Source organism: Homarus americanus, unplaced genomic scaffold (genome assembly GCF_018991925.1).
Source record: "Homarus americanus isolate GMGI-L3 unplaced genomic scaffold, GMGI_Hamer_2.0 scaffold367, whole genome shotgun sequence".
NCBI lineage: Eukaryota > Metazoa > Arthropoda > Malacostraca > Decapoda > Nephropidae > Homarus > Homarus americanus.
Window position 1 is genome coordinate 4,338,566 of NW_024743709.1, and position 70,573 is coordinate 4,409,138.

A 70,573-nucleotide genomic window follows, 5' to 3' on the forward strand; every position below is an offset into this window, starting at 1 on the left:
TCAAAATTACCAATTACACTTTGTAAATTAGACGATCTCCCACCAATTACATTTCAGGACGCTATCATCCTGCCAAATTCTGAAATAAATATGTTAGGCCTCACCATTTCCTCCAATATGTCCTGGAAATCACACATCCTTAATATAGCTAAAGCTGCCTCCCGAAAGTTGGGAACACTGTACAGATGCCGTAGCTACTTCACTCCTGAGCAGTTGCTCCAAGTATATAAGGGGTTCATTCATCCTAACCTGGAGTACTGCTCTCATATCTGAGGTGGCTCTTCTGTCCAACTGTTAGATAGGGTAGAATCAAAGGCATTTCGTCTTAGTATCTCTTCTTCTTTGGTTGATAATCTCTCTTCCCTTTCTCTTCGCCACAATGTTGCTTCACTCTCTCTTTTACAGGTACTTTAACGGGCAATGTTCGGTGGATTTGGCATCCTGTGTACCGCCGGCAAGGCCGTGGGCTCGTAACACACGTCTTGCCTGCGGTGCCCACCATTTCTGTGTGGATGTCGGTCACACAAGAATAACTCATTATAGTACCTCCTTCTTTCCTCACACAGCCAAACTGTGGAATGCTCTGCCTTCTTCTGTGTTTCCATACTTATACAATCTGTCTCACTTTAAAAAGCTGGTTTTCTGGCATCTTCGTGGTGTAGATTAACACAGTATAACCTTTTTCTTCTCTATTTTCAATTTCTTTGTTCTTTTTTTTTCGCCTCCCAGGCCCCGTTGTGGGTCGTTTGACCTGTGCCCGGGTGGGTTAATTCCTATATAAAAAAAATAAATAAATAAAAAAAATAAAAAATACATATGTACAGGTAAACCTCAAGATACAATGGGGTTAGGCTGCTGAAAATCCAAAACTAGGTAAATTATTTTAGATAGGGAGCATTATAACATAGGGTTCAATGGGATACATTCCCAGCCAATCTGCAAATGCACTTATACCACCAACAAAAAAATTCCTACAATACTATCAGTACAAGGCAATTAACAACACTCACCCCATTGTGAAGAATAAGCCTGGTCATCATCACATGTCCACCTTTGAGGTAAGGGGACTCTTGTAGGTGGAATGGAGATGTCACTCTGACTCCCACACAGCCTTTGGGGAGTCGTATGCTGCTTAACATTGTCAAGCTTCACCTTAGAGATACGGAAACAGAGCAAAAGCACTTGTCACAAAAACAGCAAATGATAACATAAACAAGGATAGTGGCTGACAGCTCACATTTTCAAAACATTACAATCCCCAAAACACAGAAACTACTACCACTTCAGTCACCATAACACAGTTCAATCTAAATGTTAGTGCTGTCCTCTCACTATATAAGAAAAACAAAAACAAAACACTGATGATAAGTACAATGTATAATACTGCCCGATAATCGTGGAGCCATGCGATTGCTGGTTTACAATCGACAAAGAACCAAACAGGGCTGTAGCCCATGGGTTGACCATGTGGTGGCACGTGGGTAAGTTTACAAGTGAAGGTAGAAATTTGTGGTGCATATGGTTAAATACTGTTTCCTTATAAAATGTCACTGACTTGACATAGCAAAATATAATTTGCATTGCTGGAATCCTTGCAAGACAGCGATTAATTTGAGTAAATACAACCCATAGTTTGCACTAGAGATAAAAAAAATCCAACCAATGGATATCGTTAGTGTGTTTGTTGTTTTGATTGTGTATAGCGAGATGGTCTTAATTTATAACCATCGTTGAAGCGGAATATCATTTCTCGTTTCACTTATTTCATCTGCTACAATAAAGATAAGTGCAGTGTAGATGTATACTGTTAACCTTAATTTTGTTTTGGCAAGGGATTTTTCAGCAAAATGATGGTTGAAAGCACTCAGGGAAGGTTATGCAAAAGTCAGAATTCTAGATAAGTTGGACAGCCTTGAGCCCCACATACAGTAGTATATATACAGTCATCCCCCAATATTCAAAAGGGTTAGGTTCATAAAATCATGCTGTACAGTACAGAATATCAAAATTCCATACAGTGAACCCAATTTACCATATACTCCCATTATATAAGTGGACATAGGTTCCTACAAAGTAACAAACACATATTATAATACACCAACAAGCTTTATTAATATTATCCTGAACATAAACATAATAATGCAGCATTTTAACTTGTAAATGAGTAGCAATACTGTACAGTAATACTGTACTACAGTACAATAAAAATATACTATTAACACACATTGTCAGTCAGGTGTGAGATGACTACACATATTGTCACCGTTACATATAAGAAAGTATAAAATTTGTGGAAAAGCTTCAATATGTACTGTAATATGACTTAGAACTAAATATACAGTTATAAAATACGGTAAAATAAGAAAAATGAAGAGCATGAGTGTGGGAAATGAAGGTATGTATGACGGGAGTGGGCTGTAACTGTCACCAGCCCAGCTGCACTCCCTACCCAAGGCCTGATGTGATGTCAATGCATACACACAGCACAGTGTGGCAGCCACTCACATCTGAGACAGCTAGCTGGCTGAACTGTGTGGTTAATTCTTTGCATTGTAAAAAGTGTTATTTTTGTACACAAAACCTTTGCTATTGTATTTTATGATGTACTATGTATCATTTTTACTGTTTATTATACCAGTTTTTATTCACTTTTGGATGGAGGGAGGAGTAAAATTATAGCTACAGTATGTATATTTTTATTTCCATTTAAAACATAAATATTTTTTTATACCCAAATTTCCTTTATAGTTTGGTTTCCATTTATACAGTGCAGTAGTGAATTTCCATGAAGCAAATTTCTGACTATACAGAGTCGAGTCGCAATAATTCACGGGTTAGGTACCAGAAGACACCATAAATGATCAAATCACAAATATGTTTTAATTGATGTAAATTAAAATAATTAGTTACTGGTAGGTTCCAGAAATATGAAAAAAATATGAATAAACTATTACAAAAATGCTTTAATAAACACTAAATGTAGGACATTATACATTACATAAAAAATACAGTCGCAAAGCGAGTGTTTAAACAACATATTTTTTAGCATACAGTACAGTAGTTTAAAAAAAATAATAATTAAGGAATACAGCAATTATCTTAATACAGTACCTTAATTTTACCTGTATATAAATGAAGTGGCGATAAAGTTGTGGTCAACACTGTCCTCCTCCTAGTTCACCCCTTATGAGAACACATGCTAACTGTTAGTTTATTCAGGATTAATACCAAATAATTTTCATTCATTACCAAATTTATTATCATTACAAATTGCTGCCACAGGCAGCATCTCATCTGGAAGCATCTATGTCAAGACAACTGCACAACCACTAATTCCTACTTGAGTGAAATAGTTATATTTATTCAATTGCAGTATACCCAATCATATCCACATTTATAAAATGTGATCCATAATATATACAGTATGTTGCATTATAACTAATTCATGATATGAATATTGAGAACTTACTGGATAAGCAATGGTACCACACTCAACCCCAAATGAGGTACAGTATTGTGTGGTAGTCATTTTTCCTATAACATATGTTTTCATCACATTTTATAAATGTGGATGTGATTGGGTATACTGCAATTGAATAAATATAACTATTTCACTCAAGTAGGAATTAGTGGTTGTGCAGTTGTCTTGACATAGATGCTTCCAGATGAGATGCTGCCTGTGGCAGCAATTTGTTAATGATAAATAAATTTGGTAATGAATGAAAATTATTTGGTATTAATCCTGAATAAATTAACAGTTAACATGTGCACGCCTGCCACAAAAGTACACTTGGAGTGACTGCACGTGCAATCTCTCCAAGTGTACTGTTGTGGCAGGCGTGCATGTCCTCCCCTACATCCATGGCCACCATGACCTCGCTGAGGAGGTGGCTGGCAGGGTCTGTTTCTTCTCCATCACTGTCTTTGTCACCCAATGTCACTTAAATCTAGCAAATGTTGATGAATAGAACAACGGTCGAGGGTGGGGAGGAACGAGGCAGGTCATGAGACAATGAAGGACGTGCATCCATCATAAGAGCTGATGGGCAACTGGACCACCAGATTTTAGACAAAGATTACATGCTAGTTGAGTTACCAAGTAAATAAATATTCTATACAAAGTAATTTGTCTCGCCTGCATATTCAAACTATTCCGTGACATTAACGAGGTACAGCATCACCCGGGGTCGCTATGGTGGATGTAGAGGAACGTCACCCGGCATCGCTATGGTGGATGTAGACGAACGTCACACGACATTGCTATGGTAGATGTAGAGAAACGTCACCCGGCGTTATGGTGGACATAGGGGAATGTCACCCAGCGTCGCTATGGTGGACATAGGGGAATGTCACCCAGAGTCGCTATGGTGGACATAGGGGAATGTCACCCAGTGTCACTATGGTGGACATAGGGGAATGTCACCCAGTGTCACTATGGTGGACATAGGGGAATGTCACCCAGTGTCACTACGGTGGGTTTAGGGGAATGTCACCCATAGTCACTATGGTGGACGTAGAGGAATGTCACCCAGGGTTGTTATGGTGAACACAGGGGAACGTCCCCCGGGCCTTAAGGGTTAATTCCATTGTCTTCCTACACCTATTTACATCTCGATTCCAAAGCCTAGGGAGCATGAAGCAATAGTTTGTAGGGTCGAAAATCCCATTTCTGTAAAGGGACTGTACATTCTGTATGAAAGATTGTGTGCATAAAAAATGAAGCAAATTATGTAGGTCTATCCCACTCAATGATAAGTCCCATTGCATGGAACAAATGTTTATTACCTATATGTTTTTGACCTTACGATAATCATTATTGCTTCTTGCACATTTATGTAGGATTGTGTGCATGTAAGCATATGAAAAATAAAAATGAAGTTGTTTACATGCCCAAAATTATGAGTTAAAAATCATAATACAACTACTGCCTGTGCCTGGAACGGCGTGTTTCCAGGGGTATGCACACACAATTAATTATTAAGAGAAATATCAATAATATTAGGTTTTTTAACACTTATGTAAGTAGAAAAGATGACTGGGCACACAGGCATGGGAGGTTGGTTCCGAGGCAGAGGGCAGATTATTGGCTCTCACCTGTATCACTTATATCAATTGTATCACTATCCACCACAGAGGCTTGCAGGATCTCTTTGTCAAACCCCTCAAAGTCCATATCCTCACTATCACGGACTTGGGCCGGCTGTGGTGGGTGGCGGGTGAAGAACTCAGTAATGTTTTGATGACTGGGCGACCTTGTATGCACCCTGCCCGCGTAAATGACCAAATTTACCGAGTAATTAAAGCATTTCATTCTGACAAGGCACTGCGTATATGACCAAACATTTCCCCTAACCCCAGCCATTTCCTTTATTTCTTATAGGATAATTAAGATTTATTTACACGTTTTTTATTTACACTGCCATTCTCAAGAACGGAACTAGTGTAAATCGAGAGATGGCTGTACAATACTGTAATATGTTATACGTACGTAACCAGAGAATTTGTCTCATGAATAAAGAGTAAACTGTATACAGTACTGTACATTAAAGCTAAAAATTAGAAAAAAATAATTGTAGGGTGGTATATTGTATGTGGTAGATGAATGATGTGGAAGCAGCAGGGGGGTGGCAGCACAGGTGGGTGGCTCCCTCCCCCAACATCCTTTAACACGTCTTTATGCAATTTCACCATAATTCTCAATCATTAAGGTTTATTTGGTGCCAGGTTGATAAAATATTATCATAAGAGAATCAACTTTCTTGAAAAATGAATACCACACTCAACAACATGAGTTCTTTGTTTACAAAGGGCAAACAACTGATCGGCTTAGGTCCTTCACCACTCATGCTTACCACAAAGTCCATCTGCAGCACTTAATAAATTAGTACATGTCTGTAGTGTATTTATCATCACTTAATAATATTGTAGTGTACAGTATTATGCATCTGCATATACCCTGGGTTATTCATTAATCAGTTGTCTAGGTGAACAAGTAGCCAAATTGAGCCAATGTTTATCATTCAATGGAAATAAATAACACCGTTAGGAAGATATTTTCATATCATATACAGTACTGCACAATGTATTAGTGTTACCTTGTTGTATGCTGGTTTGCTGAAAGCTCTCACACAATTGCAACCTGAGTGTATTACCTTAAATACAGCTTAGTCTTTTATTTTTAAGTCAAATTGCAGCTTACATATTGTATTTTTCTCAATTACTTTAGATGTTATATCAATCATGATGATCCACACACCATAAGAGACTGATCATACGAAAATATAATACTGAATCAATACATAAACCTGATGAATGAGGCAACCCCCGACACGCCAAAACCCCTCCCCTGCAATCCCCAGCCTGTTTACAAACAGTGTCTTAGCCCTCATCAGACCAACAACAAATCTGATTAGACCACTGAACAGTATTCAGCGAGCAAGTGTTGTTCTTCTCATAAGATTTTTATTTTTACCCATTTCTTTAAATATGTACAGTACAGTACTTACATAATTTTAACTAAATTCTTAAAACCCTCTAATATCCCTGTTAAAGATACCACGTACTACACAAAAAAACATTCACGTAAATAAGTGTAGGTAGCGAGGTGCGGCACACTGATACTATATTTATAAAGGCAAGATTCTGAAAAAAGCAAATTCCGATACAGTAAAGTTCGATTTATCGAGGTTTTACTATAGTGTATACAAAAAAGTTGTGAAACGATAGCTACAAATTTTTCATAACAGTGGTTACTATGCAATTTGTTCATGTGCTTCGTTCAAATTGAACATTATTATTCATTTGGGCACATTTTGTTTTGCACCAGCTATTTTGACTGTATTGACATTTTTTTTTTTTTGTAAGGTACCGGTAGTTATCTGGAGATTTTGTCTTGTAATCGGAAATTCTCCACAGTAGTTTTCCTCTCTTCCCTGAGTCCTACCCTATTTTGAAAAGATCTACCAGTAGGACTCTGAATTTAAAGGCCAATGCCAGAAGCTAATTTACATACAGCTGTCTCCTTTTTTGCGTAGGCTGTGAAGGGATGTAGCCTGACAGCCTTACCATATGTTTGCTGGCAGAAAAATGCAGATGGTAATGGTGATGGCTCAGGATCATCCACATTAATAACAATGAAGGAACATGCTTTAGCTCTCTGAAGGATGTTCTACACATGCATTTGCACAAGCTTTCTCATCCATATGAACATAGTTTAAAAAAAAAAATTCTTGCCCTATATGCATGCATTTATTTAGATGGTGATTAGGTGACCTTTTGCTATGTTAACCATCTGTCAAACCTGAAACACAAACACAAAGTTAATTAGAACACACAACATGGAACCCTGAGGGGTTTAGGTAAGAGAAGATGAATAGACACAAAGACAGACAAATGCAAGACCCTACACTTTGAATACAACATTGAAACCTGGGACTGGCTTGCATGTAGATATGCATTTGTATGTGTGACAGAGGCTTTATTGGGGATGGTTGAACTGAAACTATTCTTTTTGTCATACATCTCTCTGTCGCATCATAGATATTAGATATTCAGTAATACCTGTATGAATCTTGGTGAATCTTGCTGCTAAAATTTAAAAAATCCTTCTTCAATAAGCCTGACACCATCTGCTATTTCTTTTGTAATGAATCCCATTGGTTCTGGAGTTTCAGCTTCCTCTACATCCTCTGACAAAATTTGCTTTCCAGTTTAATCAGATCCTCATTGCTCAATTCTTCAGCACGAGACTCAAGCAACTGTGTGACATCATCCTCATGAATATCAAGCTAGAGTTGGTTCTCAAGGTCTACTAATGCTGTGTGTCACTTCCCCAAAATCATTTTCAAAGCCCCTGAAATCATGGACAAACTGTGGGCAGTATTTTTTCCAAACACCATTTGCCCTTACAATGAACCAGTTAAACCAGCCCCTACTAGCAACAAAATATTTCCCATCACTTTCACCACCACATTTAGCCTTCAAGTCAGCACGCAAGCTTCTCGCTTTTTCCTGAATCAAGGCAAGACTTAGAGGCAGACACCGTTGATTTTAATCATCCACTCTCATCACTAACAATCCACTTTTGTTTTGTTATCACAGTTGAGTGCATTGGTGTAGATCCTTTTACATATTCAAGAATTTTCTTTGTCTTTCAAAATTGTTCGACCGTTGACCGACTAAAACCCAACGCTTTACCAATCACTGAGGGTGTTTTGCTTTTTCCAGAATGTTTAAATACATCAACTTCACTTCCATTGTAATTGTTTTCCTTTACTTGGATGCACTACTATCACTTGCATCAGGTTTGCTTTTGGGAGCCATGATGAGGGCCAAAAAAGAGTGCTACTAAGCAAAAAAAACAAGTTTGCATTTGATCACGCATGTTAAGGCGCTGAAGATAAAGCATACTAACGCTCCCTCAAGGCATGTGGCTGAGCGCAACTCATCACTCCCAATGCACTGTGCCTCCCCTCTATGCCACGCAAACTAGTTCTCGCACGTAGATACTATGAACCAGCTGTATTTGTAGGATTTTTTTAATTATTGGCTTATGGGACCTCGTTCGTAAGTCGGGGACCCCTGTACAGTGATCCCTTGGTTAACGAGCGCCTCGGTTAACGAGTTACCTTCCATAAGATTCTTAACTTCGGTTAACGAGCAATCCCTCGATTAACGAGTTTCTTACGAGCCGACCTGAAGATGTTTTCGCTTGCATTTGGCGGTCCACCAGCTGTAGTATTAGTCCGCCAATACAGTAATCGGTTTTAGGGCTTAAATTCCTTACCACTTTAGCAAATATCAAGAAGTTTATACTATTCAACAATTTTAAAAGTTTAATATTAATTTTTTTAGTCATTTTAACAATTATTGAACATAATTTAAGGTAATGAAACTACTGTAGTTTTATGCGTGCCATCCAGCCTCTCAACACACCATACAGGCATCGGTCTTTGTGTCTTTTCAGTGGAGGTAACATCTTGCTTGAGACTCTCTTGAACTAAAATCTTTTTTCTGTGTTTGCAAGCAAATTATTGGTCGTTTTGAAATTTATTTTACATTTTGACAATATATAATGCAGTGCAGTGTTGATTTAAAGAAAATAATCTTGAATTACACCAAGAGAACTAAAATTTTATGGGTGAAATGGCGCCATGGGGTGACTTCTCTTCCACCCTAATGCCTTCTCTGTTCCCTTCTCCTCCACCCCCATTCTAATTCCCATCATCATCATCATCATCGTCCAGGAGCATTCTACATACACACCTCAAAGTAAGTGTACTTTTCTACATTTTTTGTTGAATTTAGGCAATTTTCGGTGAGCTGGAACCAATTACCCAAAAACCCATTGAAACAATGGTTTCGGTTAACGAGCAACCTTCTAGAACGGATTGTGCTCGTTAACCAAGGGACCACTGTATTGTGTTATTAGCACTTTCCTGGATGCTGTTGATAAGGAAAAAGATCTGGGCGTTGTGATAGATCATTCAATAGAGGTGGCACAAGTGAGAGAAAAATAATCACCTTACATTTTTGTGTTATTTTAGTAGATAAAAACCTCTGAGGTTGTTTCGCGAATAGTCAAATTCACATGTTGCACTCGCATATATTGAGGTACTGGCACGCACGCACACGCACAAACAAACGCACACAAAAGGTGGAATGAACAAAATCGTATAGTACCTGGTGTCCATGGTCAAACAAAAATCCTTTTTTCTTTACAGCCATAACAGACTAGAGCAGGTTGGTTACCTTATCACATTAAAACCAGTAATGGTATTAAACCATTCAAAGCGACAACTAAAACATATACAGTATAACAAATAAAGTTACAGCAAGAAAAAAGAGTGAGTTTCTATACTATTAACCACAGAATGATGTATGGTTGAAGGGAACTACCAGACAGTCGAATTGCAATGTAATGCTTGATGAATTTATAAAAAAAATTCACTATTACTCCTGTAGATATGCTATTACTGAATAGGAAAACAAAGAGAAAGAATACAAGAAAAAACATACAACTGCTGTAGTATATTGGGCCCTTTTCAATTTTTCTCCAAGGTTACAGTGAATTTGACTGATGCTTCGGGGCTTTGCTCGTCAATACCCTTGGCCCACATATTACAATCAATTTCAACTGTGGTGTTAACTGTAAAGAAAAAGTACAGTATTAATGTTTGCAGGATAAATAAAGTAAAATGCTAATGAATACAAACAAATTATTTTTAAATATTCAGCTGTGCCAAAATTTTGTCAAATTACATATTTTCGAGTCCCAACGTCAGTACACAGACAAAATTTTCGTTTGTAATTCCCTTTAAAATAGCTGACAAGCTTAAAAGTGAGAGTTTTGTGGTGCTGAGAAGAAAAAGAGACACCCATTTTAGATAATATATGTATTATTTAAGCATTTTCGACTTACGACCTGGATTTGGGTCTCTAACCCCGTCGTAAGTGTTATAATAATAATGACATGGTTCCCTAGACTAATGCATGGTTTAGAATATATCCAGAACAAGATATTCTAGAGATAAAGACATTGAATATGAAATTATTAAACTATGTACACCAGAAAAGATCAATATAAAAGATAGAATATAAAAAATATAAATATATTGAAGAATAAAAAGAACAAGTATATGAAATAGTATGAGGTAAGGAAAAAGTCCGCCCCTTACAGTACTGTATCTGGTATTTTGAACCCCTTTAATTGGTACAAATGAGGTTCTACTGTGGATTGGTAGGTGAAGGTGATGTTTACAGCTCGAGCAACACATTCTAACTCGAAGCCGGTGAGGCCTCTCCCTCTGGTTAATGGATTGTTTACATCTCAATGAGGAATAATCCGACATTCAGTTTTAATGGATTTTCGGCTATGACATACATGGTTTAACTCCCAATTAGTCCATCATCCTGAGGGATTACTGTATAAGAATGCATGGAAATGTGCAAGTTGCCAATGGACATCCTGATGCCTCGATCAGCAGGATGGGTCAAAAGAGAATTTTTAACACAACTTGGCAATACAATAAACTCCCCAAAGGAGAACATGTGCCCAAAACTGAAATAGCAACACTGAAATTAAATTTTATAATTTTCAGATACTGACATTCAACCATGTCAAATATCAAGCCAATCCAATACTGTATACATATCTTTTTTAATTAGTTGCAGATATTTAAGTGATAAATATTCCTAAAGGCCCTACTTTATAATGAATTCAATATAAAAAAAAAAATACTCACCAAGATCTTTAAGCACCAGCTGGAATGCGACTATAGGTTTCCGATAGCCTGGTAGGTTTGTGTTGGAGAAGAAGGAACTGGGGAAACCAGGGCCGTAGTAAGAGTGAATGCCAAAGTGTGTGCAAGACACCCATATAACCTAGAATACAAGAAGCATATACAATAGTACTTGTACTTTAAAATGTGCTCAAAACTGCAACATACTGTACAACTAAATCTCCAATAGATTCACTGTCCTTGGTTGTATGAATCTTTTTCTATGTTACAAGTCATAAATACTGTAATTTATTTATCTTAAATTCAAAGAATTCCAGTGTTATTTTATTCCATAACTGACTTGTCCTTTCTTTCATAATTCAATTCACAATCCTATTTACAGCAATTCTTCATTTAAAAAAGTGTTCAGTTGCAGTACAGTAGTTGGTTCATCTTATAACATTTCTAAATTGAAGAACACCTTCATATAAAGGAGGATTTTTTTTGTCACCACACAGTCAGCAGAACAGGCCCACCCCCAACTCTCCTCTGGTGAGGTGACATAGTACATGTCCCTTCTTGCCATCATCACCAACCTACCTCTTTCATGACACCGCCATTTTCGTAAGTGATGCTTCTAATGAGGTCTCGAAGTGTATTGGGCATCTGGCTGGGTAGTTTCTCAATGTCATCATAAGGATCAAATTTAGTTTTCTGAAAAATATTTACAACTATCTAGAAAGTCATAATATAAAATGAAAACTAATGTCCTGAGACATATCCTCTCATCACCACCACCATTTTACACATTTACTTGGGTTATACATAATCACCTGATGGCATGGTGTCCTGATTGCTATCAGGGAGGCGATTTTTTATAAAGAAACATTTTTTTTCTTCAGAAAATGGTCATTGTATGTATGAACAAGAGACAAAGAAAACAACAAGCTGTCCTTCTGATTGTTGAGGCAGACAATAAATACAAGGGAAGAAATGTTGTTGAAGGAATAAGACAGTAATTCGAATTAGAAGACTTCATTTATTAAAGGAGACTTTTCCATAAGGAAAATACTTATAATTTATGTACCTGTTATCATGAAACTTGGGCAAACATGTTCTATTAATAACATTCATTCATCCTACAACTTATCATTACACATATCTCAAGACCACAGCCATCCACCAATAACCATAGCTCCTACCACTGAGGCCCGTATTCAACATGGATGTAGTGTAGATAATACTGTAGTGGATATTGTGTAAATGGTAATAATACTGTATTACTTTAAGTTATGAGCTGCCCTCAAAAATGGGCAACATTTGGTGCACTAGCTAGTGGACCACATAAAAGAAAGAATGCATACAAATAATTAAACAACAATCTATATCTGGCTTTAAAACAGATCATCAATCGAGTCTATTAAACAACTGTCCATTACATACATGAAGTTTGTCACCAAAGAATTTTCAAGAGCCAATAAAAGTATTTTTTTTACTCACCAACAGTCCCACTTATTCTCACTTCTAATGCAAATATGTTAAGAAAGTACCAAAACCTTAGGCCAAAGTATCCCTATACAGTGGGGTATGCTATAACGAATCTAATTGGTTCTAGAACCTTGTTCGTTATAGCATTCATTCGTTATAGGATTAATTCGTTCCAGGCCCCCAGATACAACCACTTAACACTGAAAAATATAATATAAAATTGTAAAAATTGTAAAAAAGTGCATAAATAAGCATCTAAACCCCTGAAATAAAGAACATCATTAATACTTGTAATAAAAAAACAATAAATTAGTAAAAAAAAAAGAAAAAAAAAGAATTTTAGTTTCTAAATAATGTTCGTTGTAGGAGTTTCGTTCGTTATAGCAATCTCAATTTTATAGGTAAAACCGTTCGTTATAGGAATATTCGTAGTAGGATCCGTTCGTTATAGCATACCCCACTGTACACAGGCATGCACAATTATTATGCACTAACCAACTCAACCATTAATTACAAATAATGTACTGTACTGGAAAATATTGTACTGACCCCATTATAAGACAATATAATGCAAGGAGATGTTGTGTTGTAGTTCCAAACCATTTCTGGTATACATTCATGTCCCAGTATAACTTTTTGCAAGATGCAGACTTGTGTAGCATTTGGTTCAACTCCTGGAGGACATGCAATCACCTGTGTATCAGCTTTGGTAGCATTATAGTCTGTCAAAGGAATAAAACAAAAACCGAATTATGATAAATTGTGTATACTTCTCTCAATGATCTCATCACATCATTTACTGTACAGTAGTTGTATTATTATCAACTGCTATTTGTATACAGTATTAGTTTAACAATAATGTAGTTCAGCCAATGGAGTACGATACTACAGATTATGTGAAGTAAAAATTTTAAATACCGGTATGCTTAGTCACTTAATGTTGCTTTTTGCACAACCTTAAGTGTCAACCACCATTGTTGCTAGTTTTTAGACTAAATTACATTAATCAACAGTAAGGGTAAATACATATATGGTAAGTCCTCGTACAACGTCGACCCGCTTAACGTTGTTTTGATACTACGTCACTAACCTTTAGACAGCGAAAATTCGCTTAACGTCCCGATGACTCAGTACAATGTCGTTTTGCACCGTCACAGACTACTTTTACGGCGGATCACCCTCTCTCGGCATGCTACCTCTCACTCGCGGAACGTCACAGCAACGCCAGGCCAGTCTTTGTTAGGCTTCCACAGCGTTCATGCGTGTTTAAGTGTTTTTGATCTTAATACTGTACTCTAACAATTTGAAATGGCTTCCAAGCACCCATCAAGTGCTAGTGTTGTGAAGAAGCAATGCAAGACCATTAGCCTTGCTACAAAATTGGAGGTTTTAAACAGGGAGGAGCCACTCGCCACCCTCCTCCTCCTCCGCTCCACTACCCTCCACCACCTCCATCCATCAGTGAGTACAATACAAGATTATAGTTTATTTATATATACAGCATATGTACAGTAACTCAAAATATAACAATCATGGCAGCCAGCAGTGGCCTATGAGAGATGGTAATGCATGTTGCTGTAATGATTGTTTATCAGACCATAGCTTACAGCCCAGAGAAGAACAACACATATAACACTAAGTAGGTGCTGACGTGCCCCATAGGAGGCGGGTAAGGGGGGAGGGAAGGGGACAGGAGGAGGGGACAGGAGAGGGGAGGATAGGGAGGAGGGGGAGGGGGATAGGAGGAGAAGGGGAGGAGGGGGGTGGGAGGGAGGGGGGGTGAGGAGGGGAGGAGGGGAGAGGAGGAGAGGAGGGGAGGGAGGGAGGGGAGAGAGGAGGGGAGAGGAGGGAGGGGAGAGGAGGGGGAGAGGAGGAGGGGGGGAGAGAGGAGGAGGAGGGGGGGAGAGAGGAGGGGGGGAGAGGAGGGGGGAGAGGAGGGGAGGGGGAGGAGGGGGAGGGGAGGGAGAGGGGAGGGGGAGAGGAGGAGGGGAGAGGAGGAGGAGGGGGAGGAGGAGGAGGGGGAGGGGGAGGGAGGAGGGGAGAGGAGGAGGGGGAGGGGAGAGGAGGAGAGGTAGAGGAGAGGAGGAGGAGAGGAGGAGGAGGGAGGGGGAGAGAGAGGGAGGGGAGAGGGGGAGGGGGGGAGAGGGGAGGGGGGAGAGGGGAGGGGGAGAGGAGAGGGAGAGAGGGGGGGAGAGGGAGAGGGGGAGAGGGGGGAGAGGGAGGGGGAGAGGGAGGGGGGGAGGGAGGAGGAGGGGGGAGGGGAGGAGGGGGAGGGGAGAGGGAGGGAGAGGGGAGGAGGGGAGAGGGGGAGAGGGGAGAGGGAGGAGGGGGAGGGAGGGGAGGGGGAGAGGGGGGAGGGAGGGAGGGGGGGAGGGGGAGGGAGGGGAGAGGGGAGGGGAGGAGGGAGGGGAGAGGGGGGAGGGAGGAGGGGGAGAGAGGAGGGAGAGGAGGAGGGGGGAGAGGGAGGGGAGAGAGGAGGGGGAGGGGAGGGAGGGGAGGGGGAGGGGAGGAGGGGGAGGGGAGGAGGGGAGAGGGGGGAGGAGGGAGAGGGGAGGAGGGGAGAGGGGAGGAGGGGAGAGGGGAGGAGGAGAGGGGAGGAGGGAGGGGAGGGGAGGAGGGAGAGGGGGAGGGGAGGAGGAGAGGGGGAGGAGGAGGGGGAGAGAGAAGAGGAGGGGAGGGGAGGGAGGAAGAGGAGGGGAGAGGAGGAAGAGGAGGAAGAGGAGGAGAGGAGGGGAGGGGGGAGGAGGAGGAGGAGGAGGAGGGGGAGAGGGAGGAGGAGGAGGAGGGGTGAGGAGGGGAGGGGAGGGAGAGGGAGGGGAGGGGGAGAGGAGGAGGGGAGGGGGAGAGGGAAGAGGAGGAGGAAGAGGAGGGGAGAGAAGGGAGAGGAGAAGGAAGAGGAGCAGGGGAGGGGAGAGGGAGGAGGGGAGAAGGAGGAGGGAGGGAAGAGGGGGAGGGGAGAGAGGAGGGAGGAGGAAGAGGGGGGAGGAGGGGGGGGAGGGGAGGGGAGGAGGGGAGGAGGGAGGGGGAGAGGAGGGAGGAGGGGGGGAGTAGGGAGGAGGAGGGGAGGAGGGAGAGGGGGGGAGAGAGGGGAGGAGGGAGGAGGAGGAGGAGGGAGGAGGAGGAGGAGGGAGGGGAGAGGGAGAGGGAGGGGGGGAGGGAGGGAGGGGTGAGGGAGGGAGAGGGGGAAGAGGGGGAGGAGGGGAGAGGGAGGAGGGGGGGAGGAGAGGAGGGAGGAGGGGGGAAGAGGAGGAGGAGGAGGAGGAGGAGGGAGGAGGGGGTGGAGGAGGAGGAGGAGGGGGAGAGGAGGAGGAGGGGAGAGGAGGGGGAGGGGAGGAGGAGGAGGGAGGGGAGAGGGAGGAGGGAGGAGGAGGGGGAGAGGAGGAGGGGGAGGAGAGGAGGGGGAGAGGAGGAGGGGGGGAGAGGAAGAGGGGAGGAGGAAGAGGGAGGGGAGGAGGGGGAGGAGGAGAGGGGGAGGAGGAGGGGAGCCGGGGGAGAGGGGAGGGGAGGGGGGAGGGGGAGAGAGGGGAGGGGGGAGGGGGAGAGGAGGAGGGGAGAGGAGGAGGAGGAGGGAGGGGAGGGAGGAGGAGGGAGGGGGAGAGAGGGGGGAGAGGGAGGGGAGAGGGGGAGAGGAGGAGGAGGGGGGGAGAGGAGGAGGTGAGAGGAGGGAGGAGAAGGAGGGGAGAGGAGGAGGGGAGAGGAGGGGAGAGGGGAGGGGAGAGGGAGAGGGGGAGAGGGAGGAGAGGGGGAGAGAGGGGAGGGAGAGAGGGGGGAGAGGGAGGGAGGAGGGAGGGGGAGGAGGGGGGAGGAGGGGGGGAGAGGAGAGAGGGGAGAGGAGGGGAGGAGGAGGGGGAGAGAGGAGAGGGAGGGAGAGGAGAGGGAGGAGGGGGGGAGAGGGGAGGGAGGAGGAGGGGAGAGGAGAGGAGGGGAAGAGGGGAGGAGGAGGGGGGGGAGAGGAGGAGGAGGAGGGGAGAGGAGGAGGAGGAGGGGGAGAGAGGAGGAGGAGAGGAGGAGGAGGAGGAGGAGGAGGGGAGAGGGAGGAGGGGAGGAGGAGAGGGGAGGAGGAGGAGGGGAGAGGAGGAGGAGCGTGGGGAGGGAGGGGAGGAGAGGGGAGAGAGGAGAGGGGGGAGAGGGGAGAAGAGGGGGGGAGAGAGGAGGAGGGGGGGGAAGAGGAGGAGGAGGGGGAGAGGGAGGAGGAGGGGGGAGAGAGGAGGAGGGGGGAGAGGAGAGAGGGGGAGAGGAGAGGAGGGGAGAGGGGAGGAGGGGAGAGGGAGGAAGGGGAGAGGGGAGGAGGGGGAGAGGGAGGAGGGAGAGAGGGGAGGAAGGGGAGAGGGGAAGGGGGGGAAGAGGGGAGAGGGGGAGAGGGGAGGAGGGGGGAGAGGAGGAGGGAGGGGGAGGGAGGAGGGGGAGAGGAGGAGGGAGGAGGAGGGGGGGAGAGGAGGAGGAGGAGGAGGGGGAGGAGGGAGGAGGAGGAGGGGGGAGGGGAGGAGAGGAGGAGGGGAGAGGGGAGGAGGGAGGAGGAGGAGGAGGGGGGAGAGGAGGAGGGAGGGAGGGGGGAGAGGAGGAGGAGGAGGGGGGGAGAGGAGGAGCAAGGGGGTATTTTCAGAAGGGTAAGTATTATGAGGTGTTGAGTAATGCAAGGACGAACTCGCCAACCAAGCGAAAATGTGATTTGTTTTTGTTACCATTCATTTCATAAAGTTTCATTCTACTACAACTTAAGATGATATGGCGAGTTCACCTTTGGTTTACTGGCAAGATCCCATTGAATCATATGGTGTAAAACTCCTGGTTTCTCTGTGCTGCCTCTGGTAATTTCAGCGTTTGGCGAGAGCAAAGCAAAGTCGGTTGTTAACCAAAAATTTCGTTAACTGAATTTATTATTTTAATGGGATATTGGGTAATTGGTTCCAACTCACAGAAAAAGTATACATATAAAGTACTGTACACAGTAATAGAATTAACAAAACAATAAATACAAACAAAATACAGTACTGTACTATACAGTATACCTGTACAATAATAAATAAAAACATAGAATACTGTATTTTAACTTACTTTGAGGTGTGTATGTCATATTCTCGGCAGCTTTGTTTACCTATCAAACAGCTGATTGTAGAGGCAGTCGATGATGACATGCCATATTCTTTACAGAATGCATTGGTTCTAATGCCTTCTTCATGTTTCATAATAATTTCTGCACTGTATATTATCAATATGTTAACTAAATTTCAGAATGACCAATAATTTTAATGTAAAAATGCAAAAATATTCAAGAGACCAACAAACTCGATGTTCACTCCGCTGTAAACAAAGTTAAACTGAGAAAGCGTGGGCGATTCGATCAGCTGAAGGGCACACAAAAACTGTTCCCTGTACTGTATATACAATACATACAGTATGTTAGCTAAATTTCAGAATGACCAATAATTTTAATATAAAAAATGCAAAATTATTCAAGAGCACAACTGTCTTGATATTTATTCCACTGGAAACGAATGTAAACATAGAACCAATTATTGTATTGGCGGACTAGCCGGTCAGCTGATGCGCACAACAAAGCGTGTTTCGTAAGGCTGACGTTAATCGAAGTTTTGTTCGTTAATGGAACTGATTATCCTTATGGGAGCTAATTCATTAACCGAAATTTCACTAATTGAACTGTTTGTTAATCGAGGGACCACTGTACAATGTTTATGATTAATAGCATATTAAAAAGTTATAAAAAGGGTTAAAAATACTCGACTTATTTAAAACCAACATAATAACATTATTACAAAAAATAAAATAACAAATCAACCAATGGTTTTTAGTTCATACTGCTTTATCACATCTAATTTTTTTCAAGTAACAGCTTTTCTTCGCTTTACTTCACTTTTAATACCAGAATGTATCACACCTTTGCCATTCATTGTAATTAAAAACACTAAAACTGATACAGTACAGTACTTGCACTATGATAAAGCATAGTCTGCAATAACACATCTGATATATATGGAAGATAAACAAAGAATGCGGGGTAGGCGCATCTCACCTTTGATGATGCTGCGAGACTGCATAACCGCTTAATCCTACTTGAGTGACAAATCTGTTTATTCATTCACGCCGAGAGAGCACACGTTATAGGAGGACTGACTACTATAAGAGATGAGCAGTTTGATCAGCACAAAACAATGAACAATGCTACACTGAGTGTGGGAGCACAAGGCCTCATCAATGGTACAGTGCACCCACTACAAGCTAATGCTTTCTTGCAACATGCAATGACATGATTAATTAACCATGTCCTTATTATCTATTATTATACACTAGTTTGATAATTTTATTATCTCCATGTTGCAAACATGTGGACTATCTCTGCAGCCACAATCTGATGTGTTATACCTGTCATAAAAACTTTAAATGGCAACTGTAGTTGGGTCAAACTTTCTGTACACCAATTTTATTCATGTCACATTTGATATTGAAAGGAATGAATTTCATTCTCTTTTTTCAGTTTAATACAGGATTGTTAAGTGTGATTAATATTTATCAAAGCAAACTCAATGTGAATTACAAAAAGAGCAGCAACTTACCTTTTATGAACTGATTGAGAGAAGATATTTCCTCTTCATACGTGCTCTTCTGACCAGGATTAAACTTTATATTTCCTGAAGGTATGACAAACAAACCTGTAAAAACCCAATAAAAAGCTCATTTGCTTTAAACTCTGTCCAGTCGTAAAGGGAAATTTATATACAATACTAACTCCTACTGATTCCTAAACCAATAAGGGAAAAAAATAGGTAATTAGGTCACCCACTTCTTCCACTTACATCACAAAAAGGGGATTTCATAAATTAACCTTTCATTTATAAACTACAGGTCATCAGTGAGCAACATGCGAGATTCTAAACCCAGCTATGAACTTGGTGTAAGTTTTATGTCAACAGTATTGCTTCATGCACCCAAACAGAAACTATCACTCCTACATCACAAGAAATTATTTATCCTATAATGCAAGCATACAAGTATTTAAGTATAATACTTCCTCCTCCAAAGGACAGACATTCTTCTGAAAAAGAGACCATTATTGTGCTTTATTTGTGGAGCACTGCAGATAGATTTATGCTGGCACTGAGTAACAGACTATATTTTCTTCTGGGCTAAATAATAAATATAAAGAGATCTCTTTCAAGGTATCCAGTAATACTGCATATAATTTACTCTAAAACAAGACAAGAGGTAATGGAAATTATAATTTTGTCTTGTCAAGTTAAAAAAAAAAAAAAAAAAAAACACTAAATTTGGTTGTTCATTTTTTGGAAAAAAGCACATGGGATTAACTTAATGTCATCATCAACGCCTGGGATTACCTTGATGTCATTAGGAGCACCTGGAATTAACTTGGTCATTATGAGCACCTGGGATTACCTTGATGTCAGTCATTCGCATTTTTTAAACATTCGGGTTACTTATTAGTAACCCAAAAGCGCCCTCCGAGCCATAATCCTTTTTTTAAACCAAATTTTGTCGGGTTACCATTTGGTAGTCCAGCGATATAGTATTACAGGCATCCCCGCGTTACAAGAAGTTGCGAGATTTCGCTCTTACAGAATTTGTAAATTATGACCAATAATTTCGCGATACGGCCCGTAAATCCGCCCTTACGGAAATTGGGGTAAATTTTAATAATAAAAAAATAAATCACTAAATAATTTTTTCAATTATAATTTGTTTGGTGTGGATTTCTTGGTGTTTGCTACCGCCAAGTGTGGGCGTGCACAGGCGAGGTCACTCCATTGTTTACATCCGGTGTCTGCGCATGTTTCTCGCCTCCAACGTTGGATTTAACTTTTGCAAACATACAGTAAGTACAGTACAGTGCATTACCCTTATTCAAGATGACTGGAAAGAGGCCATCAAGTGCAACAAGAAGCCGCAAAGGCAGTACATTGGATATTAAACTTGATGTTTTAAGAAGGTATATCATAAATTATTTAATGTACTGTATTGTATGTGTTTATAAATGTTTATTTTCATTCATAAAAGTGCTTGAATTACTTTTTGGGAGGCCGAAAAATTGCCTTAGGAATGCATCTCCAGTTTTATAATGTAAGTCAATGGGAAAATAGGTTTCGCGTTATGGAATTTCGCGATGCGGTCAATTTTCCAGGGACGCACTCCCTTCCGTAACACAGGGGATGCCTGTATTGGAAAGTTCGGGATAAATCCTCGGGTGTGGGTAGGTACCCGAAAGACTTATCGAATGTTCAAACTAGTTATATATGAATAAGTCTCTGAAATATAATACTGTATATATAAATTAAGATGAGATATAAAGAAAATAAATATTTAAATGACCTAATAACCCATTCCAATGAAAATGTATATATTTTTAAGAGACCGCCATGTACCCCCGTGATGTCGTACCTTCAACTCCGAATATTTTTCGTCTCCCCATCCCCCTTCTCCAATATTATCAAGCATTGCATTCCTACAATCATTCTCTTATAGCTTCAAGTATAATAAGTAATCCACTTTTGTTTGTGATAGAGAGATGTAATGCCATTTCCAATTTGCCAATATATTATACTGTATAGGGAAGATATAAGATGAGCCAAATGTACTAGGTAGATGCTGAGGTAATACTGTAGTTTACAACAAGTGTCATCCGTGACCCACGCTGATAATTACCCTGAAAAAAAAATTCTCCTGCTATACTTCACTGTTTGGGTTGTTGTTGATCCGGTCGTGTTTAGGTACTACCAATGTTTGTAAGTTTAGATTAGGTTACGTAAAATATTCTTTTTAGATGAAATGTTCGAACTCAGGGTATGAGAAAAGTGCCAAAATTGATTACATTGTAATGGTGTTTTCAATCACACTATTTAAATCATGTCGGTCCTACCTAACATCACTGGAACAACAATAAACAAAAGTTAAATATACTATGGACAAATTTCTTAAGGAAATTCTCTGCAATAGCAATGCAACAAGCTTGTAAACTATTTTCAAAAGTAAATTACCTTATATACAATAGTTACCGCAAAATATAGATAATAGATATTAGATTTGGTTTTATTTTTTCAGGCTGGCATTATAGCCTTCTGGTATGCAGAGCTAGCTGATGCTGTGAGGCTACCAAGGATTGTTATTAGAGACCATCAAAATCCTTTTGCTTATCTCTCTGAGGAGTTCATCAAGAGGTATAGGCTGTCCAAGGAATACAGTCATGAACTTCTTGAATGAGTTGAACCACATATGTCAAGAGTTCAAGAAGGACAAGACAAGAAATTCTGGTGTTACTATAGTGTGCGGTCTACAAGATAAATGGGTTAAGTTAGCTTAGGTTAGATTAGGTCAGGTTAGGTTAGGTCAGGTCAGGTTAAGTTAGATCAGGTTAGGTAAAGTTTGGTTAGTTTAGGTTAGACAAAATATATCTTTGTAGACTGAAACTTTAACCCTTAGGCCCCGGGTGACGTTCCAGAACTTGCGCCTATTCCCGTCACTGTTTAAATGCCCAGCGTGGGTTATCAGGCTCCAGTGTGACTATTTGCCTCTCACACCACATGCTCGGCCACAGGGAAGCTTCCTGAACATAATTACCTACTTTTGTTTGTTTCACTTTCATTGGTTGTCGATTTTATCATGTTGTATCAAAGTAATATTGATAAAAGATGTGTAGTTGTATTGTAGTGTAGTATCATTGTAAAACAATGCTATGATTATGTTATAAATGTTTTTATTTGTGGAATTATTATTATTTTATGCATTACTTGCTCTACCAAATACAAAGACAGCCAGGCAGACTGGCGACCGACTGGCGAGTGTTGCCAAGCACTTTTTTTAAGAAAAATTATGCAAATAAAATATTCTAAATTAATTATTTATAGCAAATAAGTATTAAGATCAGTAAATACATACATTATTGGCCACTTCGGACACAAAAGCGAGCTAAAAATAGCTGCTAAGTGCCGAGGGACCACGAGCGTTAGCTGTCAAACCAACAGTCTCCTTATCTCTCCCCCTCCTCCCTCCTTCTGCACGGCCAGAGAAGTTTCTCGAGGGTCAATATATAGTTTTTCTTACTTATATTTTATTTTTTCTTACTTATATTTTATTGTTTTATCATTTTAAAAGGTTACAAATTATTTTTGGAAAATTTAATTTTTTCTCGATTTACCCGGTGTGGGGTACTGCCACCAGCACCCTAACCCAGGGCTTAAGGGTTAAATCTTCGATTTTGGTCTATGCTCAGAAGTGTAATGGGTACAGTATTTATTCAATGTTATGCAGTGATGCAGAAAAGGGAGGGGGGCGACATCACCACTGTACAGTGCTCAGCACCCATGAAAACCCCTAAACCCACCTCCCATGTACAATAATATCACCAGGCCATAATTACAGTGCAATAATATATTCATTACTTAGAATTCACCAATACGTACTCAGAATTGAAATTGGCTCGTTTTTCCGGGAAAATTTTCAACATTCCGGGCCTGTGAACGAGTTTTCAAAGTTGAAAATCGGGTTATTTATTATTCGTTTAATTCCGAAAAATCTCTTAAATTTTATTCCAGGCCTTTGGAGTAAATATCTGGCAAATTTTCTGGAAATTTGAAAACTTCCTGAAACTCTCCGAGTTTTTTCCTGGGTCTCCGAGGATGAAAGAATGTTTAAACTCGGAAACATTTACATGTAACCGCAAAAATTCTAGGGAAGTGGGATTTTTCATGGTTTGAGAGTCTTGTTATCTGGAAGTCTTTCATCCTTGGAAGAGCTCTGCACCAATTATTCCGGCTAACGGGGATATTACCTGTATGTTGCACTTTACGGAGGGTGATTCTCTGAAGAACTTAAAATGTAACACAGTAATATTATCATCATAAGAGGCCCCTGTTGTTTACTATAATCAAGATAAGCAATGATAGACAAAACAGAAAATAAAAAAGTATATATCCTACAGGATGCAGTATTCTGCACACCTGCAAATCATTAACTGCATTGAGATACTTTAGCCGTGGCAGCTTCCAAATTAGTATGGCAGAATGCTTAAAGATTTCTGTGTCATCAGTTTGCAAGTGTCAAAAGCTATGCAACTATTTTGACCCTTACGGCAAAAGATTACATCCACTTTCCAGAATCAGACAACATACAAAACCTTGTAGATGAATTTCACCCCATTGCAGGGATGTCTGGTATATTGGGCTGCAATGATGGGTCTCGTATCCCTATTAGAAGCCCTGGAGGGAACACAGCTGAACTACAACGATGTAGAAAGGGGTGTAATTGAGACATGGTTTTGATTTGTATAATGTAGTTTGTTTGAAAGTAGAGCAAGTGTAAGGGTAAATGGAAGCATTATTGGTTTGGTAAAAAATTTTTTTAGATACCAGGTAGATTTTATTATCAAGGTTATTTTTCCAATATTTTTTTTTTCCTCCAAACATTATCACAGTACAACTTGAAACCATATTTCAATTCAAACAAAATTAAAAAGGGATTACACTGGCATGACTAAAGAAAAATATATCACAGTACAGTACAGTACAGTACTGAACAGTATATAAAAAATTATATCATTCAAAAAGTTTAGTATTTTGCTTGAAATAATAAATGTACACATTTTTTAAAGGCTTCAAAGTACTATACTGTACTAAAATAGCTTGCAAGTGTCAGAGAAATCCAGTCAATTTTAGTTCCTCTAAATAAGAACAAGCAGTAAAACCAAATTTATCACAGTACCTGTACAGTCCTGTATATAAATTAATAGTAATCATACTTAGTTTGAAACTGCAAATACATTTATAGCAATTATCATTCTTGAAAGATTTTAGAAGTACTGTACTGTACCTGAATTGAAATTGTAATTAAAGTACAAAAGAAATGTGAAATAAAAGAATGATTAAAATTCCCAAGTATGAGTATATAATACACAGTATCACAGTATATTGTATATGAAATTCTAGCAAAAATATGTTGAATCTCTTTTGGTTTCACAAGAAGTAATAGAAAAAAAAATCATTCATGTTTGATCATACAAAATATGATTTCACATCTCCCTTAAGTGCAAAAAAAAAAACAGTAAACAGAGATAAAAAAAGACATTTAAATTTCTCCAATAAGTATGAGTGTACAATACACAGTATCACAGTACGTACTGTTTACTGTATCTGACATTATATCACAAATTATGTTGAAAGAATCTATTTGCTTTCACAAAAGAAAAACAAAACAAACATAAATGTTGGAACATAAAACATATTTCATATTCTCCATTAAGTGCCTAAGTAAAAATAGTAAACAGAAAGAGATAGAAAAGAAAATCACAGTTTATACATTATCAATTATGACACTGATGGCAAAGTCTCCATAATTTAACTTGATTGCCCACAGCCAGAGGTGGAATTATGGCTGCACTCTTGACATATGCCACTGGTCAGCAACTCTAATGCTTGCTCTAAATACATTACACACAGATTGGGCTGATAATGTATTGTACATACGAGTGAAGGCCTTTAAAGCCTCCAATATAGCACCATTCAGTTCTTGTGTACTGTCCTTAATAATGGCAATGAGGTATTCATTCCTCTTGTTCACCTGCTTCCTTCTCTTCCCCCGTGACTGGATGTTGATGCTGCGGTTGGTGGCACGGGTAATCCTGATGTTGGATCAGTTGATCCAAGTGTTCCTGCTGGTGCAGACGCTGTCATAATTGGCTGTGATGTCTGCCTTCTCCCTTGAAGAACAACTTTTATCTCCACAACTCATGTTTCTGCTTCAATTTTTGAGTGCAAATCGACCTGGTTTGTTGATATTTATCTTGGATAAGGTGTACCAACCCTCCCAAGTTGCAGCGTTCAGGTTACTAAATAGTAACCCGATGTTTGGGATTGATATTCGAGTTTGACGAATCCATTTGACGGGTTACCAAACAGTAACCCGACATTCGGGATTGCTCTTCGGGCTTGCTGCCCCGAATGTTTAAAAAAATGGCCGATTATGAGCACCGGGATTACCTTGACGTCATTATGAGCACTTAGTTATAGTAAGATCCTCTGCAATTCGTTCTGGATCAATATGGGGACCTGCAAACCACTTCTTCATTTTCTGAACCACATGGGTACGTATGTGCAGATAAAAATGCTCGTGTGAAACAGGCTCTGCATCTGAATATGAGAGCTGCAGCTAGCTTGCCCGGTTTGAAATATTACTGTAAGGTAACGTAATTTTTCATTTGCAAATAAGCGGGATAGGATTTGTGAAAATCAAATACAGTGGGGTATGCTATAACGAACGGATCCTACTACGAATATTCCTATAACGAACGGTTTTACCTATAAATTGATAATGCTATAACGAACGAAACTCCTACAACGAACATTATAAATTTTTTTTTTTTTTTTTTTACTAATTTATTGTTTCTGTATTACAAGTATTAATGATATTCTATATTTCAAGGGTTTAGATGCATATTTATGCACTTTTTTACAATTTTTACAATTTAATATATTTTTCAGTGTTAAGTGGTTGTAATTGGGGGCCTGGAACGGATTAATCCTATAACGAACGAATGCTATAACGAACAAAGTTCTAGAACCAATTAGATTCGTTATAGCATACCCCACTGTACTGTAAGGATGTTAAAAGATCAATTGCAGATAAGTGGGGTTGCGATTAGCGAGGTATTCCTGTACTACATCATGCACATTCAAAATTGCTCGTGTTTTGTTTTGGCACAATATAGCAGCCAATCAGTACTCTGGAAACCTATAGAGTTACTAGAAATAATAATATATGCTCAGTAACATATTCAGTAAGGCAAGTGAAGCTGCAGAGAGAAAGTTCGAGTCTTCTGGCCTTAGGGGTCAGTGGCCCCAGTGTCTTACTGACAAGTTCATAGTAAAATTCATCTGTATATTTAAGTAAGAGTCTTGAAAGTAAATTTAATGAAGATGAACTCGTGAAAATAAAAAGTTTACTTCAAGTATATCATAGCTGGGAGCATGATAATTCTGTAAGTCTATACACATTACCACATCACATGGGGTTAATCAAACAAATGATATTACAGTGCTTTAAGACCACTGAGAGTGTTAGGTTGTTAAAAAAAGAGGCAGGGAGGCAGCAGCAATGTGCAGCCGCGAAAGTGCAAGCTTTAGGTGGAAAAAATAAGTCACATATGAGAGAATCCACCTCTTGCGAAGCTGGCACAGTATAAATGAGGGCAATCTGTACACAAGAATACTTGAAAATGTCCGCCAAAAGTACTTAATACTGTACAGGGTAATGCAAAAGGAAAGTCTATGAGAATAAAATGAGGAAGATTGAAAATATGGAATCAAGACATATACTGTATTTTGGTAGTTACTTACCCTCTTTCTCTGTCACAGCAGAGTACTGCCAATAAAGAAGACATATCACAAGAGTCAGTAGTAGACACACAACTATCAAACTTATCCCAATTGCAATCAAGGCTGGAAGAGGAAATTGGTATTAATACTGTATACAGTTCAATATAATTAAATAAACACACAAAATTTAAACATTTAACAGGACTTCTCTTTAATGCAAGTACAGGTTGGGTATCCCTTATCCGAAATTCCCACCAATTCTGTTTGTCTACAACCCAGGTAAGTCCTCTTTAAATACATTATTATGCTGTCCTTAGACTGGTATTTATGATAATTTTAAAGTACAGTGACATCTCCGTTAGCCGGAACAATTGGAGCAGAGCACTTCTGGGAACGAGAGATTTCCGGGTAATGAAACGACTCGCACAGCCAGAAAAAATCTCTCATCCCTGGAATTTTTCGGGTAACGGAAAAATATTCTCGGAAGTTCCAGAAATTGACCATTATATCACCTACTGAACCTCTTGAACCCGGAAAAAACTCCACCATCCCTAAAATTTTATGGGTACCGGGAAAATTTCTCAGAATTTTCCGGAAAATGTGCCCCTTGGAAAATCGCTCCCAAATCCTGAATTTTCCAGAAAATTCCTTCTTTGGAAACGATTTTCCGAAAAAATTTCAATTCCGGCTATCAGAGAGTTCCAGGTTTGAGGGATTCCGGCTAACGGAGGTATTACTACATCATACCCTTGAAATTAAAAAAAAAAGGGGGGGGAGGTATCAGTCACACTAATTACAAAACAATACGGTGCCTGAGAGATAGCGAGTGCTAGCAACAGTGTTAGGGAGCAGGAACGAATGGCTAATACTACTCTGTAAACAAGACACCGGAAATATACTAAGGAACAATAGCTCATCTGGGATTGAGGGTGGGGTTTTGGGGGGAAAATTAATTATTTTTTGACAATGTTTTATTTACCCGGCACCAAACGAAACTAAATAATATGGGAATTTTAGTGAAATTGTATACTGTCGTTATAAAGGGATTGCGGGGTGACGAGCGCAGGTGGTGGCAAGTTGTCCTCTCCTCCTTCCTCCTCTGCTACCTCATCTCTTTGGCTACACACCTAAATGTAGTTTTATACCATAATATAATTCATATTCTATTCCCATAATTTATTCATCTTAATCTATTTCATAATTTATTCCCTTCCAATAACAACACTCGACTTTCCAGAACAGCGTGGTTTTTCAGATACATTCCGTATTCAAATTATTTAATTCATTAAAAAATAAAAAAAAACAGCAATACACTATCTGATTTACCTAGGGTTTAGTGTACAATATTATATATCAACTGTTTTATTATATATTCACATAATGTTCCTGTTTCATTATACTTTTTTCAACAGCAACATTCCATTACCGTATATCTCGGCCTACAAGGCGACGGGGTGTAAAAGACGGCCCCCAAAATTTCCATTTAAAAAGTAGCTTTTGAGCCCTATTCGCTGTATAAGACCGGTACCCCAAATGTGACACTTACCATTGGGAGCTTACTGACCCAGTAGTCCTTTACCAACCATCCCATTGACCAGTGCTGTTTACACATCCTTGGTTTTTTAAAATAAAGCCAATTCACTTCAAGTAATGGCATCAAACGTTACCGGTTGATGTAGTGTAAACACGTGACTCACTTAAAAGTTTGTTATTTAACTTGAACTAATGTCGGTGTCGAATACAATTGTTTCATTTACTTAAAATGGATTTACCGATTTATTTGTTTATTTATATCATACTGTAATATATTAAACACACTGGAAGTATTTTCTTTAATTTATAAGCTTGCTTCAGCGAGCTACAGTATTCTAATTCAATAGTGTTTCATTAGGATTTGAGTGAAAAAGATTACTGTACATACTTACTACATACATTTATTACACAAATATATATATATATATATATATATATATATATATATATATATATATATATATATATATATATATATATATATATATATATATATATATATATATATATATATATATATATATTCACAATATTTTATAATTGCAGTCATGTACTGAATATTCTATGTAAAAAATATAAATTTTAAATGAATTATTTCTAGTGTGGTCGACTTCCTACACAAAGATGGGCTATAAATAGCCGTCTTATCTCCCCTCTGTTCTGAGAGAGAAGGTCTTGGTAAATAACTTTTGTTTGTTTATTTTCATTGTTTGTCAAATTTATCATGTTGTATCAAAGTAATATTACTAAAAGTTTTAGGCAGCTACCAAACAGGGAGATTCTACTGCCTGGGAAGATATTGGAAGCATAATGTACAGTATTGTCTAATGGTAGACCCTACTTCCATATGGCATCACGAAAATTGTGACCAAGTCTTAGGTTGCTGATTTATCTTACTGCCTCATTTACACACAATTGCTGAGTTTCAATTGTTTCTCTTCCTTTGACAACACAACATACATACAATATAATGTTTCACCTTTGATCTTTTTTCCATTTATTTATGGTTGGTTATTTAAAATAATGCCAATTCACTTCAAGTATTGGCATCAAATTTTACCCGCTGTTGTACACTAGTGACTCACTTAAGCGTCAGTTATTTAACTGGAACTAATGTTGGTGTGAGTAAAATATTTCCATTTACTTGAAATAGATTTGCCGATTTATTTGTTTATTTATTTAGCTATAATATATTGTAATACATTAAACACACTGCAAGTATTTTCTTTAATTATATACTTGTTTCGCGAAAAAGGGAGGCTACCATTATACCTGGTAGGTGAAGTTGACCAGACATTTATGATCATTAAGGACCAAACTCCGAATCCATGACGTGACTTCTGTTAATCATTCTCATCCTAAATTTACCACTGTCGGTAGTTTCAAGAATTAACTCAGTCATTTACTGAATATTCTTTGTAAAAAAATTAATTTTAAATTAATTATTTATAGGAGATAAGTATTATGATCAGTAAATATACAGATATGCATTACTGACCACCTCCGAACACAAGGACGGCTAAAAATAGCCACAGGCGGTCACTGTCAAGGTCGCTTTCCCTTTCTCGTTACTGGCAAATGGGGGGGGGGGTGATGATAGCAGCTGTGTTTATTACCGGGGTATATTGTTCTTTTACGATATGTTAGACTGGTTTATAATACATTTTTATTATTTTAATATACCGGTAATCTTCATTTTAATCCAGCTTCCCAAATGTAAGTTTCAGTATAAAATAATTAGTGGTAGGACCTTGTGAGTGGTTTACCATGTTTCCATCACCACTCTTGACACGCTAAACCGCAAAATTTAAGAGGTAAGAATTTTATCTCTGGTGCTTAAGACGACCCCCTAACTTTGGGCTGATTTTCTTTTTGTTCAAATTCCGTCTTGTAGGCCGAGATATACGGTATATCTTGGTTGGCATTTTTTTTTCAAATATATTGGTGATTAGTGTTAATTATTTGCATATGCAAAACGTCAATATAGTATTGTATGGTTACAAAAATACCGATAATCTCATTATCCACAAGAAGAGCTAAATAGTATTTGAGTTGTCATTACATTTTTCTGTTGATTTGGAGATTGTGGAAATATCTGGTATCTCCCAAGGAGTTGTTGAGGGAAGCCTTATATAAAATTATTAATGGATTATTGGCAAAGACCCCAAAGAACACACACTGACAAAATTTACACCATTTAAGATAAATAATAATATTTTGAGGTAATTTGATTATTTTTAGGGCATTTCAGAAATAAATTTATGGTAAGTATGTTTGTGTATTGAATAAAGGTAAGACATAGGCTGCTTAGCACCTCAGAGTAAAACACCATGTCAATGCCAAACATATGGTAGTTACTGCTTACCTTTCTGCTTCTTCAGTGTACATCTTATCATGTATTTCATAAACTAATGATTAAAAATATTTCATCAAACTACCCGCAGGCTTTATGAGTCCATATGCTGTAAATGAAATATAAATGAATTTCGTGCATAGACTTGAGGCCCATCCCCACTGGGTTAGCTACCACATTATACAGGTATACAAAATAAGAGTTATTCCAAAATCCGAAAATATCCCAAATCCGAGACCCTTTCAGCCCCCCCAAGTATTTTTGGATAAGGGATACCCAACCTGTATTCCAAAGTAAATAATGTAATACTCTACCACCAATGACTTTCTATGTCAACATGTTATTTAAAAGTCAACCTATCACACAATTTCAACTGAGTATTCCTTCATATAACGTGAAAGGCAATAACTTAACTAATATAATTTGCCTTATTAATAAAAAGAGGAAATAAGCAAAAAACTGTCACTGACCACATTAGCAAAAGAAACTTAATGAGGTGTCGTGCAAGAACAAAGCGGACACATATGTTTTTTTATCTTCATAGAATGATATTTGCAAGTACAGTACATGTAGTACACTATTACTGACCTTAAAACACTGAGGTAAGCTTACATAGCTACAATTTCCAGACTTAAAATCTAGATGCTACAACCACAAATATTGGTTATAGGAAACATTAATAAGAAAGGAAAGTTGAAATGTTTTTACACAATGTGCAGCTGCAGGATATACAGTAAACACTCTTCTTACTGTATATCCTGTAGTAAAGTCTTCAAAAATTGCTTACATTTCATGAGAAGAGCAAATCACATAAGACCAGGTGCAAAATAAATAACCTCAATGAAGACAAAGCAGCCAGCATATTTTATTTTTATTTATGATCCAGCTCTGTACAGTTAATCATACAGTAGGATTCACCAAGATTGTTTTTGCCCTATGTTAATTAACATACATTGTATAAATAGCAATTAAAATAGAATATTACTACTGGATTCAGTTTTCCATATAGAACTTCGGAATAATGAAGACAAATTTGGGCTACCTAGGTACTCAGGAGACTGGCTTTGTGGTACAATGGGTAACATACATTAGCGATCACCAGAGTTGTAAAGTAAATAAATTTACTTGAGTACTGTACTCAAAAAAAGCATTTGGGTATTTACTTTTTAAAAAGTACTCAAATTTGTTAGTACTTTTACTTAAGTATGGTTTTCTAATACGTTTACTCCGATACAATTGAAAAAACAGAAATTGTTATACGTTACATGCAAAACAATAAAATACTTCTTAATTCAATAATTAATTATTAACCATGGTAAGAGTCGTCTGAGTGGAGCCGTGAATGGTACAGTGTGGGGGGAGACACCATGGTCACATACCTATAGGTCTCGTGACAGTGGCCGTGACAGTGGCCATGACAGCGGACTTTCCCTTCAATCTTCTTGTGTCCATTAGCACCATAACAAAGCATCACCCCTTTCATTTAGAATTCAGATATCCAGATACAGTTGGAAGGATAGCTACTTCAACAAACCCCACTGTCGATCTCTAAGTGTTACAGGGGAGTTAGTAACGAGAATTGGTGGAAACTACTGTATATCCAATACCTTGTGAACACAAATACTTACCCTAGGCCTAGAAAATGTAAGTTTATATTTCTGTTAAAAACAAATAATTAAATGTCTATGCACTCATAGAATTTTTCTGAATTCCTAACTACAAGTACTTACTTTTTTTGTTTGAAGACAGTTTCTCTTTTAGGTCTGCTGGAACACTTTTACTTGGAGCTTCAGTTGGTACTGTTATCACATCTGTTTCAAGGAAATGACACTACAGTAGTTTCACATTCTATTTAAATATTTGCTGTTAACTTTGAAATAATATTAAGGTCAACAGTATCTAAAAGTACACCAAAGCACAAATAAGCCAGCTGTAAATTCTTTGTTGCTCTAAGAAATGCATGAATTAGGAAATACAGTACAGTACCAGCATGAACATTAAACACATGGCCTCATGGGTATTGATATAGTGTGTAATTATTAAGCATAAAAAACATGTCACTTTGATGGTATCAATAATAATTTATATAAAGGCAATTTTACCAAGGAAAGCCAGCAAAGCCAGGAGGTGCTATTTCCAGTAGGGTTTTTTACTTTATATGCCAACAGCATCTAGTGCTACCATCCAAGTACTAAAAAGACTCAATGTTCCATAAAAAGTTCTCAATACAACATAAACAATAACACCTAACACACATACACTGTACGTGCAGTACCACAATGAAAGCATATAAAGGTGTTTACAAGAATGGACAGCACGGACATAAATCCTGGGGAATGGGGACGTGCATCCCCCTCCTACAATTAGATTGGGAGATTTCCTATACAGTTTCTCCTCGACTTACAACATATTCGACTTCCGACAGCCCGGACATACGATTGCCATGGTCATATAAAATATTTTTCACATTATGTATTTTCGAGTCCCGACATTTGGTCGTAATGTGACGCCGTACGACAGTTTGGGCTGGGCCACCTCCTGGTGTACAGCATCCATGCCGTAGCCCACTCAGTTGGTTTTTGGCCGTCGTTGTTGTTAGTGATCGCGCTGTGTACGGACAATTTTTTTTGTAATTCCCTTTAAAATGACTGGCAAGCGTAAAAGTGAGAGTTCTCGTGGTGCTGAGAAGAAAAAGAGACAGTCGATTACTTTTGAGATGAAAATGAAAACAATAATGCAATATGAATATGGAAAAACGGTAGCAACCATTTCACGCGACCTTGGCTTCTCTCACTCAACGATATCAACAATTTTGAAGGATAAGGAACGAATTTGTGAGGTAGTAGAAGGATCAGCACCTATAAAGGGAACAAAAAAAGAAAAAAGAAAAAAGACAAGGTCCTCTTTATGAGATGGAGAAATTACTTGTGATGTGGATAGAAGATCAGCTGCAAAAGTGCATACCCTTAAGCCTTCTAACCATACAGGCTAAGGCATGAAGCCTTTTCGAAAGCCTGAAAGAGCAGGCAGGGGATAAGTGCGACCAAAACTTCACAGCAAGTCATGTGTGGTTTCAAAGGTTTAAAAAACGTTACAATTTGCACAGTGTAAAGGTGAGTGGAGAGGCAGCAAGTGCTGCTGAAGCTTTTAAGGAGGAGCTAGATCGTGTCATCGTGGAGGGAAATTATTTGCCTGAGCACATATTTAATGTGGATGAAACTGGCTTATTCTGGAAGCGCATGCCAGAACGGACATACATCCACAAAGAGATGAAAACCATGCCGGGAATCTAGGCATTCAAGGACTGAATCACACTTCTGTTGGGGGGAATGTAGCTGGTTTCAAGGTAAAACCCTTCATGATATACCATTCAGAGAACACAAGGGCTTTTAAAAATGTCAGCAAGCACACACTGCCAGTGTTTTATTGCAGTAATAAGAAAGCATGGATGACCCTAGCACTGTTTGAGGATTGGTTCTGGAGTTGTTTCATTCCACAAGCCAAGGAGTATTGTCTGCAACAAGGGGTTGCCTTCAAGATTTTATTTATTTTAGATAATGCTCCAGGACACCCACCACACCTGGATGACCAGCACCCTGATGTTAAGGTAGACTACCTTCCACCTAACACTACAGTACCTCTATCATCCAACCCATGGATCAAGTTGCTATTGCTGCTTTTAAAGCGTATTATTTACATACAACCTTTGCCCAGGTTATTAATGCTACTGAAAATGCTCGGAGAGTTTTGGAAGGACTACAACATTTTGCAATGTACAAAGAACATAGCTGCAGCATGGGATGAAGTTACAGGTCAGTGCATGAATGGAACATGGAGAAGGTCCTGAAAAGATATACTGTATGAACAGTTTCAAAGGATTTAATGAAGATAGTGCAGCTGGGTAAACAGCTGGAGTTAGAAATTGATAATGAAGATGTTGAGCAGTTGGTGGAAAGTGTCGCAGAAGAGCTAAGTAATGAGGAACTTACTGAACTGGAGGCACAGAAATTTGCAGAGGAATTTGCTACTACTGTATTAATAAGGGGAGGCAAATGTTTGAAGAAATAGTTCAAAATGTTGAGCGCTTTGCAAAAGTTGACAGACTGATCCAAGATGCACTTGCTTGCTACAGGGAGAATTACAATGAAAAGAAAAGGCAAACTGTGCAGTCTAAATAGGACATAAATTTTAAGAAGTCCCCCACTGCTGTCTCCTCATGCCCACCACTGCTACCTCTTCACTCCCTAAAGATGATCCAATGCCTTCAACAAGCAAGAATGTTAGCCTGTCTGAAGAAAGTGAATTTGACCCACCCGGCCCTGTTTCCTCCTCTGTTTCATCCAATTAATGTAGTCTCCATGCTTAATCAAAAAATTATTGAGGCCCGTGTGCATTCAGCTGACTACATTAAAGGTAAGTGCACAGTAACACTTTATTCAATTTTCATTTTTGATTACTTTTACTGTACTGTATTTCATTTTAGAATTTCTATGTATTATTTTTGCCTTTTCGACTTACGACCTGGTCGTCGGGACGGAACCCCGTTGTAAGTCGAGGAGAGACTGCATACAGTAAGTCCTCACTTAACGTCGTCCCGCTTAACATTGTTTCGGTACTACGACACTGAACTTTTGAAACCAAAAATTAGTTTAATGTCCCAGTGATCCGATACTACCTCGCTTTGCGTCGTCACGACTAATTTTTACGGCGCATCACCCGCTCCTGCCTGGCCACGCCACGCTCTTTCGGCTTGGCTCGCTGCCCTTACTAGGTAGTAGGTATTAGGCAGCTACCAAACAGGGAGGTTCTCCCACCTGGGAAGTTATTGGAAGTATAATGTGTTGTCTATGGTAGACCCTGCTGCCACATGGCATCTCGAAAATTGTGACCAAGTCCCAGGTTGCTGATCTGACTTTCTGCCTCATTTACACACAATTGCAGGGTCTCAATTATTTCTCTTACTATTGACAACACAACATACATACTGTATATTGTTTCTCACTTTTGATTTGTTTTTAATTTTGTATTTTTTTATGGTTCTTTATTATTATTGTTATTATTATTGTTATTACGTATTATTATTGTTATTACGTATTATTATTATTTTTATTATTACATTTTCGCTCCCTAGGCCCCGATGTGGGCCAGTGACCTGTGCCTGGGTGGGCTAATCCCCGAAAAAATACAAACAAAAAAAACTCGCGGAAAGTCACAGCAACCCCAAAACGTCCCCAAGCCAGTCTCTGTTACGACTTCACATAATTCGTGTGTGCTTAAGTGTTTTTGTTCTAAAAATGTATTCTAACCATTCGAAATGGCTTCCAAGCGCCCATCAAGTGTTACTGATGCTAGTGAAGCGAAGAGGCAACGTAAGACCATTACCCTTGCTACAAAAATGGATGTATTAACCCGATTTGAAGGGGAACGTGCTGTGGACATAGCCGCTGTGCTTTGTCTGACCCCCACAACGGTGCGTACTATCCGGACCAACGCTGACAAGATTAAGGTTAGTGCTGGAAAAGGTTCTTCTCTGAGTGCTACCAAGACAACTCGTACTAGAAGCACTGTGATAGAGAAGGTGGAAAAGATGCTGGCAATGTGGATGGAGGACCAGAATCAATGCCATGCCCTTGTGAGCCTTTTGGTTATCCAGCATAAAGCCAGATCCTTGTTTGATGACTTAGGCAGAAGAGGGTGGAGGATCGAAGGAAGAGACTTTCACGGCCAGCCGAGGATGGTTTCAACGATTTAAGCGCCGTTATAACTTCCACAACATAAAGATGACTGGTAAAGCTGCCAGGTCAGATACGGTTGCTGCCTAGACATTACTGCCAGAATTCAAACGGATCATCCATCAAGGAGGGTACTCACCAAAGCAAGTCTTCAATGTAGATGAGACTGGTCTCTTTTGGAAGAGGATGCCTGAGAGGACCTATATCTCCAAGGAGGAGAAAAGAGCGCCAGGTTTTAAAGCGGCAAAAGACCGCTTGACGCTGCTGCTTGGCGCAAACCCTGCCGGTGGCTTCAAGCTGAAGCCTATGCTGATTTCTCGCACTGCCAACCCACGGGCCCTGAAAGGATACTCTAAGGATCACCTTCCTGTCATTTACAAGGCAAACAAAAAGGCATGGATAACCGGCGCCATATTTAGCCAGTGGTTAAACATGTATGCCGTCGCTGCACTGAAGGAATACTGTGGCAAGGAGAACCTTAACTTCAAAATTCTTCTGATCCTTGACAATGTTCAAGCTCATCCAACCAATCTCAACGACTTGCATGAAAGTGTAAAAGTTGTACTATATTACCTGCCTCCCAACACGACTGCACTAATGCAGCCTATGGACCAAGGCGTCATCGCCACATTCAAGGCGTATTATTTATGCCATACCATGGCCCAGCTGCTCAAAGCTACAGACAGAGAAAATAAACCAACGATCCAAGAATATTAGCACGGCTTCAACATTCTTCATGGAATTGACAACATTGGCAAGGCATGGGAAGAGGTTTCAGAAAGTTGCCTGAATGGTGTGTGGCGTAAACTGCGGCCCGAGTGCGTTAAAAGTTTTACGGGATTCACAGACTTAATCCCAGCTGTGAATAGGGATATCCTCAGCTGGGCTAGAGAGGCAGGCTTTGATGAGCTGGAATCAGAGGATATTGAGGACGTCCTGGCATCCCATACAGAAGAGCTCACCAACGAAGATCTGCAACAATTAACAGAACACAGTACCATTGAACTCAATTACGACGAAGAACCTCAACGAATGCTAACTTCCAAGAGGCTGGGAGAATCGTTGAACATGTTCCAGCAAGCAATGCAAATGCCTCTAGATGACGACCCAAACAGAGGGCGTAGCTCAAAGGTTCAACGCAGCATTGGGGATAGTCTTGGTTGTTACTCCGAGATCTATAAGATGACGAGTAGCACCAAGCAGTCAACACCGGATGAATTTTTTTTTCGCGAGACGGCAGAAGGAGCTTCTTCACAACAGCCAGCAGTCGAGGATGAGCAAATAACAATGGAGGAGGAGCAAACAACAATGGAGGATGAGCAAGCAGCGGCGGAGGAACCTCAGTCAGAGCAGGAGGAGGCAGCCGCAGAGTTTGTGACTCACCGCCGTCCTCCTCCGCCCTTCTCTGCTACCACCATCCACCTCCTCTGCTTCACTACCCACCACACACTCGCTATACCACCTCCGCCCATCGGTGAATACCAATACAAACTTAGTACTGTACAGTAGGCTCTCGCCAATAATGTCTAAAACAGTGGTTCTCAACCTTGTTTGCCCCATGCACCCCTTTCACCATATGTCAGAATGTCATTCCCCCCTCCTTTCCAAGATTGTCTGCCTCAAAAAGTGCATTCCAAATAATATGCATATAATACTGAAAATCCTTTATTTTTTCCATATTACAGTAAAAGTCCAAAAATCCGGATGCCAGGAATCCGGACCACCCGAGAATCCGGACTTTTTGAAAACTCAAACTTTTTAAATTTAGCGGTCTTTTGTGGGTTACGTGAATGAATGGAGTTGCTTTAAAAAATTAATTTACATAATTCTAGTAATATAAGTAATTGTAAATTACAGGTAGCTAATTTTGTTAGTTTGAAATTAGCTTGAACTGAAATGTAAAATTTGAGGCACTATAAATCTTTTGTGTGTATGTGTGCATGCGTGAATGCCACAGCTGCACAGCGACAACAAACGACCACACGATCGCCACTTTAAAACAAGCAATCAAACTGTGACAACGTATGTAATTTTGAGTCCTACTCTTTCCATGTACAGAGTACAGGCCCATAATAATGGCCCCTAAAGTAGATAAACTTTAATGTGTGAAGAGAAAGAAGAACACATTGAAATTGAGTGGCAAACTTGAAATAATTAAGAAACCAGAACATGGTGTGAGCAATGCTGTTCTAATGGAAACATACGACATTGGAAAGTCTACAATTTATGATATAAAAAAGGCAAAGAATAAAATTCTAGAATTCATAGCTTCTTCTGAGCCTTACATTAAAATTGCTGAAAGAAAAAGTTTACATTGGCCCAAATTAGAAAATCTTGATAAAGTGTTGCACGAATGGTTTTTGTTAAAACGATCAAAAGGTATGGCAATTTCTGGGCCGATACTTATTGCCAAAGCAAAGTCTTTTAAGTAGCAAATGAACATCGAATCAGAGTGCGCATTTAGTGATGGATGGCTTAGGAATTTCAAGACTCGTCATGGTATTAGACAGTTTGTTTACATTTTTGTCTAGTGTTGACTTTGTTTCTTTAAAACTGCTCGTTTTGATAAATGAAGCATGCTTTATTTGCTAATGAATAAACTATCAAAATGTACCTGTTCATCTCATCTTTATTCCTCCTTAAATTTTAATTTTAAAAGTACTGCCTGAGAATCCGGAAAATCCGAAAATCCGGACCTACCCAATCCCCAAGCAGTCCGGATTTTTGGACTTCTACTGTAGTATCAGTTTCCCCCCCTCTGAAAACCTGACGGGGGAAATTCCCCCCTTGTTGAGAACCCCTGGTCTAAAAGGTGCCTGTAATGTTTATGTACAGTAACTTTTTCATAGGGCAAAGGGAGGCTCAGGAACCTAACTCCCGTATTTTATCTATTTCTTATGGGGAAAATTGATCCACTTAACGTTTTGCATAACGTCGCGTGTTCAGGAACATAACCCCGACGTTAAGCGAGGACGCCCTGTACTGTATACAGTATAATCCCCCCCCCCCCTTACAATTCATATAATTCAGAAGAAAAATGAAAACATTCCAATCTTTTACACATTTTTTTTTATTTAACAAGTCACTTTTAGGCAGTAGGCAGCTACCAAACAGGAAGGTACTACCACCTGGGAAGATATTGGAAGCATAATGTGTTGTCTAATGGTAGACCCTGCTGCCATGTGGCATCACAAATATTGTGACCAAGTCCCAGGTTGCTGATCTGACTTTCTGCCTCATTTGCACACAATTGCAGGGTCTCAATTGTTTCTCTTACTATTGACAACACAACAAACATACAGTACAGTACATTGTTTCTCACTCTTGAATTTTTTTCAAATTTGTACGTCTTTATTATTAGTACAGGTATTGTTATTAGTATTTTATTATTTTTTTATTATAAATTTTATTTATTATGAATTATTATTATAAATATTATTACATTTTCGCACCCCCAGGCCCTGGTGTGGGTTAGTGACCTGTGCCCGGGTGGGTTAATCCCAGCAAAAAATCATTTCTCTGTTTTGATGCTTAAGAATCATTTTGAGAGAAAGGGCAGCCTGAGGTCAACATTTAGTGTTAGTTGTAATCCTAACAGTGAGGTCAGAGAGGGTCAACTTTCTTGTGTGTCATTAACAGTTGTCAATTCAGGTCATCTTTCCCCTCCCCTAACCGACACCTGGCAGCGAGATCACAGTTTCTGGTCACAAGGGTTGACACAATATTATTGCTAATGCAAAGAAACCCACAATGGCAGACAAAATGTTTATTCCAAAGTGTGGCACAGTCATCACTACAAAAGCCCCTTATATATACAGGCAGTCCTCGACTTACGACAGGGTTAGGGACCCAAATCCAGGTCGTAAGTTGAATTGGTCATAAGTCGAAAATGCGAAAATAATACATAGAAAATCTAAATTGGGTGTCTCTTTTTCTTCTCAGCACCACAAAACTCTCACTTTTAAGCTTGCCAGCCATTTTAAGGGGAATTACAAAAAAAAATTTTGTCAGCACACGGCGCAATCAATAACGTCGGGACTCGAAAATACGTAATTTGAAAAAATTTTGGTACGACTGGGGCGGTCATATGTCCGGGTGGTCGTAAGTCGAGGAGTACCTGTAATGCACATGTTGTCACCTCACATCACCCCCATCACCACAGCAGTCACCTCTGACCAGGTTAAGTAGCACATTAGCCAGTAGAGACTTGACCACCAGGGCCCAGATTCACTAGCAGGTTATAAACTTCGTAGGTGTTTAAGGAATTCATATCTCCTGTGGTAGTGATGCACCAGAGTGTTGCAAAATCCACAAGTTAATTTAAAATAGCCGAGTTTTCTTCAAAATATACAGTGGCTTTGGAGATCTTGTAAGCTTCTGCAAGGCAGAAATATGGTCACTTAAATCAAGATTTCTCTATCATATCCATCATCCATAACAAAGCATCACCCCTTTCTATTAGAATTCAGACATTGAGATACAGTTGGAAGGATAGCTACCTCAACAAACCCCACTGTCGATCTCTTAAGTGCTACAGGGGAGTTAGTAACAAGAATTGGTGAGAACTATTAGTTATAAACCATTTCCAATACTTTGTAAACACAAATACTTTCCTTAGGCCTAGAAAAATGTACGTTTAGGTTTCTGTAAAAAAAAATTATTAAATGCATATGTGCTCCTAGAATTTTACTGAATGCCTTACTACAAGTACTTACCCGTTTTCTTTTGAAGCAACTCCATGTTTGAGTCGTCTGTGTTATCTGCATAAGTTTCACCTTTTGGAGTTTCAGGTACTACTGTGTTATCTGTTACAGGGAAATAACAATACAGTATCTGGACAGTAATTACACCTGCTGTTATACATTCTACATAAATATTTGTTGTTAACTTTGAAACAATATTAACACTCTTGGGTTTGGGTAGGCACTCTCCTGTGAGACACTCGGGGTCTGGCCTGTCACTCACCTAACGTGAGTGCACCACACGAGAGATAATTGTATGTAATGAGTCCTAGAAAGCTTGCTATTTTAAATAAAATGGTGGAATTTAATGCATTAGTATTGTAAATAAATTATCTACAACAGTTTTACTGTTTATGAGTACAGGTGTTCCTCTACTTACGAACGAGTTACGTTCCTGAGGCTTGTTTGTAAGTCCAATTACTTTTACTTTTATCCTCTTTACCACTGATGGGCTCGTTAGCCGCTTCGGCGATCGGTCACGTCTCTGTTTCTTTTCCTTTTCTTTTATCCTCTTCACCAAATGATCGACTCGTTAGCCGCTTGGGTGATCGGTCACATCTCTGTTACGCACTGTTAGCAAGTACATGGCATGCACCGGCTCCTGAATGTACCTGAACCTGCTCTGGTGTTGGTCAAGTTTGGTCTTGAAAGAGCTCACACTCAGTGCCGTCACAGCACGTTCTGGTAGATTGTTCCAAGAGTTCACAACTCTCACTCCGAAAAAGTTTGCCCTCACACTTTTCTGGACTTGCGGTGGCTTCTTCAATCTTGAGCTGTGACCCCTTGTGGGGTGAGCGTCCTCCAGCCCCACGTAAGGACACTCGACTGAGTAGTGCCCCTTGAGATGCTTATACACCTAAATTAGGTCTCCCCTTGCCCGTCTGTAGTATAAGCTAGGCAAGTTCAGGCGCTCTAATCTCTCAGGGTAGCTGAGGTGCCGAAGTGCAGGCACCAGTCTGGAGGCCCTCCTTTGAACATTTCTCACCAACTGACAGTCCCTAGCATATCTAGGGGACTAGACGAGGTGACAGTACTCCAGATGGGGAAGCACTTCACTCTTGAAGATCGTTACGAGAGATGGCCGTCCAGATATCTGAACGACTTTCTTATAAGACCCAATAATTTATTTGCCTGATTTACCTTCTTCTCGCAATGGCCCGAGAACTTTAGCTCATTGTCAACATACACACCTAAGTCCTTCTCACATTCAGTCTCAAATAGTGAAGCTTCTTCATCCCAATGGGACATATGATACGCCTCCTTACCGTTGGTACGCCCAAGGTGCATCCTCTTAAACTTCATGACATTGAATCTCAGCAGCCATTTCTTCGACCATTCTTGGAGCCCACAGAGGTCCATTCTGCAGCTCTTCACAGTCCGCTTGGTTCTTGATTTCCAAAATAACTTGGCGTCATCGGCAAACATTTGTGTGGAGGAGTGTACAATGTCAGGCATGTCATTTATGAAATAAACAAACAACAGCAGGCCCAATACACTGCCCTGTGGTACCCCGCTTGTGACAGGTACAGATTATGTTTTCGTGCCATTAATCACCACACACTGCTTGCGGTCCAACTTTACTCCTGCAGATACCACACACAAGTGATCGCGGGCACCTTCATGCCCAGTGAAAGTATGAACGCTCGTGCTTGGCTAGCGTACAGCGAATGAGGGTGCGCCAAGTCCGTAGACTTGCATGGCTAATTAGGGTGCGCCAAGTCCGTAGACTTGCATCGTTTTCCATCGTAAATAAAATGGTTAATTAATGCCTTCCTAAAGAAACCATCGACATGGAACCAGGTTTGTTCCACTCCACGAACTTTTTTGCGATATTTCCACCAAGTTTGATGAAAAACGATTGTGCCATTTCGGCTGCCCAGAACAGACAGACAGACACACGCCAAGTCCTATAGTATATTAGATATTGTAAAGCATGAAAAGATTATGGATATTTAGTTCAGCTATACCCTTTAATACAGCCTTAAAACCTGGCTCACTCTTCTCCTCTTAGGTAATGTTTGCTCAATCTGGAATTTTCTTCAAAATAATCCAGTCTCATCCACATTAAACATCTGTTCTGGCAGGGAACCCTCCTCAGTGGTGATGTTTGTATCTCTTAAAGTTTGTAAGTTGAACGTTCTTAAGTAGAGGAGCAGCTGTAATCATGATAAAATAATTATTTCTATACGTATTCGCAATTATAACAAAACTTTTGTTTAAGTTGTATGAAAATGTTTATACCCCTGTACATCACTTTATACCTTCATTATTTCATGTGATTACAATTCCACTAAGGTTGGGTTAGGTTTCCTTTATAAATAACCACTTTTTAACACATTTACACAAATTACAAGTGTCCACTATAAAAAAAAAGTGAAATTGAAGCGTTTTTAAAATCGTTCTCCACGAAAAGTCGGTCGCGGGTCAGTTTCTTCAAATATGACCTTCATTACCTTGGAAAATTATTGGTTTCAAGGAAATGACAATTTAACACTTCCCCTGCAATTTAAGATTTCCTGTGGAAATACAGGTCAAATTAGCAGGAAACACACCAAAATACATCAGAAAAGTAGGTTTTCATGCTAAGAACACCAAACACATTTTTACAACTTAAGAAATGTTAAGTAAGGTTTTCAAAGGTTTCCAGCCGATCAGCGGCAAAGAAGATAAAAGTAAAAGTTTGGCTGTTCTTTTTTAAGTGTTTTACTCCACAATTTCCCTCTACTGCAAAGCTTTGCCCACTTTGAGCAACTAACATGTGGAAGTTTATCGGATAAAATACTCGAATGAACACAGTGGATATTTTGCTGTTTTGTTCGCCGTTAATGGATGATTAGCCAATCAGAGAATACTCCTGGTAAAATAGCATTAATAGGAACTTAGCCAGTCACAGCAAAAAGTTAATATTCGTCCGCTGGTTGGCCGCAGGATCCCACCATGTTTACTCGAGGCTACACCCCTCACTTTGAGTCACTTGGTTCCTTTGGTATGAGAATAATATATACCTGTATACAGTATATATTTATTTATTTATTTATTTTTTTGGTGCTCTACTCAAATTTTATCTCCATTGTTGTGCAAATTAGCAGTTTGGTAAAAATGAAAATGCTCATTGTTTTGCAAAAACTGCTTATTTGCACAAGAAATGAAGGTTATATTTGAGTAAAACACCAAAAAAACACCAAACAAACCAATTCTCGTACCAAAAACTGAGGACAGCCAATGGACGAATATTTACCCAGTAATGTATCCACTGCCATAATTACATATCAAAAACAAGAAACCCAATATCAAATTATATCCTGTACTATAAATTGACCTCCAAGAATTACCGGTATTTTTTTACAAGTAGAGACAACCAATGAGCCTCATAAATTTTTTCTTACCAATTAATTTAATTGTCCATTTTATACTTTTATGTTCTATACAAAATGCACGCAACTGTTTAATAACGGCAATAGAACAGTTGTTAAATTAACTTTTTCCAATACTGTATATCAAATCTCCCGAGTCAGTCAGGACTATCACTCAAGTTTCTATGTCATGCTTGGTTATGTTAATGTCACGCTTGTCCTCCTTGCATCATATTCTGAAACCAATAAACAGAGGGGAATTGATTTAGCCAAACAGCGCTCGAGGGGTACTCCCACCGTTCAGTTCGAATATGGCAAACCTCTGTGCTAGCTGCTCACTTGATCAGTGACGTGTAATAACGCCCTTGTCCGTGATTTTTTTGAGAGAACACAGTGTTTTGGCAAAATCTGTGGACTGTCCCGAGTGTCAAGAGCCTTGTACTTTTCGTCCTGACAGGTATTCTCGGTATTGTGGCAACTGGAAAAAAATTACCAAAACCAAGACAAGGAAACAGTATCATTACACTGTTTCTGATCACAAGGGCGCATTCATTGAAAACATACATTTTGAGTTAGGTTAGATTAGATTAGTTTTGGTGCTTTTTGGTTGTTGAGTGATGTGTTTTGCCGGTGTCTTTTGTCGTAATTAGAAGGAATTTGACCATGATTTTTGCCTCCAATTAGCCGTGTGTGCTTACCCCACCCAAAAACCCCGATTTCCTTCAGGTCCCCCATATAGGAGGGAAGGGGGGCATTACTCAAAAATGGCTGATTTGCAACAACAATCATGGTCAAATTCGTTCAAATCACAACAAAAAACATTGAAAAACAAAAAATGGTAAAGGTTTACAAAAGCACTACCACCAGCAGGAAATGTGCGATTTGGTTTAAATTTTTTCGACATACTATTAGTATGACATTAAACACAGAAATAGAAATGACAATGCATAAAACCTACTAGAACCTAGTAGAACCTGACCTAATAAACCCAACCTATTGGGTCAGGTTCTATTAGGTTCTATGCATTATCGTGTTCATTTATGTGTTTAATATTATGCTAATAGTGTGTACAAAATATTTAAACGAACAAAAGTAAGCGAAAGAACCAAGGAATCCCTAACTAACGATTGTCACGAGGCTGTAAAAAATACTAGAGATGATATAGAAAACAGAATGTATTTAATAAGTAAACAAAAGAAGAATAAACCGGTATATACATAATTCTAAACTTAATAAAGATGCGTAATTATTTTATTTTAAAGGATCAGAAGTAATGGAACACAATTTATGCAGTTTTTAGAGGAAGGAGCAATGGCTGCGGTAGGGCAATTGTGAAGAAAATGGCGTTTGAAATGCACCTAGACATAATTTTAACACCATAACATTAGAGTTGGCCGTGTTTTTACCCCGTAATTTCCCTCATCTTTGATGCCCTGCCTACTACCAAGGAATTTAAGATCGTACGATAGAGTAAATGAAAAAATCCTAAAAAAATACAGTACTTAAAAGTATAATACATATTAAGTTGTCATTTCTTTTAATATACTTAAAATCACCAAAACAATAAGTATAGCAAAAATAAAGAATAACAAACAATGCGTTGTCTAATGGTAGACCCTGCTGCCATATGGCATCCAGAAAATTTTGACTAAGTTCCAGGTTGCTGATCTGACTTTCTGCCTCATTTACACACAATTGCAGTCTCAATTGTTACCCCCTACTATTGACAGCACAACATACATATATTGTTTCTCATTTTTTATCTTTTTTTTTTCATTTATGTATTTCTTTATTATTATTACAATGTTGTTATTTTTATTATTATTATAATTATTAGTTTATTTTTTCATTTTCAATTTTGTATTTATTATACATTTTATATACTATGAATTATTAGTATCACATTTTCGCCCCCCAGGCCCCGATGTGGGTCAGTGACCTGTGCCCGGGTGGGCAAATCCCCGTGTAAAAAAAAAAAAATAATAATAAAAAAAATAAAATAAAAATAAAAATCTAGAGGTAACTCTGTCGTAGACCGGTATTATTGGGTCTACACACCGTTCATTCCTACCACTAATCTATTCTCATATTCGAATAAGACGTCTAATTCTAAGATAATTTTCATCTATTACATTACCGGCAGAAATGTATAATAACGGAGATAGCATATCCAAAATTTTCTCTATTTTCTTCCATTAATATTCCTCCATTATTGCCTGCCTCACCTCCAACACTGCGTGTCTCCTGCGTCTCCTTCATAAATCATCACGCGCATGCGTTCCCGTATACATCACGCGGCCACTCAAAAGCGTTTTTGTTTTTGCAACCAATTAAAATGATTTTGGGTTTAATTCGCGGTATATTTGGCCCAATCAAATTCGAGTTTTATTTTGGGTCTCTCATATTTCGAAATTCAAGTTCAGTTCCGACCATGGAAGTCTGCGATCGGTGTCACTACTTAAATTATATGGAGCTGATTGCGAGTTTTGGGGAAAAAAACGAAGAAACTATAGCAGTTTTTTGATCGCATGGTGTTCTTCCAACCTCAGTAAAGTGTACTAAGAGCTAGACAATGTAAATATTGCAAAGAACAACATATGTGGCATTGTGTAAGAATCTCAGAATCCAACAACGAACAAGAACCAGGCCAATAAGGTAAGAAATAGGTGATTCCATCATATGGTAAGAGTCAGTTAGGTTAGGTTAGGTTTTTGTTTTTCTAGTGCTTTTGGGTGTATTTTGCCATGATTTTTTTTTCGTTAAATGTCCAACGAAAAAAAGTATAAAAAAAACCCGGCTAATTTCCGCCAAAAATAAAGGTCATATTCGGTCTAAACACACAAATACACTAGAAAAATATATTTTATACTTTCTAACAGAGAACGGTGTGATAATGCAAATTTAACAGTAAGCCTTTACCCAAAAAATCCATGGTTGTCCACTTGTAAAAAATTAACGATTTACCAACTGAGCATTATTAGAAAATTATTATTATCTGGTCGACGTAGAAATAATCACATGACAAATGAAGCTATCCATGGGTTCTCTGACTGTCAAATTAGGAAAAGTAACTAACTATATAGGTCTGAAAACATGATTGCCCACAAACAATATATTTGGGTGAATCTCGCCGCCAGAATTATGAAAGTTTGTTGTCCTAACCAGCCCATTAAGTACTTCGTTGATCAATGTTGTCATGAGAACAAAGTGACGCATGTGAGTCATACTAGACACACCCAGTCATATCCGTCTTCTCCCTTTACTATTCTTCGCTCTTGATTACATCTACCACAACTTTACCTAAACTGTACTCTCTCTCTATATATACATATAAAAGTCAGGCAAATTTGGGGATACTTTCCAAATAAGCAAAGTTTGCGTAGTTTCTGCAACCTAGTCACACGCCCTTATAGTTTATACAGTACCTATACTTAATTGCGGCTACATTTGGGTACATCACACTAGGAAAACATACGATTACAAAAAACGAACCGTTGTTGTATACGTGTTCTAAATGGTATCGTGCTCTTTTTTATTGTCAATTTAGCAGTCTGAAGTAAAAATAGAAATACTGCATCACCGAATTCTCCTAAATCAAATGCGTTGTATCAAGCAGGATGAACACAACAAAAGGAGCAGTATCTGATAGTGGATGGAACTTCGCAATAGCTAGAAAGCTGATAAATGATAAATTAAATGCTAAAATTGCGTCAGTATGTATGCTTATACGTACCATTTGTAGGCATGTTGCCGATTGAAACTTCAAGCTAAAACCACAGCCAGATGTCACAACAACTGAGCCAATGGAGTTAGGAACTTAGGACTCCTAGGTTAGGATTCTAGACTATATACACTCACTGACAATGAGTCCCTGTCCCTGACGCCTCACAGAGTACCAGTGTTGCCAAATCAGATTTCCGTATGGCGCTAAACTGACACGTAAAACGTGCTAGAAAGCGCTAGATTTATAATTTACAGAATTCTCAAGGTTTCGGGATGTATTCATTCACCCAGATCGCACGGTAATACAGAGGGAACAGCACAAAAAGCTCCTGCAGGACTTGAAGCAGAAGAGGGAGGAGTCAAGGAAGAACGGGGACAGGTGTACATGGGTTATACTCAGGGGGAGGGTAGTGGAGGCGGCACCAGCTCCGCCTACCGGACAGGAGGAGGTGAGCACATTTCTAACCACACCCTGCAAAATACAGTGTACTTAGCAAATGCTGCAGCTTCGGAGAATGGGGGGAAGCGGGTTTATTACTAAGAGCAGAGACGTTACCGAGAACAAATTCTGGCTTGAATGTCATGTACACTAATACTGACAAGTTCCTTGATAAGAGAGAGGAGTTTGAAACACTACTAAGAGTACACCAACCAGATATTGTATGTGTTGTAGAACTGTTGTACAAGAACAGGAGAATCGACCCAGAGGAATGTGAGTTCAGTATTGCTGGATATGACTCATTTACGAACCTTTCTCAAGAAACTTGCAAGCGGGGTGTGGTTATCTACGCTAGGCAAGACCTTAGAGCCAGCCAGGCGAGGGTACAGGGAGAGGATGTTTTTGAAGAGTCCAAGTGGTGTAAAATTAAATTAAAGGGAGGGGACTTACTTATCGTCGGGTGTATCTACAGATCCCCAAACTGTTGCCCACTAAATCAAAGGAACTTAAGAACCTTAATAAACAACGCGGCGATGCTCAACCCTAGCCGCCACCTTATCATGGGGGACTTTAACTATGGCGACATCGACTGGATAAACGAGTCCACCCCGAATGACTTAACGAGTCCACCCCGAATGACTTGAATGACCCTGCTACCCTTTTTGTAGAAACTCTGAGAGATAATTTTCTGTTCCAACATGTTAGAGACCCGACACATTACAGAGGGGAGCAAACACCCAAACCACTTGACCTCCTCATAACAAACGAGGAGGGTATGGTGGCCAAACTGGAACACCTTGCCCCAGTTGGCACCAGTCACCATATAGTGTTGTCATTCAGATTTAACTGTTACCTAGTTCAGGATAAGGCCAGGCCAAGGTGCAAATATTACAAGGGAAATTACAATGGGATGAGGGAAGAGATGAGGGGTCTCAACTGGCCTGACTTATTAAGGTACAAGAACGCTGACACTACGCTGAATATCATAACTAGTAAAGTGACCCATTTGATCGATAAATATATACCCAAGACCAAATCCAGTGCTTCTAGGAATACGAGGGGATCCCTACACATGAACCATGCGGCGGTCGACAGAATTAAGAAAACCCAGAAATTCAAGACGATTACTCCAGATCAAAATTATCCCAATCTTCTTCCATATCAGTGGTACTGCAGGCAGCTTGGTCTTGAGCAAGTTGACCCGTGTTGCTGAAGAGCTGCAGTTTGCTTCCATGGTGCCAATCTTCTTGACAACATCAGTGGGTAATTCATAGGTAGCACAACACTTTTCATTTTTTTAAACCATACTTCAGATATTATTGCATTCAGTGTTGAGAATTTCATTGTATTGCAAAGCTTGGACTTAATTGGGTTCATGTGGCTGAAGGAACGCTCTAGCTCTACATCGGCATTTGAATGTGGCAAGGTGAAAGCAGATAGAGCAACTTCTGATAACTCTTTGTAGGGATTTTCACCTGAAGTCTACAATTAGCTACTTCAGCCCAAAAATGCATTGTGTTAGCATTCTCAGTCCACTATGTGTGATGCAATTTTTCCACTGTATCAAACTTGTGTTACTTTACTTTTTTTACTTTTATCCTCTTCATCACTGATCGGCTCGTTAGCCGCTTGGGCGATCTGTCACGTCTCTGTTACGCACTGTTGGCAAGTAGTAAGCATGTATCGACTCCTGAATGTGCTTGAACCTGCTCCAGTATCGGTCAAGTCTGGTCTTGAAAGAGCTCACACTCGGTGCCGTCACAACAATTTCTGGCAGATTATTCCAAGAATTCACAACTCTCACTCCGAAAAAGTTTGCCCTCAAAGTTTTCTGGACCTGTGGCTTCTTCAATATTGAGCTGTGACCCCTCGTGGGGCGAGCGTCCGCCAGCTCCAAGTAGGGACACTCGACTGAGTAGTGCCTCTTCTTGAGACGCTATTGTGGGGTATGGGATGTTTGGTTCACACTCAGGATGGGATGGAGAAAGGAAACTCACAATGTGCTCTCTATATACATGTTGTATTGGATGTACAATGCAGCTTGGTGCTGGGAAGGCAGCATGGTTACAAGCGTGATGTAGAGAGAGCTGGTTGGTGAGGACGCTCAGAGAAGGACAGCTTGTGGGTCGCCATGCTCGCCAGCGGGAGAGAGGACTGCCAGGCAGGCGGAGGAGCGAGGACCGCCAGGCAGGCTGAGGTGTTGCTGGCTGGTTGGTGTAGGTAGAAAGAGAGACAGATCACCACGAGGTCAGGTCTTAAATAGCGGGGGTAGGCGTGGCTTAGCAGTTGACCCCCGCTCCGTGGTGTATGGCGGCGCTGGTTGACCTAGACCACGAGGCATACACTGGGGAATTGGTGGGGTCGGCTAGGCAGCGACAAACAGCGTTTGTAGGGGAGAATTCCACTACAATACTCCCCCTTCCCTCCAGGCTGTGTAGGAGACTTGTTGTCTGCAGGGTTGCATAGCACATGTGAGGCAGAACGGGCGGTGCGTGCCTCATGTGAGACAACGGCGATGGCGTGGATGAGCCGGTCGCTGGGGACAACTGTCTAGATACACAATATCTGTGGGAGTAGAGAGGGAGAATAAGGGTGTGTGGAGGCGATGAATTTTGTGCTTCCCTCACGGCAGGTACAGAGTCGTCAGATGCGCCTGCTGGGGTGTGTGGGCCTGGGTCAGGAGCAGGGGCTGCGTCAGCAGAAGCGGATGAGGGCTCGTGACAGCAGCTGGGTCCACGACAGCAGCAGGGTGCAGGACATTAGCAGGGAGTACCTGGGGGAGAAAAGAGGGGTGTGTGTGTCCGCACTCAGGAACAGAGGCCGCATCAAGGGCGGCAGGGGTTACTGCTGGGCCGGGGTCGGCGTCTGAGGCAGGACGGGTGTGCTGGGGTCGGTAGGACGTGGTGCTTAGGGCAGGAAGAGGAGCTGGTGTCTGCTTAGAGTAGCAGAGCTGCTCTAGGATGTCTAACCTGCGGTGTAGAGACAGTAGCTGTAGAGCCGATGAGAGCTGCTTCTGGGTGGATAAGCCAGTCTTCCATGTTGCTTGAAGACTGGGAGCGTGATCAGTTTCTCCTCCATCCTGTGTGAGTGCGAATCTCCGGGAGTCACCATTTGTGGGGTATGGGATGTTTGGTTCACACTCAGGATGGGATGGAGAAAGGAAACTCACAATGTGCTCTCTATATACATGTTGTATTGGATGTACAATGCAGCTTGGTGCTGGGAAGGCAGCATGGTTACAAGCGTGATGTAGAGAGAGCTGGTTGGTGAGGACGCTCAGAGAAGGACAGCTTGTGGGTCGCCATGCTCGCCAGCGGGAGAGAGGACCGCCAGGCAGGCGGAGGAGCGAGGACCGCCAGGCAGGCTGAGGTGTTGCTGGCTGGTTGGTGTAGGTAGAAAGAGAGACAGATCACCAAGAGGTCAGGTCTTAAATAGCGGGGGTAGGCGTGGCTTAGCAGTTGACCCCCGCTCCGTGGTGTATGGCGGCGCTGGTTGACCTAGACCACGAGGCATACACTGGGGAATTGGTGGGGTCGGCTAGGCAGCGACAAACAGCGTTTGTAGGGGAGAATTCCACTACACTATATCAGGCGCTCCAATCTCTCAGGGTAGTTTTAATAAATAGCACTGAAAATCCCCTTCCAATGAAAAAATGCTAAATTGGGCGCTAGATGTGGTAAAAGGCGCTAAATTTGCGCTATGGCGCAAAATTAAAAAAAAATTAGCACCGAGACCAAAAAACTCTTGGCAATCTTGTCACTGACACCTCCCCCCCAGACCAGTGTTGCCAGTAGGAAAAATCAAAATGTATACTCTAAAAAGTACTTAAAGGGTAAAAACTTACCCATCTAAAAAGTGTCCACTTTTTCTTTAATAAAATTACGAATTTCTTAGTATCTACAGCATTTTGGTATACTTGCATATAGCCTACAGCTACACAGCATACGATATGGTATCCCATCGTCATTCATCTGGCAACGGAGAATATTTCCACAAACTTCATGCATGGACGACTTGACTGTCGGATTTTTTCGTAAGATGGCAGGTCAACGGGTAAAGAAAACGCTTAAATTCGCTATGGTAATATTTTTTAATAAATTGGATCAAAGTGTCAAAAATAAGGGTTAAATTTGCTAAAAAGTCACGTGACTGCGAAAAGCTGATTGTGACGCCACTTGTCAGGGGTGTTTCCCAGCTGTAGTTGTCCAACCTCTGTCCTGCATGGCAGTGACATACCCACATGAATCTGACCTATATACAGTATACTGATGATGCTAGTGTCGTTCCCTTATATGTACTATATTGTATGTGTGACTCTCCCTTCACCCATGGTGTCGACACAATACTCCCTCATATTAACCCTGATGCCTTTCTACAAAACTCACTGGTTTACACCAACCCCAATTGTACCTATTACTTTCCTGACTCTCCCGAGTTTAGTTCTTGTCTTCTTCTACCTCATTCCTGTATCAACACATCACAACACAGTGGTGGTGTTGCACTATATTTTTCTTTTATCCTCTTCACCGAAAGATCGGCTCGTTAGCCGCCGGGCGATCGGTCACGTCTCTGTCACGCACTGTTGGCAGGTACTGGGCATGCACCAGCTCCTGAATGTATCTGAACCCGCTCCAGTGTTGGTCAAGCCTTGTCTTGAAAGAGCTCACACTCGGTGCCGTCACAACACTTTCTGGTAGATTGTTCCAAGAGTTTACACTATATGTTGATATCAAGTATAGCACTTCTGTAAGAGATGATTGAAAGGTTCAGGAGTTCATGGGGAGTGTTTTCACTGAATTACGTAACGGCACGCAAAATATCCTAGGAGTAATCTAAGGAAGACCCCACACTAATGTAAGGAACTTTCTTGATAAATTTTCGGAGCTTATCTCTATCATAAGTTCAGAGAGGAAACTTTGTTATATTACAAGAGATTTCAACCTTGATCTATTAAAATCAGAAACCGACACCCCAGTATTAGACCTTCTTGGCAAGAAGTTCTTGCTACAGTACCTCTCATTCTAAGCTCTTCAACACTATACCCAAACCCACAAGAGTAACTGACACCTCTGCCACTGTGATAGATCATATTTTCAATTTCAATTGTTTATTCCTTGATAGAGGAAGCAGGATCCTAGTGCTGTCACTAGGTACCCCTGAGGGATAGATCATACATGGACTAACAACACTCCTAACAATCTAGCAAGTGGTATTGTTTACAACAATATGTCAGATCACTTCCCAGTTTTTGCCATGTATAACAGCTACAAGATCTGAAAGGTCTAGTAAAGTCCCAATAAAATACAGAGACTACTGCGTCAACAACATGCTCCTTTTTGAAAACTTAATGAATGCTAAGTGAGATCTTGTCTATGCCTCCGACAACAGTAATGTGAACTGCTGCAACTTCTCTTGCATCTCCTATGCTTTTCCAGACGTTATATCACAAGTGAAATCAAGGCAATGACAAAAGAAAAACACAAACTCCAAAGGAAATTTGCAAAAAAGGACCCATAACTTTTGGTGATGCTTACCGAAGTACAGTATTAGAAATAGAGTAACTCAAGCAGTTAGAAATGCCAGATGCAGCTATTATACAAATAAGCTCCAGCCGGCATCAGGCAACAGGAAGAAAACCTGGAATATCATAAATTCTATTCAGAACAGGAACACTCGGCCTTCGGCTCCCCACTCAGCTTTTATGAGAAACGATTCAGTTGTTATGGAACACTCCCTCATTACCAACGTCTTCAATTATTATTTTATTAATGTTGGCAAAAATCTTGCAGAGAGCATTCCTAATCATCAAGAGGAATTTAGAGCCTACCTGCAAAACAGACAGCAAAATGAGCTGTTCTTATCCCCTATCACAGCAGATGAATTATTGACCATAATAAAAATGTCCAAAGATGCAGCAGCAGGCAAAGACAATATACCAATGAGCATCATTAAGAAAGTAACCCACTTATTACTACCTGTTCTCCAACACATTTGTAACTCCTTCACTTGTGGTGTCTTTCTGGAGAAACTGAAAATTGCTAAAGTTCACCCAGCATACAAAAAATCTGGGGACAAAGGTCTTTTCAAAAATTACCCACCCCATATCAGTCCTCCCAGCCTTAAGTAAGATACTGGAGAAGCTTGCATGTAGTAAACTAAATTCCTTGTGCAATGTCAATAACATCCTCACAGACTTTCAGCTTAGATTTAGAGCTAGAAGGTCGACTGAGTGCTCTGCTATCCTTTACTAATGACATCTTAAACTCCTTTGATGACAGTCAGTTCACAGTGGGTATATTCTTGGACCACTCTAATGCCTTTCATACTGTCGACCACACCATCCTCCTTTCAAAGCTTGAACATTACGGTGTTAGGGGTCTGTCCCACAATTATTTCACCTGATATCTGTCTAACAGGAAGCAGTTTCTGCTCCAATAATCATCAATCATCAATCTGACTCCTTACGACCAGGTCGTAAGTCGAAAATGCGAAAATTATACATAGAAAATCTAAAATGGGTGTCTCTTTTCCTTCTCAGCACCACGAGAATTCTCACTTTCACACTTGCCAGCCATTTTAAAGGGAATTACAAACAAAAATTTTGTCAGTACACAGCGCGATCACTAACGTCGGGACTCGAAAATACGTAATTATAAAAATATTTTATACGACTGCGGCGGTCGTATGTCCAGGTGGTCATAAGTCGAGTAGGTCGTAAGTTGAGGAGTACCTGCAGTCCACACCAGCACACTCATAAAATACAACATATTTGCAGACGATAGTAATCTCTATGCCAGCAACTCAGACCTCCATTCCTTGATGAGAACTATGAACACTGAATTGACTAAAGTCAGGACCTGGGTAATACGCAATGAACTGAGCTTAAACCTCGAAAAAACCCACTATACCATCTTTCACAGAAGTAAGAACTTACCCCCAGATTTGGACCCCCTGTACCTTGGTAATAAAGTCCTCAAACACAAACAAAATACTAAATTCCTTGGGGTTATTGTTGATGAGAAACTTAGCTGGAGAAACCACATACATGTACAAGCCATTCACAGTAAAGTCAAAAACAGTGCGGTATCATGTATCACACTTGACAGTCACTCACTCTTACAACAATGAAAGAAATCTCATATGATCTTGTTTACCAACACCTGATACACTGTCACACACTATGGGGCCTGTAGCTCTTCAAAAAACACAATCTCTGGATACTGCACAAAAGAGAGTTAACGGACTCAATTTTCCCCATAAGAAATAGATAAAATACGGGAGTTACGTTCCCCAGCCTTCCTTTGCCCCATAAAATACATTACATATACATAAATTCAATGGAATTTTTATAGAAAATAGTATACCCCTGTATATTATACATCAAAAAAGATAAATAAACTAAATCATTTTGTATTGTACTCACTGATGGGCGGAGGTGGAGCGAGTGTGTGGTGGGTAGTGGAGAGGAGGGTGGAGCGTCACTGAAGCCTGGAGGTTGGCTCCTCCTCCCTCTCTGACTGGGGTTCCTCCTCGGCTGCTGCTTGCTCCTCCTCGCTTGCAGGCTGTTGTGAAGCCATTTCTAATGGTTAGAGTAGGCTACAGTATTTAGAACAAAAACTCTTAAACACCCACGAATGCTGTGGAAGCCTAACAAAGATTGGGGACGCTCCGCGAGAGAGCGTAGCACGCCAAGACAAGAGAAGGTGATGCGCTGTACAAAGTAGTCCGTGACGACATTATACCGAATCGGCGGGACATTGTCCGAATCATGGGTATCTAAAGATTAGCGATGTTATAATGAAACAACATTATCGGAGGCAACATTAAACGAGGACTTGCCATACATGTGTGTGTGTGTATATATATATATATATATATATATATATATATATATATATATATATATATATATATATATATATATATATATATATATATATATATATATATATATATATATATATATATATATATATATATACTATATATATATATATCAGAGTGGGGTACAAATCACATTGTTGCTTTCAATGCCACCGAAACAGATATCATTACCAACCTCCTCTGTCAATTTGTAACATTCTCATTACACCAGTGTACTGTGCACATCATTGTCATCCTTAATATCTCTTTTATTCATATTACGCTATATAGCATTCAAGTCCACCGTGCTGTAGTCACAGAAAACGGGAAACGTTGGTAAAGGATAACTCACCTACTGTATGTTGTTTTATACGAATTGTGCCAAGGTACGGTCATATAATATTAAGTGTATCTATAGGATGATTGGGAAGGTCCATCTGATACGGACTAGTGTACTATAAGGGATAAGTGTAGATCGTGTTTGAAGGTCATACTATTTACATCTGTGAACGATTACCGGGTAGTGAACATAGCTACCGCAGGTATCAGATGAAAATATAAGAGAGCAGTGATCTGGAAAAAGGATAAATGTATGAGACCTATGTGAAGTGTTGGAAGTGATCCAGAAACTATACTTCAAAGAAAATATCTTGTATGCCTCGGTGTGAGCTTAGTACACCTCGTTATCTCATGTGACGAATAACTACGAACAATGCAATGATCAGAGAATCTTATGACTGTGTTCAACAATTGCAACGTGTGAGGGGAGGATCCCTAAATACAGATTGAAGTGAAGTGGATATACCCACGCCATGAAAATATGACGCTAGGCTTTGTTCGGGTTGGCATCCATTCTGCCCCGGGCTAGTTTTGAGTTAATGATATAGCCCAATTAATTTCCCCAGGAACTGGCAAACCAGATCCTTACTTTAGTATGAAATTTAGGATTAAAATATACATGTATAATTATAAGGCATAAGGTCACAATAGATAGGAAAGTGTATATGTGAGAACCAGAATACTGTAAAATCAAAGTTAAAATTAAAGATTGCAAACTGTAGGCCTAGTTCAGTGAGAGAAGCGAGGCATCTTCCTTAGTGATACCCGCTCTCTCACCAAAACAGGTCAGTGAACTCCATCGTGCTCCATTCAGCCCTAAAAAGACTTACCTAGCAGTTTTTTACATCTTAAAACCTTGCCTGATGTTATAGTGAAGTAATAGTTGTACTAGTGTGTGGTGATAAAAGCCCATCAGGCCTTACTTAGTGATACCCGCTCTCTCACCAAAACAGGTATCCACTCGTCCAGCGTCAGCCATTACCACCACTGTGAGGAACTCACCTTGTGTGGTGTGTCTACTTATGGCCATGATGCACCTCCACTGTGAATCTGTGGATACCCTCTATATCACCACCCAGGATAGGAGAAAATAATTGTAAGTTTGAGAAGTTTCGCGGGCACTATGTGGAGCGACCTTAGAATACCAGGTTTGGAACCAGTACTGGTATGATTACTTGGGAAGAATCCTATCTACTCAGCAAGAGTAGTGTGTGAACAAAGTACCTGGTATGTGTACCTAAGAATACCAAGGAGTTCCATACTTGTAGTTGTGGAGTGTATACGAGATGTGGTGCTATAACAGGTGGTGTAGTCTGATGTGTTGGGTGTTATAGTAAGAAAGAATGACCGAGATAAGTAGGTCATTGGTTGTTATGAAGAATGAAGATGATAATAGTAGTTGTTTGATGAAGAACGTATATTGATGTGAAGTGTAATGAACATAACAGTGGTTCTTCTAATAAAGGCCAGATCTTTTTGTATTGTGCTTGAATGCACTATGTTTTTATAAGGAATAAATTAGTTAAGTCATGATTGATGTTTCACCGTTCTTCCCAATGAAAAACCCAACCCAATGCCTAACTTACTCTGCCCGCTACCTAACGAGCTACATACTGTCCAGGGGGGCCTGGTAGCAGTGACCTTAAAATTAAGAGTAGAGTTAAGTTGTCCCCTTAGAATTAGTGACCCCAGAATTGGGCAGTATACCAGCCACCAATGACGCTATCCTTTTACTGTACCAATTAATCTCTTAGAACTGCCACATATCCAACATTACAAAAATAACCAGTACATACAAACTAGACCCACACACCACTAAAATTTCCTTTGACAGAACCAGTCACTGCCAGAGAGGGTTCTGTCATGTTAACAAGATAAATTATCAAGATGAAAAATACATTGGGCTGCAAAGTAACTTCTCATCCGGTAAAATTAAGTTCGAGTCATTGCTTTGTGGGTTACTTAAATTTTAGGAACACTGTTGAAACCCTGAGATTGTCCTAACTGTTTCCCTTGTGAATAAGAAAAAAATCATGCTGCAATCCTTCATTTATTTCCTATGGGTCATTCAAGTATCCTATGTGGCCAAATCAGCTCAAAGTAGAATTGAGGGGTAATTTATCAGGTAAACGTAATAATACCACCCCTTTTAGAAAGCATGTAGAGCAGAGTACGGTATGTCAAGAATAATAATCGAGGACTATCCTTAATACATTTTAGTTCCTCAATTTGGACTCTAATTTTCATTCAGATAACTTTCAATTAAAATTTAAACTGAGGACCAATGGGCTAAGCTCCAGAATGTATTTTAAAGATATTCACCTTAAACTCTCATACAGGGAGGGTCACTCTGTTGAAAAAAATTGTCTGACTTTATCCAAATAAAATATTAAAAGGTGTCCTGTAGTGAAGGGGTTAGAGAGGTCATTGAGGAAAATATCTTCAATACAGTATCATTTGCTTCAGCAGTACACCTAGGTTGAGTGGTCCCAAATTTTTATTACCAAAACTGATATTTTTTTCTGAGAGTTGCCTCAGGGAAATGAATGAAAATTAATAATTTCCCTTTAAGATACTTAATGAAATACTGGAAAGATTAATGGCTAACACAAGCAGAAACTTGGTGACATCAGTGTCCGAATATTCTGGTTTTCATTCTTTAAGAATTCAGGACTACGTAAGTTTTAAACAAGCCTAGGTTATGGAGTAAACAAAGAATATGAAACTAAACCCCCTTTTTAGATTATGATCACAACTTGGACTCATATGTCCACCATTTGTCTCAGTTAAGTTTAAGATATTTGGGGAAAATAAATGGTTAATAAATGAAAGCAATTAAAAAAAGTGTCTAAATACTGTGGTTTATTTGCCTATTTCAGTCTATATAAAGTATCTAAATAAAAAAATAAGGACTTCAAAAGAAGAGAGACAAGTATAAATTAATGTTTACAGTTGACTTTGGCATACAGCATCATGTTACTGTTCAGTGATTTACACAGGGATTGTTTTGTAACACATTTATAATGTGATAACAAAGATACAAAAAGTGGTTACAAAATAACTGAATTAATGAGTAAGTGCAAAACAATATAAGCTAAATGTTTGTTCAGAAAAATCAGTGCACTTGTAATGGTGACATCACACAAAGTATCTGGGTTAAACTCTGTGAGCATCATGATAATTCTCGCTCTCACAATAATGTAAATATTTTTGTAATCCCTTCACATGATGGCAACTCCAGGATGCAAAAAGAGGACAGTACACCATTTCTTTCTCTCAATCTTGTTTTTTTTTATTCTAGAATTTTTTGTTTTGCATACATATACTGTACAGTAGCTACCTACTGCATTATTACTCAAATTGATTTACAGGTAAAATATTTAAAGTTGTGAAATTAGGTAGTTTTTGGAAAGCTCCTTTCTGTACTACAGTATCTTATTTATCTTTACCTTTGTAAATTCATATCATCAGGAAATAAATATTCCCATAACTTTCTGAAGTTTATGGGACTTTCTGTAAATTATACTAAGCTGGGAGTAGCTAATTACCGGTAGTCTTACTAGAAAGAAAGATATACTGTAGTTAAATCTTTGAATGCATCTACTACATTAAAATTATCACAAATCCTTCTTTGAGGTGTTTTACAAAGCCTTATTTATACAAAACAATTTTTATCTGATTTATATATATATATATATATATATATATATATATATATATATATATATATATATATATATATATATATATATATATATATATATATATATATATATATATATATATATATATATATATACTGTATATATATATATATATACTGTATATATATATATATATATATTTTTTTTTTAAAGCCCAGATAAGAAATTCAATCATAATAGTAGCATATAAAATAATAATACAGCCCTTAATGAACTTGGAATTGTTTCCGAGTAGATAACCTCTACACTGTACCCCTTGTTAATTCAGATTGATTATAATTTGGATTTTGGCTTAATTCATATTTTTTTTTTTTAATGAATTAAACGATTTGAATTCGTAATGACTCTGAAATAACTGAGTGGTTTTGAAACGTAGATTAGTATTATAGCAATATATTATGAAAAAGACTTAGATGAATGAATTATTGGAATAGAATATAAATTATATTAAGATACTATACAAAACTACGTTTGATGTGAAGCCGGGGAGAAGAGGTGGGGGAGGACAAATCATCATCCACCTGCTCGTCACCCCGTGTTTACTTTATAACAACATTATGCAGTTTCACCATAATTCCTTGATTATTTAGGTTCATTTGGTGCCAGGTTAATAAAACATTAGTATAAAACAATAATAATAAATAAATAAAAAATTTCCCTCAAAATCTAACATTAAATCCCGATGAGCTATCAGGCAGTAGTATATTCTCAGTACTGTACTGTATCTTGAGCCATCACATATCAATTAATTTTAAAATAGAAATTATAAATTAAAATGGTATCAGACGATGGTTAAGTAATTCTGTTAATGTGTGTGCTGTTAAAGTGCCTTGTCACAAAGCCTCACCCCTAGCATCGTCAGCTCACCTCAGTGTTACATTTATTTATTACTGTATTATTTACTTTATTATTACTGTATGTACATTTAGAAAATATATGTTTACACAGTAATTATGAATACAGGTTGAACCTCCCTAATCCGGCACCCTTTGGACCTGACCGGTGCTGGACTATAGAATTTTCCGAACCACAAGTGGTCTTTGTAAAATACAAAGTACAGTAATTATTGATGCGCCAATCTGGTGCATCATATTTAAAATTTTGAGCCTAATGTTTCTCTGGGCACTACACTGTCCTAAGGGCAAAGCTGTACTGTACATGTACTCAAAATAATGTACTAAATGATTACTAAAATTTTTGTCTAGTGCAAACCATAGCATGTTTATATTCAAATTAATCACTATCTTATAAGAATTCCAGCAATGTAATTATATTCTCCCCGTCACTTCTGTGACATTTTATAAGCAAAAAACATAAACTCAAGCTAAAGAACATAAATAAACAAATAAATACTGTACTTCATTAGACCTTCAGCACCAACTGTCAAACATGTCACTGTCACCTCCCCTTCCTCCCTCCCAGCCAGGGTTTGGTGGTTATACAGTAGGCTTTAAGTTTTTATCTTACATAATATCACAGACTAAAGTTAGAATATAATTTCATTTCTAGAATCCTTGCAAGACAGCGAATAATTTGAATATAAACATCATATATTTTGCACGATAAAATTTTTTGCTCTTTGTATGTCTAATGTGAGCTACGTATAGCATGCTTATATTCAAATTAATTACTATCTTATAAGAATTCCAGCAATGTAAATTATATTCTCCCCGGTCACTTATGTGACATTTTATAAACAAAATACATAAACTCAAGATATAGGACATAAACAAATGAATACTTCACTAGACCTTCGGAGCCAACTGCCAATCATGTCACTGTCACCCCCCTCCATCTTCGCAGCCAATAAACAGACCATTTCGCATCCCTTAATTTTAGCTGTGTTGATTTATGAGTGTTTGTTTTAACAATACTGTACTAAAAAAACAATGTTTGTTTATTCTAGATGGGCTGAGGGGCATCTGGGTACACTCAGTCTTTTTAGAATTTTGTGTTTCTCTCAAGCACAAAAATAAATTATTCCATTTAAACAGCATTTTGATTTAGTGGGAAACACTTCGATTTAAAGCGACCTCTCTTGGAACATATCTCGTGTTATATCCACATTCTACTGTACAGTGTAATTGTAATAAACGAAAATAGATAAACAATAATTCTCATTCTGCACTTAAAATGACAAAATAGTTACGGTACCTGTACATAAATTGGTGATGTACACCTGTAAAGAAAAAAAATATCTGTACAGTAAATGAAATAATAAAATAAATATGCTTAGGAAGCATATTAAGGGTAAATAACAAGTGAAATATTACAGAAACACTTGAAATACCTAGGAATGCACCAAACTTCACAAGGACCAGATGTAAACAAAGGGTATGCCGAACCATGGATACTAGCAGCCGTACGGCAAACTAAAATTTTGCCGGACGACGGGAGGTGCCGGACAATAGAATACCGGATTAGGGAGGTTCAACCTGTAGATGATTTTTATGTGGCAGCCATGGCAAGGCGCAAAAACTGAACAGAAAATGAACGAACAATCAAACACAAAAATTCGGAACTGTCAAATTCTGAACTCGGTTAATTCAGATTTTTCAGTAATTTGAGAGATCCAGGGCCCTTTTTTATCAAATTAACAAGGGTAAAGTGTAAAGTATGAAGTTCCAAGAAATTTCATCAAGGAAGTAGCAATCTTAGAAATACACTGAAAAAAAAAAATTTTCTTCATAAAATTCAGACATGAGGTTCATAAAATTCTAGAAATTTTTTAAAATAATTTTGTCTGTATCTATTATAACATTGGAGGTGAATACTGTACAGTACAGTCCATGTTCAGAGACTGGGTGGCATATGTGGAGACTGATACACAGATAATAAAGACAAAATGTTAAATAACACTTACCCACCAGTCTCATCCACTAATAGTCAGCTGAGCACTGCCCTTATCTGTAAAAATCTGGTGTGGCAAAAACTGAAGGTAGAATCATAAGACCCCCTTTATGGTTGAATGGATTGGAATTTGTGGGCTTATCTCAGGGATTGGTGTTATCAAAACCTTATTGGCTCTCAAAACAACCACTAAGCTCATTATTAAAAGCAATGATTTGACCTGGTTTCCCTGAAGAAATTGCTTTACAGCATAATGCATTGTCAACATGGATCATGCATCCTGAACATGGCATTCTTCCTGGCAATAGTAATCTCTTCCAGGTGGTGTTTTGTGAAATGGATCTAAAAAATATCATTGATGGCCCACAGCCTATAGTAGCAGGTTTTGTTGATAATTTTGAATTTTATAATGTATGGCAGAACATTAAACAGGCCTAAACTGTTGTCAACCATTACAATGGAAAAATGCTGACTAAAAATTAAATAACTTTTCTGTTACTGTACTAATCAGTTTGTTCAATCTTCGAACTTTATAAATAATGGAGACTAATCACTTTTGTACACTTTAATATTAATCTGACTTTGCAAAAGCATTGCCTTGTCCAGAAAAATACCAATTTATACACTGAATTCCTCTACTGCATTCTTGTAATGACAATATGACACCTTACTTATTTTATTTCATAGTAAATTTCAGCACAGTACCGTATTTGATAAAATTGACAAATTCATCAAAATTGCATCATCATATAGGATAAAATAATACAAGAGATTTAAATAAAGGACTAAAAACAATATACAGTACCTAAAAAATTACTTTGAAGACAATACAAAATTTTCATTTCTGTAACAAAATCCAATGACACATTAAAAAATATAACTGCTAGGTACATGAGCTGGGATTCTAGACCATCTTTAAGGTATCTTTCTTCCACATTATAAGATTGATTCTGAATCATTGGAGATGAATTAGGCTCAAGAAACGTCAAGGAATTTCATTCATTGCTACAGCAAATAATTTCCCAAATCATAAACCAATTTTCCCCATTAGAAATCTTAATTTTTTTTGGTATAATTTACACGAAGGAAAAATTTATGAATTATAGGTAGTTTTGGAATACAGGTTGACAATCCCTTATCCGAAATCCTTGGGGCCAGAGGCATTTCGGTTTTCAGAATGGTTAGTTTTTTTTTTTTTTTATTATTAGCCCATCCAGGCACAAGTCACTGACCCACATTGGGGCCTGGGGGGGAAATAGAATACAAATTATAATAATAATAATAATTCATAGGTCTAGGTCGTGTTTCTCACTTTTGATCTTTTTTCATTGTATTTCTTTATTATTATTAATATTTTATTATCATTATTATTTTATTTTGGTGTATTTTTTAATAATTTTTTTTTTACTATGAATAATTATTATTATTATAATTATTATTACTATTACATTTTCGCTCCCCAGGCCCCGATGTGGGTCAGTGATCTATGCCTGGGTGGGCTAATCCCTGTTTAAAAAAAAAAAAAATCGACCCACAAAAAAATACTTTCGGTTTTCAGAGCTTTTCGGTTTTCGGAATTTCGGATAAAGGGTTGTCGACCTGTATTAGAAAAGCAAATCATAACAAATAGAACGAGATCTGTTCCTGGGGACATTCTTAAGTTGAAAGTGTACGTAAGTCGAAACACATGCTATGTGTATACCATACTTGCAGAACAATGTTTAAAATCCCACTACAGTATATCATAACCTAAGTCCTTATATACATCCAAAATCACTTAATTTAAGAGAAAAGAAGAAATAGAATGACAAAATACAGTAAATGAAAGTAAAAAAATAAGTAATCAAGTAAGTTAAATGCTACTGTAAATTTAAAATTTAACCTCATTCGTATCCGCTGATGTAAGTCGGATGTTTTTAACCCGGGGACTGCCTGCACTGTATATAACGACCTTTTAAAAATTACCATTAGGAATGATTAATATCTGGTAAAAAATTTCAGAGTGACATGTTAAGTTGTACAGCTTCAGAGCAAAAGTATTTTAAACTATGAGTAAATGGTCCATGTGAGGTACAAAATAGGAACTGAATCCATTCAACACACTGCAATCGCTAATTTGGCACAATGTCATAAGTAATGACTGTGAGTGGTGACAAATTAAAATATTCATCGGATATTTTAAATGTTTTAAAAGTATGGCTTTAAAGTATAAGATAGATAAAGAAATCTCCTAATGCTGCATTCCTCCAAAAAATATTCAGTTTGATAAGAGAAGATATTGTTTACTACAGAAATTATTTTATCAAATAATTCATAACTTGGCAATTATTGAAAGCAACGTGATTGGTAACTTGATATCAAAGATAAAAACTAAGTAATATCCATATTCCCTTCTCTATTAACAGTGAAAGAAAATCAAGGTGTGATTAATCAGGCTAACATAATTTTTTATTCCACTTTATAGCATGGAACAGCCAGTCAAGAAATTATAAAACAGAATTATCTAATACAGTACCATACCTTGTGAAAATTTTCTTAATTTAAATGCTCCATACCAGAGCATTATAAATTTCCTAACCATTTTACAGATATCTGACTCATAGCATATAACTACGGTACCTCACACTGAGATGCATAGATCTTTGAGAGTAACTTTGTTTTTTTTATTAAAGATAGTATAAAGCTTGTCTCTGGTCGTCTGGAGGAAAATATGACCAGTTGTAAGGGATAAAGACGAAATATAACACACTTCTGTTTTCTACAACAAAAACATCTAATTTGGTTTGACAAGATGCCAGTACACACACAATAAAAAAATCTAAAAACAACCTATTTTCACTCATTCAGCATGGACTATGAGACACACATAAAATATCCTGTATGAAATTGAGGATTAGATATAATGTACCCTAATTCAAGGGTAAGATTGCACAGATTCTATTAATTTCTAATAATAATATTGGAAGATTTCTTTAATTTCACCATGTTTTTATAGTCTAAAGTAATGGAAGTAATGCTGCTCATAACAAAATCCTGTGACAGCAGTCACTAGAAGCAATTTTTAGGTTTTTAGTCCTCTATAAGATACTTGGAAGATACAAGAGAAGTTGGCCCTCATCAAAAATAATCGGTAGATGGGATGTACTTCATCTCCCTAACATCCTGAACACTGAAGTTTGATCAGAAATTGCAAATCTTAAGACTTTTATTCAATAAGACCAGTTTCCAGTTTTAAACTGTCAAACAAGCTTTCCTTTGGCACTAAAGATTCTGATTTTTTGATCACTTCGCAAACAGGTTCTGAACCTTTGTTGATAAATCTTCAATCAAGGTTTCACATGTTGAGGCAGAATAACTCCATCTGTACCCCCATCCCCCTTCTGTGCGTTGATTTGCTTATTCACGAACTCCTTACAACCTTATTGTGTACTTGAAGAATCTGAAAAGAGAGGATATTACTTCACACACATACATACACATACACAAACAGTATCTGCAATAAAATAATTATGTTTTAAATCCTGCATATTGTAAGATATGAGATTGGAGCCCAAGGTATGAAAAGAACAGTAATAGCAGGAGTTACTGCATAAAGGAAAATGGCAGAAAATATGGAGGATGAAAACATCAGAAAGAAGTTAAAAGAGTGGGTAGGGGTAATGGCAGCAGAGGCTTCAGGTATGTGAGAACAGCTGGGCGAGGATAACAAACACGGAGAATTGTAGATTGGATGAGCTGAGAATATAATGAAGTGAAGAGAACTCTGACACAAAAGTGGGTGGATGTACAGTAGGTGGAACATGTATAATAATTATTGGAGGGAGGGCTAAAAAGGAGAGCGAATGGGATGGGAGCTTAACTGAAATGGTGAACTATGTTGGAAGAGATATAGTGGACAACTGCAAAAGATAGAGAGGGGACAGATGAGGAACATGAAACAGACAGGTACCTACTAATGTACAAAAAAATTGACAATATATATATATATATATATATATATATATATATATATATATATATATATATATATATATATATATATATATATATATATATATATATATATATATATATATATATATATATATATATATTTTGATAAAATCACATGGGAAAAGAAACAATGGGAACTTATGGCTTTTAAGTCTTGTTCAAGACATCTTCAGGGCAGTTTATGAGTGAATAAGCAGGTCTCGATGTTCACTTTTATCAAGAGCCCTTATATGTTATATATATATACTATATATATATATATATATATATATATATATATATATATATATATATATATATATATATATATATATATATATATATGTGTGTGTGTGTGTGTTGTTCTTTAACAACACCTATTAAGATAATTATTACACTCAAAAGGGTAGACTGCCACCACCCAGGCTTTCATTAGAATATAGTAACTGATATTATTAAAAATGTTAGGTAGCTTGGTAGATACGAGCTTAGGCACGTGAGTTGGTGTTTATTTTCTGAGAAGCAAATTGTTAGAAGGGAAAGAGCAGTGATACTCACAATTTACTAAATCAATATTTATCAAAATCAAAAGTGAATAAGATGATGTGATTTTTCTTATTATTATGTTGATGATGTGAGAATCTCATATATATTTTTTGTGTACATGACTGTAATTTCCATGAATTTATTTACTTGTAATTTTTTTTTGACTCATTTGATGTGAAATTATTATTATTTATATGTGAAATTAACATATGTTGTATTGTATGTATTGTTGACAAACAACCAAGTATCTCAGTATATTTTGTTTTGAAGATCATATAATTATACTGAAAATGTTTTATTGGCTATATCACACAATATGAATCTTTGGGGAGGGGAAAACTTTGTATTGACCACGGTCGTACATGTTAGTTAACATAAAATCAGACGATTCATATTATGCTAAATAGCCCACAAAACAGGTAGCTATGACTTCTTTACTGAGTTCCCCAGCTGAGAAGTACATTCTCTCACCACTTCAGGATGCCTGAGTCCTCCATTTTCTGTCAAGTAGTACCTCCGAGACTCTGATATTTCTTAATTCCTCATATCGTGTTCAGAGATTTGAAATTGAGCGAACTCAATTGTTTTGAGTCAAATTGGATATGTCTGATTACAGATGAAACATTCAGGATCCCTTGTGAGTGATGTTGAAAACTTCAATTGTATTTACTGTTAGTAAAATTGTCAAATCAGTTTGAATAGTCTACTAGTAGAAGTGACGAAGCCCTAACATCGCCTGTTTGGACGCTCCGAGTGCCAAACTGACACTGAAGTTAGATCATTTTGATTCCCAATCATCAGATAATCCGATGTTTGTATTGAAATTGTTGTCCGTTGTATATTTTAGAAATTAATTATTCCTGAAAAGAATATGTCAGTCTTCTTATCTCCAAGATCTAAAGGCACACTCTGTGTAGGCCCTTGTCTAAAATTGTGAGAAGGTCCTAAGAAAGACATAAGATATTCATTTGAACCATGACACTGATTTTCATAGCCAAATGTACAGCAAAAGATTTAAATGAAATTTATGTCAATGTATGAATTGCCCCTTTTGGCATGCCCGAGTTGCCAGTTAGCCCATATATAAATGCGTGCACGAAGAAGTGCGACACTTTGTGACGCCTTCTCCTCGTATCTCAAGTATGTCTCACGCCCGCCATATTAAGTCAGTTTAACTCAGTCGTATTTTGTGAATATTAGTGTTCATGTTTAACAGTGAAATCCTCATGTGCCAAATAAGAATTAACGCACCGTAAATATCGTCTGTGCCGATGCCAGACCTATGATTGTGTGTAATTGAGTTTGGACTTTTAAGACTTTGTGACACCTTCTCCTTGTAGCTCGGGCAGTGTTGTAACTGAATACCCGCAGCTACCATGGATCGGTAGCTGTCTACCAGCCTGATGCCTAAGGCAGGATGTCTTTAATTCAGCCAGATTAAAATGAGGAAGTAACGCGCCCGAGGAACCAAGCCCGGGAGATGAGCTCCCTAGCCGTGCGTCGTAGTCCAACCGACATTAATACCAAGCTTCATTTATTGTAGTAAACAACAGTGAATGACCCTGGTGTAGTAATTGCAGTTATACTGTATGTGCAAAGTAATGTTCTTGTATATGTGTGAGGATAGTTAGCAGAAATATAATTATACCAAATTGAATATTAAAACCATAAATATTGATATTACTAGTATTTAAGTTTGTTATAAGCATTGTGAGTAAACTATCAATCTGTACTCTCAACAGAGATCGGTTACATGTTCATTCCGATATAACATGATGTTATAATTAACTTAGTAATATCTGTACTATTGACAAGTGTGTAAAATAACCATCTTTATTGTCAAAAAAATAATATAACAGTTGTTTAGTTTTGTAACAAATAATCGAAGATCTATTTTGTTACTTATAAAGTAAGACCTAATGGTCCATGCTTGTCTGTGTGTGTTAAATTGTCATCTTTTTCACTTTTGATTTTAATAAATATTGATTTAGTAAATTGTGAGTATCACCGCTCTTTCCCTTTTAGCAATTGCTTCTCAGATAATAAATACTGTAACTCACGTGCCTAAGCTCGTATCTACCAAGCTACCTAACATTTTTAATAATATCAGTTACTATATTCTAATGAAAGCCTGGGTGGTGGCAGTCTACCCTTTTGAGTGTAATAATTATCTTAATAGGTGTTGTTAAAGAACAACACACACACACACACACACACATATATATATATATATATATATATATATATATATATATATATATATATATATATATATATATATATATATATATATATATATATATATATATATATATATATATATATATATATATATATATATATATATTTGTACGATGAGAAAGGGCTGACACATTTTGATTTTG

The 70,573-nt window shown here is 38.7% G+C and overlaps 2 protein-coding genes and 1 long non-coding RNA gene across 8 annotated transcripts in view; 1 reads left to right on the top strand and 2 right to left on the bottom strand.

The window, feature by feature from the left end:
- Window positions 1–5,181: 5,181 nt before the first annotated feature.
- LOC121877406 (sodium/potassium-transporting ATPase subunit beta-like) lies at window positions 5,182–48,740 on the bottom strand. 4 transcript variants are annotated; one of them, XM_042383156.1, is made up of 10 exons: window positions 48,612–48,740; window positions 41,374–41,463; window positions 32,657–32,737; window positions 27,062–27,163; window positions 19,280–19,375; window positions 13,257–13,429; window positions 11,820–11,933; window positions 11,244–11,382; window positions 10,018–10,147; window positions 5,182–7,300 (listed from the first exon to the last, which is right to left on the bottom strand). In XM_042383156.1, the coding sequence occupies exons 2-9, from the start codon at window positions 41,396–41,398 to the stop codon at window positions 10,044–10,046; spliced, it is 834 nt and encodes a 277-aa protein (XP_042239090.1). In that variant the 5' UTR covers window positions 41,399–41,463; window positions 48,612–48,740; the 3' UTR covers window positions 5,182–7,300; window positions 10,018–10,043. The 4 variants fall into 4 exon arrangements, with proteins under 4 accessions (XP_042239090.1, XP_042239088.1, XP_042239091.1 ...); XM_042383154.1 differs by having other exon boundaries at window positions 48,487–48,676; XM_042383157.1 differs by lacking the exon at window positions 41,374–41,463 and having other exon boundaries at window positions 48,487–48,680.
- A 125-nt stretch (window positions 48,741–48,865) lies between these two features.
- Window positions 48,866–60,746, top strand: LOC121877407. Its single transcript, XR_006091001.1, has 2 exons — window positions 48,866–48,925; window positions 58,071–60,746. It is a non-coding gene; the product is annotated as an uncharacterized LOC121877407 (long non-coding RNA).
- Window positions 60,747–66,101: 5,355 nt separating this feature from the next.
- LOC121877408 (high mobility group protein HMG-I/HMG-Y-like) overlaps window positions 66,102–70,573 on the bottom strand; it is a 22,704-nt gene continuing 18,232 nt past the window's right edge. For all 3 annotated transcript variants that reach the window (XM_042383159.1, XM_042383161.1, XM_042383160.1), the window contains exon 4: window positions 66,102–67,110. The gene's annotated coding sequence lies outside the window, so the exon portion shown is untranslated. The remainder of the gene's footprint in view (window positions 67,111–70,573) is intronic.

Bases quoted from the DNA above. Each gene is read 5' to 3' on its own strand.
- LOC121877406 (XM_042383154.1), bottom strand. The intron at 27,164-32,656 runs GTAAGTACTTGT...TTCCTCTTCCAG, and splicing joins ACTGTCTTCAAACAAAAAAA to CCTTGATTGCAATTGGGATA. The intron at 11,383-11,819 runs GTAGGTTGGTGA...CTTGTATTCTAG, and splicing joins ATGGCGGTGTCATGAAAGAG to GTTATATGGGTGTCTTGCAC.